This window comes from Adiantum capillus-veneris, chromosome 20 (genome assembly GCF_014529385.1).
Source record: "Adiantum capillus-veneris isolate H3 chromosome 20, ASM1452938v2, whole genome shotgun sequence".
NCBI lineage: Eukaryota > Viridiplantae > Streptophyta > Polypodiopsida > Polypodiales > Pteridaceae > Adiantum > Adiantum capillus-veneris.
Genome location: NC_140950.1, coordinates 66,594,465 through 66,666,553, shown reverse-complemented (window position 1 = coordinate 66,666,553; position 72,089 = coordinate 66,594,465). Strand labels below are relative to the sequence as shown.

The 72,089-nt window shown below is 43.3% G+C and overlaps 1 protein-coding gene across 1 annotated transcript; it reads left to right on the top strand.

Moving 5' to 3' along the window:
* Positions 1–22,379: 22,379 nt before the first annotated feature.
* FHIT (FRAGILE HISTIDINE TRIAD) lies at positions 22,380–67,116 on the top strand. The gene is made up of 5 exons (XM_086492493.1): positions 22,380–22,600; positions 23,491–23,595; positions 23,860–24,006; positions 65,690–65,788; positions 66,054–67,116. The coding sequence occupies exons 1-5, from the start codon at positions 22,415–22,417 to the stop codon at positions 66,165–66,167; spliced, it is 651 nt and encodes a 216-aa protein (XP_086348619.1). The 5' UTR covers positions 22,380–22,414; the 3' UTR covers positions 66,168–67,116.
* The last annotated feature ends 4,973 nt before the right edge of the window (positions 67,117–72,089 follow it).

Sequence of the window (72,089 nt, the reverse complement as noted above, 5' to 3'; positions counted from 1 at the left end):
CTGCATCATCTCTTGGGGTCCATGGCAAGGCGGTGGGCGAAGCGAAAGGCTGTGCTGTGAGAAATTTTTTGTAAAAGAAACTAGGATATCCTGGAACAACTGTCGACTGTTGCCCGAGTGGTTAGGTTAGAGCGCACGGAGTCATTGTTGCACCCGCATGAGTTCAAGTTCAAATCCTTTTTATGAGGCAAGGGCAATAGACCCATGATAACCTTCAATTGTAATGGAAGGAATCGTAAGGAATCTCTATAGAAATGAATATAATAAAGGGAGAGCCAGTAGGGCAAGCACCACCTGTCGATGACATCGTTTGTGCAGGTAGGGCTGCAACCCTCTTCTCTCTTTGATAGTCCATTGACGGCCTTGTGCACTCTACCTCTCACTGTCTGTGCCATGCACGAAGAGTCTCCCCCGCTCTCACTCCTACTCCTATGCGCTATGGTAGCTCTTCCAAGGATTCCCATGACTTTCAGTCGCTCCATTGCATCATCATCAATGAATTCATAGCTCGCAAGAAAAAATCTCACTGTAGACTACATGGATCTTTCACAACATAATCAAGCCGCCAACTCGCCAATGGTTGTCCATGCCCATAGACAGCATACCCAAGCTTTCAATCGCTCATGACAGTTTGAAGCAATTGGTGATGGAGCTTTTGGAGCTGCTTGAGAGGTCCCCTCTATTGAAACAATTGCACACACATAGACGAAGCAATGCCACATCCTCTCGCGAGGCAGGGCTCGCAAATATGTTGCAGGAGATGATGCCATCATGTGCGATCAAATGAGATGAGAAAATCTCTCTCTCTCTCTCTCTCTCTCTCTCTCTCTCTCTCTCTCTCTCTCTCTCTCTCTCTCTCTCTCTCTCTCTCTCTCTCTCTCTCTCTCTCTCTGGATACTTTCCTACGACATTAAAATTTTCTTCTTCTTCTGCTTCCTCCATGTACATCTCCCCCTCTTTTCTCCTCGCCCTACATCCCTCTCTGTGCCATCCCCTTGCTTAGCCAATTGTCCTAGCTTTGTGGCCCTAGACCTCCCTTGCCCCAGCTGCAGCTGTAAGGTAGCATTCCTGAATTTTAGTGGCATTTTGCACGTGACTAATACAAACAGTTGTGTTGGAGTTCAGCTTCTTCATACCCATCTTTGTTTGACCTTGGCTTGGCACAGCTGCAGGATCCTCCCCAACGACCATTGCCTTCTTACTCACAACCCACAAGCATAACGAAAGGGACTGATCACTGCCGAGCAAGACGGATGAGATACACATGACACACTTGTGTGTGTGAGAGAGAGAGAGAGAGCACATGCCAGTCCTCCAAAATCATCACAGAAGGCAATGGCCCCACGCTTCTTGGTCCTTGAGCAACTCAACGCCACCAAATACCTCTAGGATCCGTGACACGCAATATCATTGGACTTCCCTCATAAAATCACTGACACATACTCGCGGCATCTCTCTCTCTCTCTCTCTCTCTCTCTCTCTCCACTTGTCATCTCTCCGTTTTTTTTGGCCTGCCCAAAGGGCTAAGGCCATAGTGATGTGTTCCTTTTTTGCTAATGAAAAAGGAGAGGTTAAAATTTTAAAAATACACAATTTTTAGTATTACTTTATTGGTGGATGGAGACAGTGGACACTCATTATGCGCGAAGGAGATCCAAAAAATGATAAACTTAGGGCGTGCGAGTGTGTCACTTTTCAGTGAATTACTATCCCTCCTTCCTCTCTTTCCATCTTTTGTCTCTGTTTAGGGGGGGAGAGAGAGAGAGAGAGAGAGAGAGAGAGAGAGAGAGAGAGAGAGAGAGAGAGAGAGAGAGATGGAGTCGTGCACCACACACCCTTGCTCTATGAGAGAGGAAGAGAGAGAGAGAGAGAGGTGAGATCGATTAGCAGCCACAACATCCTTGACAATCTCTACCCTTGTAGGAACGCTTGCATCCTCGGTCACTTGTCGAGAATGAAGGTGGCTCCTTTTGTTGCCCGCTTGAGAGTGAAGGCATACATTGCCTCCATTAGGGAGGCAGAGAAGGAGCAGGAGATTATGGTGAGGCATGATCTTGTTTTTGGGGCCTTTGCCTCGACCGTTGTGGTGGCCTCCAACATTTAGAACAAGGCTACCCTTGTAGAGTTAGATCCTGGGAAGAAGAGGAACAAGTGCCCCACCATCTGCGTGCAACAGCCCACGGCCTCCTATTGCTACAATTATTAGAGAGCGAAGGTGCTGCAATGCACAAGCAACGAAGTCTCATGTTAACATTTTTTGGTGGCATCCTTATAATTGCAAATGTATCTCAATGTCAAAAACGGAAGGAGAGAGAGAGAGAGAGAGAGAGAGAGAGAGAGAGAGAGAGAGAGAGAGAGAGAGAGAGAGAGAGAGAGAATTGGCGTCCTGTCTCACGATATGGGCAAGAGAGAACTATAGTCAGAGAGAGCGTCCCACAAGGAGAAAGCAAGTGCTTGCTATAAGGTTGCAAGCCCCTATCCTGCGCATTCGGTCCTGACTACTTCATATTCATATCCTTCCTAAGTGTATTGTCGATCAGGGGTAGATAGAGAATATGGGCAAGAGGTTAGGTGAAAATAGTAACTCTATATTTTTGTTTTTATTTTTAGTAGAAGCAAAGGAGCCGTAGGTAGTCAGCATTGTTGGGAACTTGGGGCTAGAGTAAACTCCAGAGCCTCTCTTCCTTAATGCTTTGCGACGCCATTGAAGATACACAACCTGGATGTCCTCTTTTAGAGGCCCCTGGTGTCATAAAATATAATATCTAACTTTACCAAATGATTTTCTCATATTAAACTGATCATTTAATATGGGAAGATAAACGGGGAACAAGAGTTAGGATATAGATATGTGCTTTCTCAACAGGGGACCAAAAGGAGAAATGGTTGCATCTCAATAGGGGTCCAAAAGGAGACGGTCTACCAAAGAGCAATGTGCAACAAGTGCTTCTACACTTATCTCAGCAGGGGACCAAGAGGAGAGATGGTTACATCTCACCAGGGGTCCAAAAGGAGATAGTCTATCAAAGAGCAACATGCATCTAATGGAGCTTAAAGACCTTAGGGTTAGCTTCATTAAAGACCTCGAAAGGTTAGTGTTAAAAGTCCTTAGACCTTAGGCAAGCTAGGGCTGAGCTTGACGTGGGAACCTGACCCAAGTTTGAGGTGCTTGTCGTGTTGGTTGACTAAGGTGCTTGAGGTGCTTGTTGTGCTTGCTGACTAAGGTGCTTGAGGTGCTTGTCATGCTTGATGAGTAAAGTGCTTGTCGTGCTTGCTGACTAAGGTGCTTGTGATGCTTAATAAGTAAGGTGCTTGAGAAGTTTCCTATGCATGGGGGGGTCGGGTGCTTGAGGAGATTGAATAAAAAAGAGATCCTACAAAGGAGGGGAAAAGCCCCAAAGTTACGAAAATCTTTGACTTAACCTCCCACTCACCCAAAGGGCACCCCCTTTCTCAAGGGGCAACATGGACACATGTCATGCTCTCCCTATTCTTAGCCACATGGTGTGCTTGAATCCTATTGGCTGGGCTAAAGAGAGGTCCAATAAGATTTTAGTTCGATTCAACAAATATCTAGATATTTTCAAGTTCTCTCTCTCACAGGGGTAAGGAGGACACTTGTCCAATGCTTGAAATGCATTGTGCATGTAAATGGCTAGGCTTAGAGTGGTCCAATGGGCTTCAAGCTTGAGCTACAAGGAGGGGTCAACAAAGGCAAGCAAGGGGTGTGCTTGGGGGTATACACCCTCTCACACACTCATTTTTCACACATTCTCACTCGGTGAAAGTGCAAGAACTCCATCTCCTTCTCCAAGCTTGTTGAGAAGTTGAGAGCCTACACCAACACTCTTGGCTATGGAATGCAAATCCAACCAAGAGCCATGCTTCAATGCTTAAGCTTGCCATCTTCTCCATCTTCATTACTATGCTATTAAGTATGCTAGCAAGAAGAGTGATGATAAGTGAGGAACTATTTCTTTCTCCTATGAATGTTTCTTCTTCCTCTTCCCTACCCATCATTCCCTGCTAGCTCTCTCCACCTTTGAAGGTGTTTGATGCCTTGGGACTGAGGCCAGGGATGGTTAATGCTTTTACAAAGTTTATGTTATGCTCATAGCTTTCCATATTCATAGCATCACCAGGGTCACAAGGAACACAAAGATTGTATTGTATTAAGTCCCTCTTTATGAGAGAATCTATAATACAAAAGCCTATTGGAGGGGGGACCGGCTCCACATAAATTGGGTCCTCAACTGTTGTCAAGTTCTCTAATTCTCTCTCTTGCAAAAGTATTGCTCATGCCAAGTTAATTGAGTATAATGTTTATGTTGCTAGCACTAATTAAGTTCACCCTCTATATTCTCAAAGTAGTCTCACAAAAATGCTCTCTTTAATTCTCCTAATTCCGCTATTCTCAAAGTTCGTAGGCCATTCCCATTACACCTAGGCGGTGGACATCTACAAGGGCAATGGTTAAATAGAGGATCTTGTATACATAGAGGACCTCCCTTGACATTGCCTGATCTCTAGGCACCTAATTTTGGCCCAATGCTACAAACAATGAGCACGCCATCACCCTCCTAATCTCCCTCAAGCTCCTTTTACTTGTTGAGTACGCCTTCGGGGATCTCCATGATGGCACGCTAACTCATCCCCTCGGCGACCAACTCATAATTCACCCATGCCATCCTTGAGTATGGACTCTCATCGATGGCGCCCAGAAAACATGCGCACAAGACGTTGCTGCTCCTCATAGCAATATTAATGGGGCTGGAATGGACGTTGGAGAGCATGCAGCAAAGCTGCATCCTTGCCTTCCTAGATGGCACGCTTCAATTTCAATTAAGCGAGTATCTGCGACAGAAAATGAATGAGGTGGTGCTCAGAGAGAGACATATGCGCAACGGCAAGCTCCCAAGGGTGGAAATATTTCGCCTTTCTTCATATGACAGCCATGGTAGAGTACGATATGGGCATACTATTGTATAATATGGGCATATAGCTAGAGGAGGAGAAGCTTTTAAACCCGGAGCTGAGGGAGTTGCACAACGCCATGGCCGAGCACGACATCTGCATCAACAATATCCTCTCCTTTCCCAAAGAGCTAGATCATGGAGAGTGGCTGAATCTACTGGTCGTGCACCATATATATGCGCAACAAAGTGATCAATGTAGCTCATGATTAGGATTGATCCGCAGAAGAAGTGCCTTTTTTTAAAGGCGATTTCTAAAGCATGGTGCATGTAGTTTGAGGTGTGGGAATATGAGTGTGTGGTCTTTGCGCATGGCTTATACAAAGTGCTTTGTCCCAGCTCGCTTTTCGGTCTTATATTCTTTGCTCAGCTTGTCTTCAGTGCTTTATAGCACACGTGTTGTTGCAATTATTGGGCGTTGCTTTGTTAACTGCTAGCCAAAGGTGGACGACAGGCACAAGCAGACGGATGGAGGTGTGATTGGGAGCAAAGGTTGGAGAGAGAGAGAGAGAGAGAGAGAGAGAGCGACGGGTGCAAGCCGCAAGGGAGGGAGAGAGAGCTATGTCACCAAATTAAATCCATTTGGGAATATCTGCATGGATTTTGCATTATCAACAATTGTGGTTTGTGGTTACTACCTCAACTTATCCTTCCAACCTCAAAAGCATCAGCAGATTGGTATGATAAGGACACTAGAAAAACGAAAAAGAAACCATATTTCTCAAAGAGATGCTATGCCTTGAAGCCTTGCTTTTTCTCTTTCCTCATTTACAGTGCGGTGAAACCAATTGATTTATAATGGTTTATATTTACAGTATGAAAATTTTAACGCTTTTGTTAAACCATTTATTGGGCAGGCATTGTAGAGAGAGAGAGAGAGAGAGAGAGGGACTCCAAGTTCAGAAGGCAAGAAAATCAATAATTGATCAAGGAGAGAAGAAATTACGATCATCTTGCTAGCACCATACTTGATGGCATGGGTGTCCTTACAAAGTTAACAAAACAATATACTTGATTGCTTGTATTACATCCAGTGTGCAATGTACACATAATCATTTTATGGGAATTAAATTTTTCTTTGTGCATGGTAGGCCTCGTGATTTCATCACTTGTTAAGGATAGTAGGCTATAGAACAAGTGATAAAATCACCAGGCTTGCTAGACATAATAGAAATTTCTTTTTTGACATGCAATTTTCCAAGCCCCCTTTCATATGCTTTGTGTAATGTGATCAACTTATATAATTTGCCATATATAACGTTAACTCAAGGGTATAAACACAAAAAATGATCAACTTATATAATTTGCCATATATAACGTTAACTCAAGGGTAAACACAAAAAATAATAGACAATTTCGAGATTCTAGCATGTCAAATGATATGAGGTTTTTTTAAAGCACTTGTTTTGATAGGCAAAATAGCCCTTGACAAAAAAAAATAGGTGTCAATTTTAGGCCTTGATTTGAGTCTAGATCCCACTTTAAAAGCTCTATATCTCTAAGTTTTTTTATAAAAAAAACATAATCACGGAGAATTGAATTAAAGAAAGCATCGCTAAACTCTACGATGAAAATGTAGTCTCATATTTTGCCACATATGGAGAAATCAGTGTGCAACAAGCGTTTCATTGTGTTAAACCTATTGACGTAGAAACAAGCGGTCGTAATGGGATCGGCACGAATGAGCCGACACTGGTATGAGCTCAAACTCTCCCCGGGTTCTTGGCTCAGTGGAACCAGCTTCTTCAGTGTAGCAAGAAGCTCTTTCCATCTCCACTGTGCGGAGGAGAACATGACGAAAAATGTAGGTGGTCCAAGTTGTCGAATCATTGCGAAAACATTCTTTTTCATCTTTTCCTTGTAGTCAGGGGATGTGCGGAGTGCCTCGAAGTCTCTAAAGCCTAATCTTGGGCTGAGAAGTCTCTCTATGTTTGTGTCTTCTACTACTTGTCTTGCAGTCAACCTTGCACCGGCTAGCTTTTCCCTTGCGCATTCACACCCAAACAGAGGAAGCAACTTGGCGTGACATAATTTTGATAAACTTGAAAAATAAATTCTCGATGCTCAATGCGAACCTTCTATCAACATTCATGAGCTCCCACTTTGCAATTGCTTGGTAATCTTTCGTTGCAGCTTCTCTATATCTTCTAGGGGACCCAAAGAAAAGCGTTGGGAAACTCAATTCCTCGCAATACTCGTCTTTTGAAAATGCTCAACGGCAAATTTCCCTCGCAAGGTGCAACATGAAGAACCTTGCCACTATAATCAACAACCTCTGCCGCACTTGTGACCCCGTGAAGCATGACATCAGTCTGCTCTTCCTCAACCTCACCATTGCGTGTAGTGTCGCTAAGGGTTTCTGTAGGAGCTACACTTAGGCTAGAAAGATTCTCAAGCCACTTGTTGTTGATGGCGACACCTTCTCGCATGTAGAGAGGTGTGGGTAGCAACGTAGTGGTTGCACGCATCGTCAGTAGAGGTCGCACAATGCCGCTTAAGTAACATCTATCGTATTGAAGTTTTCGTTTGATTCCCACAAGAACAGAAGCCTCGTCCTCAATGAAGCGAGGCAGCACATCATGGCTCTTTTCCAAGTTGGCAAGCACATTGACGACACTACCTCTAAGCCCATACTTCCCATCATATGTAAGCTCACGTATCTTGGCAAAGGGGATACGAATGGAGACCAAGCATGCCTCTACGGCGTTCAGGTCTGACACGTATGGAAGTGGTGGATTGAACCCTACCTCTTGTAAGGCCCATAGATGTTTACTATCGCTCGACAAGTGTTTCTTGCATCGAGCGCAAGCAAATGCATCCCCATAACGTCTTCGCTTCCTTGAAGTGGATTCTGCATCTGAAGGTAGAAGCTGGCGTGTTAGTTGATGGTGAAAAAGCAAGCGTACACATTTTTCGCATGGTGTAATGGGCGTGTCTTTGATGGTTTTGATATATCTCAAGATCGGCTTGCTCAGACTGGCATTGGCGTGTCGTGTCTGCGCACCAGTGACTAGGCCATGGTCTTTCTTCAGGAGTGAAAGCTTACATTTCACGGCTTGGGCTATGTGCAATGTGTGTGGGTGCGTATCTTGGTAGATGTGGACTATCTCAACATTAGGCAAAGACTCATTCAGCAAACATAACTGATGCAAAGCGGCCACCTCATCTTCTTTCCAGACAGCGCGCACACGGCTTGGGTGCGCCGTGAAGGCGAGAAGGTATGCAATGCCGTTGCTTGTTTCGGAAAGCAAAATACCCTTTGTAAGAAATGATTTCGATGGCATCCCCAAGATCAGCGTTCTCATGCTTTCATTCCTTTTCAAGTATACTTTTAACTTGCAGCTCACAAAGTAAGCGAAGGCCGTCAATACGTCAAGACTAAGAGCAAGTGAATTGGTGCATGTTGAATACAAAGATGAGAATTCTATGGCTGTCGTTGCGTTATTGGCCTTGTTGGAAAGGAAGAAGAGGCATGCACACGGGACAACACATCTTTCAACCAAGAAGCTCTCAAACAAGTTGTTGAGCAAATTTGATCGAAGCTCATGAGGTGCACCTACTGATTTTTGGAGATGGTGTAGTGCGATGAAAATGTCTGCATTGTTCGAAAACTGTGACGCAAAACGGCGTCGACATCGCAGCAGCCCAAGCGAGTCATTGCGAAGCCAAGCAAAGGCTGTGAATCTCTAGTTGTCTTCTGTGTGTGTGTCCGCGTGAGAGAGAGAGAGAGAGAGAGAGAGAGAGAGAGAGAGAGAGAGAGAGAGAGAGAGAGAGAGAGAGAGAGAGAGAGAGAGAGAGAGAGAGAGAGAGAGAGAGAGAGAGAGAGAGAGAGAGAGAGAGAGAGTTTGTGCTTTGAAAGGTTAGAAAGATGGAGAGGAAGGAAGAGTAGGAAAGCAAGTTATGAAGAGAGACTACGCTGACAAGGGTCAAAAGAAGCAAAGGACTCTCTTATGAAATTGGGATATACAATAGACAAGCCAAAATTTAATTTCACGGACTTTATAGCGATCCAGACAAGCAAAGCGTAGTTGTTCATGGGAAAGGCCAAAAGCTATGGCAAATTCATACTCTCAAAGCATCTAGGTTTCGAATAGAGGAGTGAAAGATAGCATAGACCCATTTGTGCCAATTTTGAACACACCCTTGGCAGTAGACGCTGATAAAATATCCCTTGCCTCTGGAATGCTCTCCATGTAGATCTCCTTGAAGCTCCTTGGCAAGGTTAGAAGACGATCCACCATAGACCTTGACACTTGAACTGACATAGCACGCCTATCAACCCTACTTCGGATCTGTGCCTCTAGCTTGAGGGTCGTGTTGATGATGCTCTCTTTATTGCAAAGAGAACAATACATTTGACTTCCAACCTTCTTCACCTTTGGGGAGTCACAGGCTGAGCACTGGGAATGCAAGAGAGCTCTATTGAAGTTCACAAAGCGCAAAGTCCCCACCACCTACAAAGGATAAAAGCGTGAAGACCACTAAAGACGTCTTTATCTAGTTGAGTATAAAGCATGCAAAGTCACCTCTCTGTTGTAGCCAAGAATCTCACACTGTTTGTGAAACGTTGCTGTCAGTTCTTGTTTTAAGCGTTCTCCTCGCACGGGAACCAAAGTTGTGAAGTCAAACAGATAATGTGTGCACCTTGCCAACAAAGAGACCAATATTCCTAGCCACAAACATGACAATGTCCTCCCTAGCCATCTGGGCCATGATTTGATCATAGTCATCCTTTCGAGAGTTGACAAAGCTCACATGTATACGACAGAAGGTTTGTCAGCTTTGCAGCAAAAAAAACATGAAGCTAATGTTTTTTATACACACAATTGCTTTGTCTTCTAGGGTCTGGCCATCGGCAACAACCAAATCTCCGAATGTGGTGCCAATCCTCTCGTGGAAATCACGACTTTGCAAAACAATGAACGCTAGTGTGGTCAAAGGCACGCGTGGGCTAGTAGTCTCTGAAACTGCAGTATCAGCAAGAAATATGCTTATTGTCGTCTCAGGGTAGAAAGCTAAAGACACAGGGAATGATCACAAGCTCGAATGCTTGTCAATGCATCGACATGCAAGGAAAATAAAGCGATCCAGCATCATTATGGTTTTTAGTCCTCACAAGTGGACAATCAATTCTAACAAACAAGTCAGTCTTGAGTTCCTTGGTGTAGGTCTCAATGAAGGGATCTTCAATGACGTTTGTGATCGTGTCGATGCAAACGGCATCGACGATGTCGAATTTGAAGTAAGTGCGTTTTTCTTTTGCCCGAGGGAGATAGAACGGAATGTGCCGTAGCAGAGCAAGCTTTTCCCCTCTATGGAGAAAGGTTTGCTACCCTCATCTATATCACCATTCACGAACAGTGGCAAGACTTCCTTGGCTATCAGGGTTTTCCCTTTGTCCTGCAGCCTGCCACCATCAAAGACATTGCGAGCAGCTGAAGATTTGCCAACTTGAGGGAATGAGACTCCAGCTATGCCTAATTCATGAGCTGGGCAAGCAAGCTGTTGCTGCTGAGACGAAGATGGTGCTTGTTCGCACTCCTCTTTTAGTGACAAATCTACTTTAGCTACAAAAGAAACAAATCACCATCTTAATGCGATACGACAGTCAAGAGTGGACTGCAGTAGAGGACATCATAGGTACGCCAAGACTAGTTCGAAAAGAGTAAATGTATGCGTTAGCCATACCTGTGCTGCTAGCAGGATGGCTACCAGGGCTTTCTTGAAGTAGAGCACGACAACACTTCTTCCTAGCTACGCTTTGCTCGTAATCCGGATTTGGGGGTGACTCAGCAGAGCTCGCCAGTGCCGGCTGCGACGAAGCTTGTTTGTAGGACTTGGAGGAATTTCAACAAATCTACGTAGCTCTACAACAACACAGGAAAATGAAGCAACAACTTAAGCAAACATTGACTGGTTGAGCAAAGCAAAACGTGCATAAGAACGACCAACATGCAGCAAACTCGCCAAAGTCAAGGAAAACCAAGCCATAGAAACAAAGTTCTTCAAAGTACGAAGCATGACTTGCGGCGCCACAAAATGCAGGGCGACTGGCTAACTGCCTGGTGCGGAGCACAAGGTAGTCAGGACACAACTAGACACCTACAACGACCATGAGCAAGCCCTCGTAATAGAGCTCGTGCGCTTCAACTCCAAGCGGACGCTCGAATAAAACACGCAGGAAGCGCTCCACATTTGGCTAGTGAAGAATGTAAGCCCTCGCAACAAACAACGTGCACCTCAGTTCCAAGCGGACGCTAGAATGAAAAGCGCGGGAAGACTCTGGTTACTGAACATTATTTTCTTGGAAGGTCACGCACTATTGAAACATAAGGCAAATGATGGTCAATTAGCTAAAACAACTTGTGTCAATCATACAACTTGGCAAAACCAAAGCTATTCATTAAATCTTCACTCGTCCCTTCCACGCCTCTCCAGGATCTCTCTCTCTCTCTCTCTCTCTCTCTCTCTCTCTCTCTCTCTCTCTCTCTCTCAAAAGGTAAATGCAACAAGAACTGTACAGATCTCTATACAAGGCCCCACCTACAACGATAATATACCTGATGGTACATTTAAAGCAAGAATCGTGGATCGACTCCACATACTAAAACAACTACTAACCAACCACTATTTTGCACTCGTAATCTTGCACCACATGTCACGATCTAACCTCTACAATTTCAATTTCCTTAGTCTGGGTCCTTTATACTAGAGCACACACTATATCTGTCCCATTCCTATCAAAGTTGGCACTTTCATGAACATGAAAAAACATCCTTACTCCCCCCATCTATCGGTAGATAAGACGAGCACTATAATACAACTCATTGAGCAGCTATGATAAAATAAGGAAAGTTGTCCATGGGGAAGTTAATGCAAATGGCTATCGTGGATCATGGGGACTAGTGTAGGCTGTTATGGTAGACATGGTGAACAAGATATACACCTCAAGATCCACAAGAAGTATTGCTAAAAACTACCACATCCTTACTGCATCAATGGGGAAACAAACCTCTCTCTATCTCTCTCTCTCTCTCAAACACACACACACACACATACACACACAAGAACTCTACAGGCTGAGACTCTAAAATGGCTCTAAGAATGAGGGCTCACTCAGATAATGAAGGCCAACACAAATTAATTCAGTAGAAATAATCACTTCATGAGCAATAGCTCCAGAGCCGTCCATCGCAACAGGCCATTTAGCCTACCAAGATTGTTTCATAAAGTTCAATAAAATAACAATTAGGCCAAACTCAATCTAGCAATAACATAATAGACCAGCAGAAAGACCAAAACATAGCAAACCAATATAACACTTTGTTGACATGCACGGTAAGCGATGGCTACGCACATCAATCCAAGGGCACAACCTACACCCAGCAGTTTAAGTTAAAACATTCATGTCCAGAAACAGCTTTTCGAGCCAGTACGAGCTTTTGTCGAAGCACATTCTAGGAAAAAAAACTGTGTTGATGTACGGCAAAGCTGACCGCCAAGAAAAAAGCAACTAGTCTAGTCAGTGGTGCTGCTCATGAATCACAAGCGAACAGAACAACAGTCAGCCACAGCAACAAGTGGGACCACCTCACAAGAAACAACGAACATGCCACTGCGTCAGTCTCGAGTGCACCACTCGTATGCAAGGGAAAAAAACAGGAGTAGGAGCAAACATTCAACACCAACACAAGGCAATGCTCTCGAGTGGTTCACCAGTAGGGGAAAAAAACCTAGGACCAGAAACAGTAATGCGACACTAGCACATGGCAAGAAAATACCTCAGAAGCGGGACCAGCACGCAAGAAATAGCGAACGATGCCACTACGTCAGTCTCGAGTGCACCACTCATATGCAAGGACAAAAAAACAACAGCAGGAGCGAACATTCAACACCAGCACAAGCCAATGCTCTTGAGTGGTTCACCAGCAGGGGAAAAAAAACTAGGACCGGAAACAGAAATGCGACACCAGCACGTGGCAAGGAAATACCTCCGATGAGTCTTCGGGGCAATGAAGCAGTAAATCAATTATCGTCATACAAAAACATTAAAAGAAACTCCCAGGAAGCCAGTGCAACAAACCTCCGGAGAAGTCCATGCTCTCAGCATCCCTAGGTGAGGCATTGCTTGTACTTCCTTCACCAAAAGATGCCATGACAATAGAGGAGCTCCAGGCAATAATTGGTGCAGGTACTTGAAGGCACAATACACAAGTTCTCAAAAAAATTCACACAACACGCTCACAAAGCTTCAAATCCTCAAAATCCACAACATAAGCTTCAACAGAATTCAGGAGAAGAACCCATAGCCTTGCATATGGTAACTGGAGTCACTTTAAATTTAAATATTACAGCATATGGGGACCCACAAGGCTTCTCAAGAGGAATTGAACAGTAAATAGACAATATCCCAACAATATCCCAACAGACAACAACAGCTCAAAGCTTAGATGTTTAAAAAAAGATCGAGACTTGCTAGCACAAAAGAGGCACAAATTAGACAGTACAGTTTACAATCTCATTCTTGCCTTTTATAAAAGCTACAAGAAGCACGTGGAGTGCTTTGCAAAATTTGTTACATAGAAAGAACATTCTACCCGAATTAGTCACCGAGAAAAGACTTTGACTGAGTGGACCTGCAATGGACATCACCTAACTTGCATTCACATTTCCGGCTGCCTTCCAAACACGTCTCACACGGACACTTCGAACGAGGACAGCACTCACTGGAGACTACAAAAGTCGGCATTGAATGCACTCTCAGAAACCTTGAAACTGCAGACGGCGCCCACCTTCAGCTTTAAAAGCGCACGAAGACCAACTGCACACGCCATATCCTCTGCCAACAAAACCTGCATACGCCACGTTTTCTGGCAACGGCACGTCGAAAAGCATGAGAGCTGCAGGTTACGTCTGCCATCTCCTCTACGCGACCTGTGCGACGATGAGACTGCCAACGAAGAGGACTGCTTTCTTTTGCACGAGCTGCAGGTTACGTCCGCCATCTCCTCTGTGCGACCTGGGCGACGATGAGACTGCCAGCGAAAAAGACTGGTTTCTTTTGCACGTTGCCTTTAGTAAACCTAGACATGCGGCAGGCATCCGCTTAAAAAATCCAACGGCCTCACATTTGCAACAACCTTGCAATAACAACTCTATGGCATTCCGCAGGCCAAAAAGTGGCTTTTGGGATTTGTGGAGCCACCCATTATGCTAAGTCTTTATTATTTACCTAACCTCTAAGGCTTTCAATTGTTTCATGCTTTCAAAGGCAGCCCAAAATCCTTTCCTTGATAAATGAGCATTCACTTCATATTTCAAAACTCAAGACATGTCCATCATTAGATTTACACACTCTTCATTTAAATGAGTGCCCACGATCTTATTTCAACCAATCAATATTTTTTACCTATCAAAAAATGTTTGAAAATACAACTCAACCTTTTTTGGCCTGCCCAAAGGGCAAAGGCTGTAGAGATGCCTTCTCTTTTTGCTGACTAAAATAGAAAAGAGGTTGTGTTGTATTTTCAAGCATTTTTTGATAGGCCAAAAATGTTGATTGGCTTAAATAAAATAGTGGACACTCACTTAAATGATGAGTGTGCAAAATCTAATGATGGACATGTCTTGAGTTTTGAAATATGAAATGAATGCTCATTTACCAAGGAAAAGATTTTGGGCTGCCCTTGAAAGCATGAAACGTTGAAAGCCATGGAGGTTAAATGATAAAGACTTAGCTATTGGGTGGCTCCAAAAATTCTAAAGAGTCACCTTTTCATTTTGAGAAGTTCTTTCACCAGCCTTTTCATTTTAAGACTAGTATGTGACCCGCGCGTTGCTGCGGTCAAGGAAACATGGCATGTATTCTCATAGGGCTATCTTATGTTCCAATTAGAACACTATCAATACTCTCTTTCTACATGTATAGTCTATTGTATTTTTTTAAATGATGCATGACACAACCTCTTGATAGATTTTAACAAACATGAATAAATGTAAGATGCTGCAAAGCATTCTTTAAACCCAAGCTTCGGAGCTTCTCATAAACATTATCGGTTATGAGGTGCTAGCCTTTGTTCAACAAACTTAGGAGTGCTCTTCTTCTATTGAGAAAGAGAGAGAGAGAGAGAGAGAGAGAGAGAGAGAGAGAGAGAGAGTCCTCCTTTTGGTTTCTCTTGATCTAGCAATGCCACAAAACTTGATGATAGAGATTAGATAAGTTAGCATGGTGTGAAGAGATGAATGTTAAGAGAAGTCAAAGTGAATAAAACTTTTTTTGAAAACAGAGTGGGTTCTAGAATTGGTTTCAAATGATAGGAACACAATTGGATTCAATGTCTCTACTCCACTCTCTTACTTGCTTCTATCCTTGCGTCTTTCTTATGAGTAAGACATGGTAGTAGTGCACATCATAACAGCCTATATACTAATAAAGATGTCTTTTCCATGGTCTACCTAGGATTGACAAAAGTGCTACCAAGTCAAGAAGTACAAACTGGGTAAGCTAGCAAGTTGTTAAAGATGATGACCAACGACTACTATATTGTGTAAGAAAAGATTGAGGCTCATAGTTTCCAATGTACCAAGAAAGTTTCAAGTTTCAAAGAGATGTTTTGGCTTTCTATTAATATTAAGAATGTGATTGACCCTTACATCTATGTTTCTCTCTAAATGACTCGCTTGCATCTCTATCTATGTTTTATGCACAAACATAGTAATGGTTTAAATCGTCACCTAATCACAATAATGCATAAGTAACTTAATACAATAAAGCTCACACTATTTGTTCATTTACACTTTCATGTCATTTGCATCTTTAAATGTGATAGAACTGAAAGTAGAATAAGGTTCCTTAGTTGTTTATTTTTGTAAGAGTTTTGGCCAATATGTTAAACTGAAGGATGTGGTGCAAAATGAAGCCGACGACTTGAAATCATGCATGCCATTGATCTTTCTCTCCCTCTCTCCCCGAATTACAAAAGCATGTTCCTCTTTGTGAGAGCATATTGTATTCAACCATTTACATGCTTGAGACTATTTCCTTATACACAATGTATATCATACCAACCATTTGGCTTAGTTCCTTAGCTCCTGCTCCCTTACATGTGAGACCGAACATTGAGGCAATGTAGGAGAGCATCCTTTTTGTATGCACATTATATCCTTTGAAAATTTAAGAGTACGAATATCATACCCTACCTTAATGTTCATCTTTTTATCACATCAAATTTATTTTCTTACATTTTAGCCTGGATCACGACCTACGTTTCTTTTCTCTCCTAGGAACGTCATGGACTCAATTTGTTAGTTGCCACCATTATATCCATAGTAGGGAGCATCTTCTTTATGGAAACTTTAAAGATGTTACCAATAAAGAAGATGCCACCGTTGACATCAATAAAGAAGTTATAGAATATTCTAACATCATAGAAAAAACCTCAAATTATTTCAAATGTTTGAAGCATCCAATAAAATGGGAATGATATAGAAATGATACACATTAGTCTCTCTCTCTCTCTCTCTCTCTCTCTCTCTCTCTCTCTCTCTCTCTCACACACACACACACACACACACACACACACACACACACAATGTGTACTTCAGTTCAAAACTCTATGAATATATATTTCATTGAAATTATGGTTGTTTTTAAGCACACATACATAAATATATACATATGCATGTGTCTATGTATATAACTAAAAAAATAAAATTGGAATGATTCTCTCTCTCTCTCTCTCTCTCTCTCTCTCTCTCTCTCTCTGGGGTTGATTTTTAATAGACACCATTGCGTGTCAAAATTTAGAGTATTTATAGGTTTTTAAGCATGGCCCACATTTCAACTCTTAAAAATAAAAAGGACAAAATATACGAGAGCTGGTAAAAGGTCTCTCAACTGGGCAATCTCTCTCCTCATTTGGGGTGCCAATGTGAGGGTTGGTTTTTATTAGGCATTTCATCCATTTTCTACCGATGAAATCCGTTAGCTATCCTTATAAAATTACACTATAATGCAAACAAAACCATAAAATCCTGAAATTGTGAAGGGCTTGAAGAATGCCCTTGGTGAGATATAGTGCATATGAGCTTAATGATAAAATCTTTTTTTTTCTCTCTCTCTCTCTCTCTCATGCATGTGCATAGGTGCATACATGTGCAGACACCTCTCTCTCTCTCTCTCTCTCTCTCTCTCTCACACACACACACACACACACACACACACACAACCAATAACGTGGATCGACCTCTTTATTTGCATGCATGTCCTCAAAGCAAGACATCACCAAGACGACGTGAGGCGAGCTTTTTTTTTTCTCGATCTCTTAAAAAAAGACAAACTTTTAAAAATCTCAAAAAAATATCAATATTGGTCTTGAAAAAAATCTCTTGAAAAGATTAAGCCAAATATATATATTCAAAAATTAAATTCTTATTAAATAATAAAATCTTCACTAAAATTATCCATTTTTTGTTATATACACTTAAACTAAAACATTTATTCTATACAAAGTAGAAAGTAGGAAGTCTATTGACTTTACATTCTGAAAAGCTTGTCAATTCTTACAATGTTACCCCTTTACTTTTGCATTTTAAATATAACCCTTCACTTTTGTTTTGGAAGGTTTTCTCTTAAATGAATCAATGAGTGACACATGGAGATTCTCTCCTTCCTTGAAAAATTTAAGCTGCTTTATATATAGTAAGTATACATATAGATATAGAAGTTCTTTCACCCATTGAAACTTGAAGGTAAAAATTGAATTAAAAAAAGTGAAAAGGTTACATGGACTCACAAGTAGGGGGAGGGTCACCCCGAGGCGCTAGAGTTTTAGGGCTTAGAACTTTAGAGCATTTAAAGTGGGATTTATAGTTTAGAGATCTAGAGTTTTAAATTTGTAAATGGGGCTCTGGAGTTTCAAGATGTATAATTTTTTATTTTATTTTTGTAAAACTCACAATTGTGAGTGAATTATATTAAGCAACCCATAGAACTTTTTAAGTGGGGTCTAGAGCAAAGGACTCTAAAGCTTAAGGATGCTATTTTAATTCAATTCTCTGTGCTTATGTTTTTTTTATAAAAAAGCTTAAAGATATAGAGCTTTTGAAGTGGGATCTAAACTCAGATCAAGGCCTAAAAATGACACCTTTTTTTTTTTTTTTGTCAAGGGCTATTTTGCCTATCAAAAGAAGTGCTTTAAAAAAACCTGGTGTCATTCGATTGCTAGGATCTCAAAATTGCGTATCATTTTTTTTGTTTATATCCTTGAGTTAACGTTATAGATAACAAATTATAAAATTTGATCGCATTACACAAAGCATATGAAAAGGGACTTGAAAAGTTGCATGTCAAAAAAAAAATCTTCTATGTTTGACAGACCTATGATTTGCATCTCTGTATAACCTTTGCCCTTTGGGCAGGCCAAAAATTTCCAGGGCACCACTAAAACCAGCAGTGAGAGTACTTATGATAACACTAATAATAAGTAGGCTAAGTGGGATGTTGCGTCACTCGGGGCTGGTATATTGCAAAACTAGCTCGCGCGACCCGCCTACGGCGGGTCTCGCTCGCTCTTACCAACAATACAATGGTAAAGCCTTGGGCGATGCTTGGGCGATGCTTAGGCATGCCAACACTATCTACATAAGCCCTAGAGAGAGAGAGAGAGAGAGAGAGAGAGAGAGAGAGAGAGAGAGATTGTTGCTTTCTTGGTGCTACTCTACTGATTGCATCTAGAGAGACATCCTTGCTTGGCATCCGTTGAAAACAGTCCAAAGCTTCTTGGTCAAGTTGGGCATATCCCACAATCAACGCATTCCAAGCGACAAAATCCCGGATAGGAAGCTCCTTAAGCACTTGTTGTTCTTTATGTAGTGCACCACATTCGGCATACATATTGTCCAAGGTAGTGTCAAGCATGACGTTTCCTTTCAACAACCCCTGACTAACAATATCAGTGTGAATTCTTTTTTGCCCATATTAGCATCAGTTGCCCTCTCTCTGCATCTATTGAAAACAACCCAGAGCTTACTGACCGTCATCCTCGTGTTGGACATAATCGATACACTCCATGAGATAATATTGCAGATAGGAAGAAGAATACATAGCTGGCAGCCCCTCTAGGGTCAACTTGTGGCCGAGACACAGCCCATGCTGTGCATTTCTAGGCAGCCACCCTCAAAAGGTCAATATGAACCAGCACACAGGCTCTAGGCCTCCGGCTCTTACGACGACCTCCTCTACTCTTAGGAATCGTGACCTGCTCGGTTTAGGAGCCCTGCATGTCCCAAGCAATAGAGCCCACACTGGGCATCACTAGAAAACAGTGCTTAGAAGGACGATATGCATCATTGCATGGGCGTTGGACCTCGTGCTCCTGCGTGCAACCTAGAACTATTGGGCAAGACATTTTATCCACGCTAAGCGTATTGACCAAAACATCGCTAAGCAAGATGCAAGCACATGGTGATTACGCCAAGTGAAAAACACCCAATCCATATTTGCAAAAACACCCTGTGCATGCTGGGCATATCCTAAAAGCACGCACTCCAACAAAAAACGTTCTTGATGGTAGAGCAAAGCAGTACCAAGCACAAATGCTGCTTTCCAAGTTTTTGCATAATGCCACATGTCTTCAAGATGCATTTGCTACTAATGTTGGACGTAACCTGCAATTTGTACAACGAGTCAATGACATTGCGGGCAGGAAGCTCATCAAGGACATGTTGCACTCTTCCCCTCCATGTTTGCTTGTGGAGTGGATATTGCTACTTTCTTGGCACTACTATGTTGATTGCATCTAGAGAGACACCCTCGCTTGGCATCCGTCGATAACAACCCAAAACTTCTTGGCCAACTTGGGCATATCCCACAATCAGTGCATTCCAAGAGACATCTCGGACACGAAGCTCCTCAAGCACTGTTTCTGCTTTATGAAGTGCACCACATTTGGCATACATGTTGACCAAGGCAGTGCCAAGCATGACGTTTTCTTTCAACAACCCCCGACTAACAATATCATCGTAATTTCTTTTTCCCATATCAACAGCAGATGCCCTCTCTCTGCATTTGCTGAAAACAGCCCAAAGCTTGTTGACCCCCACCATGTTGGACATAATCAATGCACTCCATGAGACAACATTGCAGATAGGAAGCAAAATACATAGCTGGCAACCACTCTAGGGTCACTTGCGACTGAGACACAGCCCACATGCTGACAAACATCCCGTAGGAGGGCAATATGCACCACTGCATGGGCGCTAGGCTGAGTTCTTTTGAAACAACCCACTTTTAGAAATATTAGCATGCAAAGACAAAGCAATCCTAGGCATGGCAATGTTTTCAAGTGTCCCTAACTAACAACATCATCATTAATCTGTTAGCCCATGTCAACTCCTTGGATAATGCCGCATGCCTTCGAGCAAGCATAGGTCAATGCATCCCAAGAAAACACCTCAGTTCATATTTGCTCGAAAGAGTCGAGTGTGCTCCTTGGCGCACTCCTGGACCTACACTTGTTGGTCATACCCTACAATAGTGTACTTCCCCGTGTCCTCCATCCAAGGAAAATCCTGACATCATACAGGTTGAGCAAAGTAATGCCAAGCACATTGTCACCATTTTTTTCCAAGATCCACATGTCTTCAAGATGCAAGCATAGCCTCAGGTAATGGCATTTGTAGAGAGGCCCACACTTTTCAGAGTTCCACAAAAACCACTTAGCAAAGCTGCTTTCCTCAAGCCCATGTTGAGCATAACCTGCAAAAAAGTCCCATAGATGACCACCTGGTTGCATTTGCTGAGAGGCCCTTACTTTTGCATTCTACAAATGTAACTCATAGCTTCTTTACCTTGCCCGTAGGAGACATATAACCTTCAATAAGTGCAAAAAAGGATCAGATGGTTGCATATTTGCACAAAGGCCCTCACTTCACATTCCACATTAACAACTTAGAGCTTCTTCCTCTTCCCAAGCTCCAATAAGTGCAATCTTATATCTATCTCAAGCTCATTCAATGGGAGACCCTCACATTGCATTCCACAAAAGAAAATTCATAACCTGCAATACAAAACTGTCATAACCTGTCATAAACTATCTAGAGAGACACCCTCGCTTTGCATCAGCTGAAAACAGCCCAAAGCGTGATTGCATTTGGAGAGACAGCCTCGCTTCGCATCCACTAAAAAACGCCTAGTGCTCCTTGGCCGCCTTGCCCAAGTTGGGCTAATCCTACAATAAATGAATTACAAAAGATGACATCCTGGACAGGAAGCTATGTAAGCACTTTTTGTGCTTTATGAAGTGCCCACATTTGGCATACATGTCGACCAAGACAGTGCCAAGCACGACGTCGCATTCGCTGAAAACAGCCTAGGCCCAGAGCTCCTTGGCCCTGCCCAAGTTGGTGCCAAGCGTCCAACTGCCGATGATTCTATGGGTATGCTAGTATGGGTATGCTAGTGTGTGTGTGTGTGTGTGTGTGTGTGTGAAAGAGAGAGAGAGAGAGAGAGAGAGAGAGAGAGAGAGAGAGAGAGAGAGAGAGAGAGAGAGAGAGAGAGAGAGAGAGAGAGAGATCTGCGTGCAGTTGATCCTTCCCCTTGCTGCCCTGAACCTGTCACCTCACGCCCAATCTGCTCGGCGCTCTGCCCCACGTTGCCTCCCTTCCACGTCCCAGCCCAATCGCACCCGCAGTAGCTCTTTGCTGGTCTGTGCGCGCGCACGCATATGTGTGTGTAGACTCTAGAGTTTCGAATTTCTCTCTCTCATTGCAGTGGATTGCAATAGGCTAGACTCTAGAGGAGGGTGAAGTCCAAATCGTCATGCGGGCAAATGCAAGCCTCAGAGAAAACGGCTCCTCAGGTGAGTCGAGTCATTAATTTGATAGAGTGCTCCAGTGCGCTCTCTCTCTCTCTCTCTCTGTCACACACACACACACACACACACATACACAGTGTTGATGCAGAGCACACTCGTGCCTGAGGACGCCTCTCTCTCTTTCTCTCTCCCTCTTTTGGAACGTCGCAGTTTGCGCCACGTGTAAAGTGCACACCTCTCCGCCATAGTATGTTAGTAGAGCTTTTGAAGTGGGATCTAAACTCAGATCAAGGCCTAAAAATGACACTTTTTTTTTCTTTGTCAAGGGCTATTTTGCCTATCAAAAGAAGTGCTTTAAAAAAACCTGGTGTCATTCGATTGCTAGGATCTCAAAATTGCGTATCATTTTTTGTGTTTATATCCTTGAGTTAACGTTATAGATAACAAATTATATAATTTGATCGCACTACACAAAGCATATGAAAAGGAACTTGAAAAATTGCATGTCAAAAAAGAAAAAATCTTCTATGTCTGACAGACCTGTGATTTGCATCTCTGTATAACCTTTGCCCTTGGGGCAGGCCAAAAATTGCCAGGGCACCACTAAAACCAGAAGTGAGAGAACTTATGATAACACTAATAAGAAGTAGGCTAAGTGGGATGTTGCGTCACTCGGGGCTGGTGTATTGCAGAAAGGGTCTTGCATTTGAGCACTCGCGCTCCAAGCTCTTCTTTCCGAAGAACTCCTCCCGCTCTTCCTTGCCCTGCCGTTCCTCTTTCCGCCTCTTTGCGGCTATGTCTTCAGGTCCGCAGGTCAGATTACTACACCTGCAAAAGAATGCCAAAGTTGAGAGAGAGAGAGAGAGAGAGAGAGAGAGAGAGAGAGAGAGAGAGATTGTGCCTTTTTAAGCTAGCACTATTGGGGCTCGTAGATGTTTGAACCATGCTTGGCAAGACCAGAGGTAATGTGGCCTGCATATTGAAAAGGTGGAGACCTGCATTACACATGCTTTTCTTAGCTACCAAGCTTTCTGGTATGCGTGGCTTTTTCAAAAAGTAGAAACAAAGACTTTGATATCATTTATATGCTCTTATTAAAGTGGTCTTGTGGTAGGGATTTTACTTTGGCAATCACCTTATTCAATCGTTTTCTTTTCCTTAAAGCAAAATCTCAAGTGTTTGGCGGTGTTTTTGGTGGCTAATCATATATCTTGTAGTTTGCTGACATGGTTTCTTTCAAAGATCCTCAACATTTGTGCAGATGTACGTTTGATTTGCATGCATTTTTTTGCACGGAAATTTGTGGTTTTTTTGTTTGTCAATCTCAAAGTAACACGTGATATACATTTTGACTGTATATTTGCTAACCAAATTCACAATCTTCATCGGGTAGTTTCGAGGGTGAACTTACGATGTTTTTCTCTCATATGAATTGTTACAATGATTGGGGGCATTTGTAACTTTGTTTCATAGGTTGGTTGGTTCAGTTCTGGTCAATGTGCCTAGGTAGGTATGGGTGCAACAAGCACAATGTGGTTGCCGATGCACGGTCGCCACATATTTCAAAGCGGCAAATAAGTAACAGGCAGGGATCAAATCATTGTCACTCGTGGAATCGTGACTTTAGATGTTAAGTCTCGATTTTAAAGTATCTTTGTGTGTTGATAGAAGTGCTCAGGTTCAATTCTTGTTGTTAATTTCAGGAAGATCACTTGATGTTCGGGCCCTACAAAATTGGGGTCGGCGAAGTTTTTTTAACGACAGCACATTCTTTTGCGTTTGTCAATTTGAGGCCTGTTGTTCCTGGTAATGTAATTTTCAAGTCTCTTTTATAAAGAAACTAAGTTAAGCTATGTTGATGTCTACTCGAGTAAGATTTTTGATTAGCTTTGTGTTCGGTTGCAGGTCATATCCTTCGTCCCTGATTTCATAGACTACTTTTTCCTCAAACATAAAAGCTAGTTAAAAGCATTCTTTGCTTTTATTTGTGCCTACCTGAGTGCATTATAGAGGGACAGAGTAAGTTGGTATTTTGGGTTATGTTTTGCTGGTTCTTTCCCTTGACAGTGACACATGTGCTCGTATGCTCAAAACGAGTGGTTCCTCGTTTTTTGGACTTGACTGACGAGGAAGTAGCTGATGTATGGGCCACTGCAAAGCGAGTTGGTGCTAAAATTGAACCACATTATGGTGCAAGCTCTTTAACTTTTGGTATTCAGGTACTTTCAAGTAGTCCTACTATGCTGCTTTATGATTAAAGTCATCACTTTTATATATCAAGCACAAAGTAATACTTAAATAATAATCATATCATAGGGATAAACACCCTTACAATCACATGATACATTCATAATAAGATTCAATCAATCATCAAATGTGGTGTGGAAGCCATTGGCTTTGTGAAAGCCTACACAAAATCTACCAAAAGCTTTCACCACCTAGCGAAACTATGTAGTCCAGGGCTAGATACCAAACATGATCTCAACTGTGTTGTAAAATCCATTTTGAAGCAACTCATAGATAATATGGAATTGTAAAGCCCCTAAAATGAGCCTCCAAAATGTCACGTGCACTTGGCTATGTGTGTCACAAGGACATTCTTCATTGACTTCTAGAGCCAATTCTGTACATATCTCTATATAGGAGTGTTTAGAATCCTAGGAGGATTAGTACCAGCAACTTTGTTAACGTGCTTGCACAAAGTTGCGTGCTTGCAGGACCTGCATGTCCGGACGAGTCCATTAAATTAGGTTTTCTAGTTTTGGAACCCTCTTGTATCAATGGTTTGTACGCACATTTTGATAGATGTTATTACACTTTGGTGGGCATTTGACATGACATGCACGTAGGTCTAGGCTAAAGGAGCGTGTCACTCCGGTTCTTGCGTCAATGGTCCACAGATCAATGAGTTATGGCCATTTTATTGCTTGAAACTCTATTTGCCCATTCTCCTGACCCTTGGCACATTTTCCCGACTTGCCATCCAAAAGTCCGTATAAGAGGAGGACCCACCCTAGCGTTTCTCATAAGTTCCTAGTGCAAGTTGCAGATCAGCCAGCGTTTCCGCCTCCTGCATTGCTCCTAGTGTTCTTGCTCTACATTGCAGGAATCAGCCTAGCAGCCAACGTTTGGTGTTGTTGGCCAATTTTTTGCTGGAAAAGTTGCGTATCTACTACCACAATTTCCTGCTGTAGCCCGAACAGTTGGCAGCTCATCGAGCCTCTTCTCGGCCATTCCGATTTCCCACGACACATTGAGTGCTCTCATCACTGTCCATTTGCTACTCCATCATTAGCCACGTTTTTAGCCCTGCTAAGCATGTCAGATCTGTTGTGTTTTTGCATCCAGCCATCAGCCCTTCATTCCTCTCACATTTGGAGCGCAATTCAGCCCCAAATCTACCCCTTGAGAGCCATCTGCAGCCCCACATCGAGACAAATCCAAAGTTGCATCAAATCAGCCCCAGAGGTGCTTCATTGCGAAGAGTTACCGCGGCGACATTTCCCATTCAAGGCAATATAGTTTGCATTTGAGGTATCGCACGTGTGTACATTCCCTTTACACAATCAAAAGCAAATACCACATTGACAACAGCGTGGGGTGCCCCATCGAGTGTTGTGTCTTTTCTCTCTCCCTCCGCATCTCGACCTCATTCTCTCTCTAAAAGGAACCATCATTCGTGCTAAGTAGCTCACATTCAAACAAGGAAAGAAGTAAAGACTTGTGGAAGTGTAAAGTCTAGATCTTGTCAACCTTTTCAATTCCGTTGCACTTGACATTGGTATCGGAGCTCTGAAGATTATGCACTAATGTGCTAATTCCCAAAAAGTTTTTCTCTTGTGTTTGAAGTTGTGTTTTGCAGTGTAGCGGGACACCCCTCCCACTCTTGGAATAATAGGCTTGTTGTTGCGCATAGAACCGTGCGCCTTGAGCGTCGGATAATGTCAATTAAGTGTATATTGGGTGTTGCATGCAGGGTGCCTTGACGAGGATAAGGACGGAAATCCTTGCATGGTCAAGAATCATAGCGATATGGAGACTTTTCACAATCCAGAAGGCGAGCAAGTTTTTCCTTTGGATCCTCCAAGGAATCATATTCTTCGCCTATTCCTCCACCCTTTGTCACAAACTGGTGACATGGCATGCCCAGACATTCACAGCAGGCCAGCAAAGAGGATTCCCAAAAAAACCGCTAATATGTTGACGTGGCATACCGTACGAACTTTCGTGATTTGTGGCGCAAAAAGCGGCTAATCTGTTGATGTGGCAAAGTGTACGGAAACCTATTTTTGCGCTGCTGAAAAGCTACGCAGGCTGATTTTGGCAGTTTTTGAGTCAATTGCTTTATTTTAAAAGCTTTTGAGTGAGAAGCTTTTGGGGCTTTGCTTTTTGGGCATCCCTTGTAAACCTATAAAGTAATGGGCAGGGCCCTTACAACTCAGAGCATCTGGACGCAGAGTTTGAGAGTGAGAACCCTCCCACTCTCTTGTACTTTGAACATAGATAATTACAAAAAGAAATACCGAAAGGGGCGCCAGTCTTTGGGGCCAATATCTCTAGGCACGGAACTCCGCCGGGCCGTGTCGAATCAATTGTGAACTGTTTTGAAGTGAATCTCTATTGTGTCGCGGTAGAATCTTGACTTGGAGTGTCCAAGTTGGTTACAGTGGTATCAGAGCGCGGCCGATTTCTCTTCTATCGAGAATCCGATTCTTTTCTTGCGACACTTATGGATTCCTACAACGAAAAGTCAACTTCCTCTGCATCTGGGGATGCGGGAAGAGATCACAAAGAAGATTCTCACGAAGAGTACGACCAACCTTGGCCTACTCATGCGGAGATTGAAGAGATGGAATGTCGAAAATTGGTTGACAACACGACAAAGATGATGATCAACCTTGCGAAGGATTCAAAATTTGCTAAAGTTTTTGACTCAGACATCCTTCGACGAGGTGCACACCCAGTGGCAGAAAGCCACAGAGCCACCCCTCAAACTGGCATTGAAGAAACCTCCTACTTCGAGGATGTTTACATAGCAAGAATTGGAAGACGTGGTTGATACACGGATTACTCAGCTTTTTGACGCGAACAACAAAGCCAAAAAGCACGACAAAAAGCAGAAGAAAGGAACTGACTTCCCGGGTTATGTGGGTCGTCAATCTACTTTTGTCTCGGCAAGAAAGTAGAAGAAGCGTGTCCCGATTTGAAGGAGTATCCAGTTCTTTTAGCTCTTCTGACTCGAGCGAAGAAGACAGGAAAGGGAAAAAGTGAAGCAAAAAGCAAAGCAAAAAGCAAAGCTTCGAAAAGGGCAAGAAAAAGGCAAAGAAGCCTAAGTTTCACCGAGTTTCTGACAGTTTTACAGAGGACTCGTCTTCAGATAGTTCGGACTCTGACAATCACAGATTTTAGGCAAAGAAGAAGCATTTCTATAAAGCCAATCAATATGACTTCCTCGAAGATAAAATAATTTTTTTTCGAGAATTTAAAGAAGGTAGACAGTCAATTAAGTTTGACACTTTTTTTGGATTCCGAGATGCTTCGAGGGCTTTGGCCTTCATATAGCAGTTTGATATAGCTTTCTCTAGAGGGCATTACTCAGAGCACTCCAAGATTCGGAGGGCTACCTCTTTCCTCAAGGGAAATGCTCGAACATGGTGGTCCACTCTTCTATTGAACAAGAAAGCGCCAGTTAAATGGCTGAAATCTAAAAGGCTTTTTATTTCTTCTTGATTGACTCGGGAGTACGAACGAGATATACGAACTGCTTGGAATCATCTTCGGATGACCAAGAGAGATTCTTTGGATGCATATTGCGAGAGATTTTGGAGCTCTTTTCTACCCACTTCTTCATTTAAGATCTCGTTTAAAGAACAGATTGAGCAGTTTTGTTGCGGACTTCCTACAGAGATCTGAGATCATTGCTTAGAACAAAAGTCAGATTCTATTCAAGAACGGATGACCAAGAGAGATTCTTTGGACGCATATTGCGAGAGGTTTTGGAGCTTTTTTCTACCCACTTCTTCATTTAAGATCTCGTTTAAAGAACAGATTGAGCGGTTTTGTTGCGGACTTCCTACAGAGATCCGAGATCACTGCTTAGAACAAAAGTCAGATTCTATTCAAGAATTGATGGGTCATGCGAAATGGGGTTTTGCCATACATTCAGGCAGTCTAACTTACCCCACAGATGAGATCTTTCTACTTCTAATAATAAAAGTAGAAAGAAGAAGAGCCCCCAAGAAAAGAAAGATAAGGATTTACGACCCCGGCTCACTCTTCGGGAGAGGGCCAACTACATCAAAGAGGGGAAGTGTTTTGGATGCAGGGAACATGGGCACATCTCCGTGAAGTGCCCTAAAAGGCATAGAAAGAACAAGATGAAGAAAGGCTAGAGAATTCGAAAGTAGCTGAGGAATGTGGACGAAAAGGCAGATGAAAGCAGGACTGGTTCCAGATTGCATGGGTACTGACCCGAGCATGATTGATGAAAGTACAAAACTTTGTTGAGCTTGGGGCCATTACACCTGTCATTGGCAAACTTTGGTTGCATTGTCAAGGGTATTTGGGGCACGAGGACTTCTATATAATGCCCTTGGAAGGTTCTGATGTTCTCCTGGGAGTTCCTTGGTACCATAAGAACAACGTCGTGGTCGATTATCGGGCAAAGAAAGTGACATTGACTATTGAAAAGGGCCTAACTATTGTACTTGATGTGAAACTTAAGGGCGAGTCTTTCCCTATTGTATCTGCTTCGGCCGTTTCGAAATTAATTAAATCTAGTCTGTTTGTTTACTTGATCTTTTTGAAAGAGTTGAATGATGAACATAGGACAAATATGTTTGAACTTGATAAAGAATGCAAAGATTTTCTCCACACTCATGCCGATTGCTTTTTTGAGGACCTGCCAGGCGAGTTGCCACCAGCTCGTCCGGAGGATCATACCATTGATTTGATACCTGGAAGCACACCACCGAACCGGCCACCTTACTGTGTGAGCCGAGAGCAAGTTTTCTTGTCTGAGATACACTTCTTGGGACACATCGTCTTAGCAGAAGGGGTAAAGATGGACTCGGCCAAAATTGAGACTACTCGTGATTGGCCTAAATTAAAGAATGTTGGTGAAGTTCGAAGCTTTCTGTGCTTGTGTTCATATTATCGGCGGTTCATTTGAAAATTTGCAAAGATAGCTTCTCCTTTTCATATACTCACTCAAAAAGGGGTTCTATCACAAAATGATTACGTGGCATGTCCACCTGGAAACTGACAGACTTACAAGATTATAAGTCGTTCGAACTTATAGGGTACCCATCCGATGGGGCCCTCGGAGACAGAGATAATAAAGAAAAGGAAGATCGCGAACATGCTGATGTGGCAAGTGTTGTACAGACAACCCGCGAATTGCGTCGATTGTTGACATGGTAGCGTACGGATTTTCGTGAACTACGTTGGCTGCCAAAGCGCTAGCTTTTGGGCATGAGATGCTTTTGGACCTGAAGTTTTTCATTGTAATGCTTTTGGGACTCTGCTTTTGGGCATCCCTTGTACTGTTTATAAGAGCCCTTGGGGCCTCACTTTGCAGAGCATTTGGATGCAGAGTCTAAGAGCAGAGGTCCCTCGGGGGTTGTACTTTGCAACGATTAATGATAAAGAAATACCGAAAGGGGCGCCTGACTTTGGGGCCAATACCTCTGGGCACTGAACTACGTTGGGTCGTGTCGAGCCTCTACTCTCTCTCTATTAAAGTTCAGTGATTTTGAAGTTTCTATTCGTGTGTTGCTATTGATTTCTCGCTTGGACTGTCTAAGCGTGTTATAGGTATCAGATCTCAGAAAGATTCTTCCTCCATCGAGGATCTGATCGTTTCTACAACACGCAGGTTTTTGCGAAAGAATCTTCGTCCCCTGACCCCGGACTTATTAGCCACTCCACCCTTACTGCATCGCGCGTCGGGTGCGTTTCCGTCTTTATCGCTCTGTCTTACAAGGCATAATCCATAAAGAACCCAAGATTACACATGGGTTCTCGCGGAGAATTTGACAAAGATAACACCTCTTTGGGGGGGGGGGGGGGGGGGGGGAGGCAAAGAAAAGGTTAAATCCGGCGCGGGAATTGAAGAAAAGAATGAAGATTTGGGATAAATTTTTGGTAGAGAAGTTTGCCGGAGGAGAGTACAAGCGATTGACATGCGTGTGAAAAGAGTGATCAAGTACTCCAGAGACCTGAGATTTGCGAAACACCTGAAGAATTACGTGATTGATGAGATTTACTCGAGATGTTGTGAGGACGTTGATTCTCCTCTCAGGTCAGGAGGGAAGCGGAAAGGACAGACAAGTGCAGAAAAGTGGAACTTGTACTCGCACAAAGACCTAGTGTAACAAACTTGGACACTCAAAGTCAAGATTCAGCAGAGATTCACTTCAAAACAATTCACAACTCACAATTGATTCGACATGGCCCGACGGAGTTCCGTGCTTAGAAATATTGGCCCCAAAAACTGGCCCCCCTTTCGGTATTTCTTTTTGTATTAATCTGTGCTCAAAGTACAAGGAAGTGGGAGGGGTCTTTCTCTCAGACTCTGCGTCCAGATGCTCTGAGAAGTGGGAGCCCAAGCCACTTATTTATTTGTTACAAGGGATGCCAAAAGCAGAGCCCCAAGAGCTTTCAGTTTTAAAAACTCTTAAAATACAGTAAGCTCTCAAAAGCTTCTAAAAAAAAAACATTGCGTAGAATTCTCTTGCGTAGATTTTACCCAGCTTTTGCATAGAGAAAAGCTGTCCGTACAGTTGCCGCAATTTGCGTCGCAAAACGTGAAATTCCGTACAACATGCCACGTCAACACTGCAACGCAATTCTCGGAATTCTGCAGCCAGCCGAAATGTAAGAGTGTGTATCCGGGCTGCCACATCACTGGTTTGTGACATACCCCCCTCTTGAAAGCATTGTAATCGCCCTCGATTACGCCTGCAAAACTGTCAGAGGCCATAAATTGTCTTAGTAGACATTGATTGTTAGTATCAACGCACTAGGAAAACACATCTAGCACATGTACCAATCGACAGTCACATCATAGGACATCACAAGCATAGTAACTAAAATACGCGTATTTTATTTAGAATACACAACGTCCCGTATTGAAACGCACAATACGTCTCATAACGTTTTCTATTCTAACGTTTTTTTGCTCAAAACGTATGTCTTTTCCTAGTTGATCAATTGTGTTTTAGAGCTTCATGGTGCTTGTTTATGTATGCTATGGTTAAATATTGAAGAGTCATTGAGGAGGTCCATGAACCGCTTCATTTGTCCTTATTAAAGTATCATATCTAAAAAAAGTGGACGTATTTTATTTGATTCTCAAAAATACGTCTAGTACGTGTATTGTACACCGCGTATAAACTATGATCACAGGACATCACTTGACATCATAGGACATGACATGACAAATCACATTCAAAAATTCATTCGGATCTCAGACCATGATTAATCGGCAACGAGTTTAGCAATCGCATCTAGATCCGCTCGGGTTCTCATAGAATACCCGATTAACTAATCCTTATTGCAACCATGTCTATCGAGATCTTTCACCAAATGCTGCAGTCATTTCGTCTATCAATTCCTGCACTTAGACAAGTCAAGAACAAATCTATATCATATTATCAAGAATTCCAGTTCATAAAGTCATACAGCAGAGTACTGTCGGCTCACAATATTTCTGAAACTCAAAAGAGACATCAGTGACTTAAGTATCAAAAATCGGGGCAATCTATTGACAAAGGAGTGGAGCGACTCCCCTCTTGTGCATACCTGTTGCACCAAATTCTGCCCAGTTGAGTTTAGGGTTCAATTTGGAATAGACTATGCTAAACCGAATGCTTCAAGGTAAAGGTTCACAATCTGAGGAGTATTTGCCAGGTCCTCTTGCTCCATCCACTTCGCATTCAATGCGGGATAGTTGTTGAATTTAACTAAGAAGCGCCTTATCATTTTACCTTTTACCTTTCTATCTTTATGTGCCAAAATCTTTTCTGGAACGAGTATCTCCTCGTTTTCCTCCACTTCGGGTTGCTCATCTGGCTCCCCGTCATCGGGCACATCGCCTTTAAAAGGCTTCAGGAGACTCACATAAAAAGCATTGTGAATCCTCCAAGTATCGGGCAGCTTCAGTCGAAAGGAGACATCACGTATCTTTTTGGAAATCTGGAGAGGTCCATAGTATCTCATGCTCAGCTTTGGAAAAAGTCGCTCCTTTCCCGTTTTCTTTCTCAGGCGTGCCTTCTCAAAACGTAACAACACCCAATTGTTCTCCTTTAATTTCAAATCGCGACGATGTGATTTGCTGCCTTTTTGTGTCTCTCTTGAGATTTCTGCAAAGCCTCCCGGAACTTGGCAAAGGCCGTGTCCAAGTGTCGTGTGTAAGGTGCAGCGGAATGATTGTTTGCGCTTTGCTCAAGATGAGTGCTCCGAACTGTGCTCAAGGTTCCTTTTAGTTCTTATGGAAGGGAGAGCCTTCCGTTCTTAATGGAAAGTGCTATGATCACAACAAAGTGAATGGGCACTGTGCGTGCAAGTGTATGAGACTGAGAGATAGAGAGAGAAGAGAGATACGACACCGGACGTAAAACCCTCCTCCGAAGGCCCCACTCTCGTCGAGTGGTCTACTTTTGATTGCACAAAGTGGTACAATGCGGATGCAATGGATTGATGCAACTTGGGACTATGCCGCCGACGACGACGGTGATGACGACGACTTTAGGGCTGAAATCTGCGGTCTTCTATCTGCTGAATTTTGGGGCTGTTTCGGTGGCTGACAATGACTGTTTTGGCTGCGTTTTCGAGGGCTGAAAATGGGGGTCTTCTGCAACCAACTAGGGCTGAATCTGTTGCTGTCCAATAGGGCTGAAAATGCTGACCATCTGATGCGATTGAGGCTGAAAACCAAAAACGCTGGGGCTGCCTTGTAGCGTTTGCAAAACGCTGGCTTGTCTTGTTCACCGAATGCTGAAAATCCAAAACGTTGGCAGATCTGGGTGGTTCTAGCAGAAACGCTAGGCAACTGCAAGTGCTGGCGATGGTCAATTGCAAACGCCAGGGCTTGGGGGATTGTTGGCGGCCAAGCAATGTTGAAAACGCCAAGGCTAAGGGAGGTACTGTTGGAGAAAACGCTAGGGTGGAAGAGATGCTTGAGGGGTTCTTGCCGAGAAGGTGCTTGTTGAGCGGGAAGCTCCTGTTGCCTCTTTTGCCATTTAGTGCTAACTTGGGTTTGCTTATTTATTAACTTAGCAAAATTGCCCTACCTACTTTTGTTGGAAAGTCACTTAAAAATAATAAGTGAAAAATAAAAAAAATAGGGAAAATAGGCTAAATGCACTGGAAAATTCCCCTAACTGATTGGGCATGCATGGTCTAGGAATAGACTCACAAAAGTGCCAGATCATTTCTAATCTAGACTGACTAGACTGAGTGAACCCTGATCATGCTGTAGCTTGTCCACGGACACATAGGGTTGGATGTGTCACTTCGTCTAGAGACCTGCTTCTTTCGTCTTGAAGAATCTCCGTGGCTGAAAATTCTTGAAACCATTTCCAACACAAAACCATGAACATACCCATTCCATGTAAAGTGAAGGAAAAAAATCTTGTCTTCTCTAAAGACTGTGTATGCAATGTAGATGAACATAGAGACGGAGTGACATTCCGTTCATCAAACACATGCGAACAATGAGATCGAATCTTTTTTGTTTGATCAAAATCAATCAACTGTGGCAAATCACAATGGAAATGCCCATGCTTGGTGCTCATACTTTCATGTGCTCGTTCGGACACTGTGTCATGCCAAGGAAGAGACATGAAATGTGACTTCCTTACAAACATACTTTTCAGCTTTTCATCAAAAATCCGCATACATTCGTGCTCATCCATGAGATAAACGTGTTCAACATACAATACGTCATGCCTAAGAAAAGGGATCACATAAAGATGCTGACTAAAATACAGGAAACGATCACGAATGAAACATTCGAACAATGCGTGCGTATCAATCATGTGAACACATAATACTTCCTGTGAGGGTTCTTTGGACCTAGGCTCAAGAGCCAATATCGGTTCTTCTTGAATGATCGAATCGTCCTATGGAGGTTCTTTGGACCTTGACTCGAAAGCCAAGATCGGTTCTTTGTGATTGATTGAATCTACAACGAGGTTAGCTTCGCTAGAAAAGGCATCAACTAACACATCATCCATGTGAACAATCACATCATCTTCATGCAACTCATTATGCTTGTGAGAAATCACATCTTGATCATGCAAATCATCATGCTTATCATTATCATCCAAATCATCATGTTGATCATTGTCAATCAAATCATCGTGCTTTTCACTATCATGCAAATCCTGTGTGTCATACTTTGGAAAAGAAGAGACTGAGAGAGTCTCCTTCTCATGAATCCTTTCAATCTTGTCTTGCATATTAGCAATGAGAGATGGAGAATGAGCAATGTCCTCTCCATGAATGACAATAGGAGAATCATTGTCGGCATTGAGAGTTACAGTGTTAGCCGAAAAATTCATGAGAGCGTCATTATCACGAAACCATCGAATGCCCAAAAGCATATCACATCCTGAGAGAGGAGAAATAACAAATCTTCTAGTGAAGGCAGCTTATTGAATTGCAAACAACACATCAAGGCACTCCTCCGTGATGAGAGTGTCCATAACGGGACGAAAGCCAGAGACCTCGATAGGAGATCTCGGACTAACTTCGAGGCGGGCTCTCTCAACAAGAGAGGGACTCATCACATCATGCATATTACCTGGGTCAAACAATATGACAAAACGCTGCCCCGACGTACGACCACAACATTTAATGAGAGAAACGTGGGGCACACTCGTGTTATCATTCATTGCATTGACAGAGTAAGTGGGGTCTGTGGATTCTTTAGATTCATTCAATTCAAGCTTAGGACATGTTCTTTTTATGTGACCCTTAATGTGACAATGAAAACAACGACCTTCCTTAGAATAAGTGCTTTGCTCTTCTGACGTGATGTATCCTCCTACAATTCCTTGTGCTACCTTTTTATGTGGAGTAAGCTTAGGTTTAGCAATTGTGTTAGCCTTACCCTTAGATTCATTGGAAGAATTCTTTTCTGAGAGAATGTTGGAAGATTGGTTAGAAGAGTTACCATTCTTACCGTTCTTACCGTTCTGAGGGTTCTGAGAAGTCTGCGAGGTACTTGTGGAAGTCTTGTTCTCCTTAGGCTTTCCCTTGTTGTGCTTCATCTCCTGTGTGAGAGCAATTGCTACCGCCTTGTTGAGATCGATTGGATCGAGAACCTCGACATCGTACTTGATATACTCGTCCAATCCAAAGAGAAAAGCCTCTTTGCGCTCATCATCCGATTTTCGTAATTGAGTGCCTAGCTGCAAAACACGATTAGAAAAAGGCATAACCGGCATACCATGCTGCTTGAGAGCGCGCCAATCGTCCTTCAATCGTGCGAGGTACTGAGGTGGCATAAACCGCGCCTTGAGATTGTCTTGGAAATTAGCCCAATTGAAGGAAAGGGGCGTGAATTCGTCGGCTTCCTCTAGGTGCGCGGCTAGCTGTGCCTCTTGCCATGCGTGGTACCAATTGATGGCATCACCGACAAGGTACGTAGCTGCCGTCAAAACTTTGCTATTCCTTGTCTTCTTAGTTGTTGCAAAATAAGCATTAAATTGATGCAACCAAGAACGAATAACCGAAGCATCCATCTTACCATCATACTTACTGGAAGTCAACTTCTCTGTGGTGACTGGATGGTGGGAATCCGCATCGTGGCTTGCGCCACTTGAGGAACTCCCACGATCTTTGGGTGGTTCGGTCTTCGAGGCTAGTACTTGTCGAATCAATTCTTGAGTGCGTAGCTCTCGTTGAGCCTCACCTCAATCTCCAAGGCCGCTCTTTGAGCTGCCTCTTCCGTCTTTCCTTGTTGTTTTCTTTCTTTGCGTGCATCGCGCTCGCGTTCTAAAGCAAGGCGATTTGCTTCTTGTTTGTCCATTATGGCCATCATCTGCTTCACCATTTCCTCCATAGGGTTTGGTACACTTTGTGGCGTAGATGGCGAAGGAGGAGGGTCGGAAAAATCTCCTGGTAGGGAAAAATCTTCGTTGCCTCTCTCATGCTCATCACCTGAATGCGAAGTATCCATTCTGCTTCGGGTGACGACCATGCACTATGATCTTTGGTTCTTAAGTTCACGAGGAACTTGGGTTCTTGAGGGTCTTGGGTTCTTGGGATCTTGAGGTTTTTCTTTCGCTTGCAAATCGCGTTTGAGAAGGATCTTCTCTTCACTCGAGTTCTACTCTTTTCTGCGAGCGCACCCCTTGGCGGCCTTGCGCTCACACCAAGGTTGCTTTTTCCCACCTCACGTCGATTGACCGGCCGCTAAGTGCACGGTCCGCTCTCAATGAGTGAAAAGAGACACAAGGGGAGGCTGGACAAGCCCTTCTTTCTTGGGATTCCTGTCACTCTTCAACAAAACACGATTAGGAATCGACATGCCCAAGCGAACTTGGGTTCGTGCGACCTCAACAAGCAAAAAAATTCTTGTCGTTCTTGTGGTTCTTTCCTTGAGTGATACAGAACACTGCCAAAGCTTTGATACCAATGTAAGGTGCAGCGGAATGATTGTTTGCGCTTTGCTCAAGATGAGTGCTCGAACTGTGCTCAAGGTTCCTTTTAGTTCTTATGGAAGGGAGAGCCTTTTGTTCTGAATGGAAAGTGCTATGATCACAACAAAGTGAATGGACACTGTGCATGCAAGTGTATGAGACTGAGAGATAGAGAGAGAAGAGAGATATGACACCAGAGACATTGTAAAACCCTCCTCCGAAGGTCCCACTCTCGTCGGCGAGAGTGGTCTACTTTTGATTGCACAAAGTGGTACAATGCGGATGCAATGACTGATGCAACTTGGGACTATGCCGATGACGACGACGACGACTTTAGGGCTGAAATCTGCGGTCTTCTATCTGCTGAATTTCGGGGCTGTTTCGGTGGCTGAAAATGACTGTTTTGGCTGCGTTTTCAAGGGCTGAAAATGGGGGTCTTCTGCAACCAACTAGGGCTGAATCTGCTGCTGTCCAATAGGGCTGAAAACGCTGACCATCTGATGTGATTGAGACTGAAAACCAAAAACGCTGGGGCTGCCTTGTAGCGTTTGCAAAACGCTGGCTTGTCTTGTTCACCGAATGCTGAAAATCCAAAACATTGGAAGATCTGGGTTGTTCTAGCAGAAACGCTAGGCAACTGCAAGTGCTGGCGATGGTCAACTGCAAACGCCAGGGCTTGGGGGATTGTTGGCGGCCAAGCAATGTTGAAAACGCCAAGGCTAAGGGAGGTATTGTTGGAGAAAACGCTAGGGTGGAAGAGATCTAGCGGGAAGGTGCTTGAGGGGTTCTTGTTGAGAAGGTGCCTGTTGAGCGGGAAGCTCCTATTGCCTCTTCTGCCATTTAGTGCTAACGTGGGTTTGCTTATATATTAACTTAGCAAAATTGCCCTACCTACTTTTGTTGGAAAGTCACTTAAAAATAATAAGTGAAAAATAAAAAAAATAGGGAAAATAGGCTAAATGCACTGGAAGATTCCCTTAACTGATTCTGATGGATTCTGAAGGGAATATTGATGATCATGTTGTGTGCAACCAGAGAATATGCATCTACACTTAGTGACTGGGCATGCACGGTCTACGAATAGACTCACAAAAGTGCCAGATCACTTCTAATCTAGACTGACTGGACTGACTGAACCCTGATCATGTTGTAGCTTGTCCACGGACACATAGGGTTGGATGTGTCACGTGACAACGTGTGTACGCATCGGCTTTAAAAATCTTATCTTTCGTGCTTAGGAAGGGTGGAACCTTCGTAGCACCTTCAATAATCTCAAATGGCGCCTTCCCCGTTAAAGAGTGAATCGTGTTATTGTAGGCAAATTCCACCAAAGGCAAATACTTTTCCCATTGAGTCTTCTGATCCGAGATGTAAGACTTCAATAAATCGAGTACGACTGAATTTGCAATTTCCTATTGCCCATGTGTCTGCGGGTGGAAAGATGACGAGAACTGCAACCGCGTGCGAAGTTCTCCCAAATAGCCTTCCAAAACAAACTCATGAATCTGGGGTCTCTGTCGGAGACAATTGTCTCAGGCATACCATGTAATCTGAAGATCTGGGCCACAAGCAATCTCGCTAAGTGATCTGGCTTGACTATTTTCTTTACTGGAATGAAATGAGCTTGCTTGCTAAATCTGTTAATAACAGTCCAGATACAGTCGTGCCCACTCCGTGTTCTCGGGAGATAAAAAATGAAATCCATTGCAATACTTTTTTAGGGATGGGTGGGTATGGGTAAAGGCTGTAACAGTCCTTGTGCTTTATGCCTGTCAAACTTGACCTGTTAGGTGCAGAGGAATGAATGTTTGCGCTTTGCTCAAGATGAGTGCTCCGAACTGTGCTCAAGGTTCCTTTTGTTCTTATGGAAGGGAGAGCCTGCCGTTCTTAATGAGAGAATGCTATGATCACAAACAAAGTGAATGGACACTGTGCTTTAAAGTGCATGAGACTGAGAGATAGAGAGAGAAGAGAGATACGACACCAAAGACGTTGTAAAACCCTCCTCCGAAGGCCCCACTCTCGTCGGCGAGAGTGGTTTACTTATGATTGCACAATCTGGTACAAATGGTATGCATGAGACTGATGCAAGTCTAGGCTATGTGGACGACTACGACGGCGATGACGAGGCCGACACTAGGGCTGAAATATGCAATCCTTTATCTGTTGTCCAAAAACGCTATGGGCTGAAATCTGCGACTAGTCCAAAAAGAGGGAATTCACCAAGGTCTTGTTGAGAAGTTGCTTGTTGAGCTTGGCTCCTGTTGCCTCTTCTGCCAGAAAGTGCTAATTTTGGTTTGCTTATATATTATCTTAGCAAAATTGCCCTACCTACTTTCCAACAAAAGTTACTTAAAAATAATAAGTGAAAATTGTCAAAAATAGGGAAAATAGGTTTAATGCACTGGGAAATTCCCCTGAAGGATTCTGATGGAAATGCTTATGATCATGCTGTGTGCAACCAGAGGATATGCATCTAATCTAAGTGACTGGTCATGCACGGTCTGCGAACAGACTCACAAAAGTGCCAGATCACTTCCTATTCTAGACTGACTGAACTGAATTGAATCTTGGTCATGCTGTAGCTTGTCCACGGACACATAGGGTTGGATGTGTCACGTGACGTCACTTCCTATTCTAGACTGACTGAACTGAACTGAACCATGTTCATGTTGTAGCTTGTCCACGTACACATAGGGTTGGATGTGTCACGTGACATCCCCTCCTTTTCAAAGTGAGGTACTGGTACTGAATTGTATGGCGTCGAGGGAGATCGCCAATAGCATCCGGAATCCTGGAAGGGAATCTTCGTCGGCCCTCTCTGATGTGTGGGTCGTGCGATACTTGAACTTCAGAAAGGTCTGCAACTCTTGCTTCTTTGGGCAGCGTCGAAAGCGACAAAGTCTCCTGTGGCTCCTTCGATGCTTCAATTTCGTCGAGAGTCATGCTTCTTTCTTCTTCAAGAATTTCCATGGCTGAAAATTCCTGAAACCATTTCCAACACATAACCATGAACATACCTATTCCATGTAAAGTGAGTGGAAAAAATATTGTCTTCCTCAAAGACTATGCATGCAATGTAGATGAACAAATAGATGGAATGCCAAACCGTTCACCACACACACGCAAACAATGAGATCGAATCTTTCTCTTCTGATCTAAAGAAATCAATTGTGGCAATTCACAACGGAAATGCCCATGCTTGGTGCTCATACTTTCATGTGCTCTTGCTACGAATGTGTCATGCCAAGGAAGAGACATGGAATGTGACTTCCTTGAATGCATACTTTTCAGCTTTTCATGAAAAATCCGCATACATTCGTGCTCATTCATGAGTGAAACGTGCTCAACGTACAATATGTCATGCCTAGTAAAAGGGATCACATAAAGACGTTGACTAAAATACAAGAAACGATCACGAATGAAACACTCGAACAATGCGTGCGTATCAATCATGCGAACACATAATACTTCCTGTGTGGGATCTCTGGACCTAGGCTTGAGAGCCAAGATCGGTTCTTCCTGTTTGATCGAATCTTCTTGTGGGGGTTCTGTGGACCTCGACTCGAGAGCCAAGATCGATTCTTCGTGATTGATCGAATCTGCTACGATGTTAGCTTCGCTAGAAAAAGCATCCACTAACACATCATCCTTGTGAACAATCACATCATCTTCATGCAACTCATCATGCTTGTGAGAAATCACATCTTGATCATCCAAATCATCATGCTCATCATTAACATCCAAATCATCATGCTTATCATTGTCAATCAAATCATCATTATCATTCAATGCATCATGCTTCATGCAAATCCTGTGTATCATGCTGTGGAGAAGAAGAGACTGAGAGAGTCTCCTTTTCCCGAATCTCTTGCATCCTAGGCCGGCACTTGAGAAAAGAGTCGCAAGAACTCTTGCATGTGTCGGTCGCGCTGTTCTTGTCTTGCCTTTCTTTCTGCTTTGTGTTCTGCGTGTCTGCGTTTCATTTCTGCCATTCTTTTTGCATTTCTTGCTTCGCGTTCTAAATTCCTTTCCATAAACATCAGCTCCAAAGCCTCCATAGGAGTCGGGGCAATCCTTGACGTAGATGGGGAAGAGGGAGGGTCGGAAAAACCTCCTGGTGGGGAAAATTCTTCTTCGCCTCTTTCATGCTCATCATTGCTAAGCGACGTATCCATCCCGCTTCGAGTGATGACCATCCTGAAGTCGTTGGTTCTTGTGGGTTCTTGTGGTCTTGGGTGCTTAAGTCCACAAGAAACTTGGGTTCTTGGGGGTCTTGGTTCTTAAGTCCACGAGGAACTTGGGTTCTTGGGTTCTTGGGGGTATTGGTTCTTGAGGTTTTCTTCCGCTTGCAAACCGCGTTGGAGAAGGATCTTCTCTTCACCCGAGTTCTGCTCTTTTCCGCGGCGCACCCCTTGGCGGCCTTGCGCTCACACCAAGGTTGCTTTTTCCCACCTCACGTCGATTGGCCGGCTGCTAAGTGCACAGTCCGCTCTCAATGAGTGAAAAGAGACACAAGGGGAGGCTGGACAAGCCCTTCTTTCTTGGGATTCCTGTCACTCTTCAAAAACACGATTAGGAATCAACACGCCCAAGCGAACTTGGGTTCGTGCGACCGCAACAAGCAAAAAAATTCTTGTGATTCTTGTGATTCTTTTCTTGAGTGATACAGAACACTGCCAAAGCTCTGATACCATTGTTAGGTGCAGCGGAATGAATGTTTGCGCTTTGCTCAAGATGAGTGCTCCGAACTGTGCTCAAGGTTCCTTTTGTTCTTATGGAAGGGAGAGCCTTCCGTTCTTAATGAGAGAATGCTATGATCACAAACAAAGTGAATGGACACTGTGCTTTAAAGTGCATGAGACTGAGAGATAGAGAGAGAAGAGAGATACGACACCAGAGACGTTGTAAAACCCTCCTCCGAAGGCCCCACTCTCGTCGGCGAGAGTGGTCTACTTATGATTGCACAATCTGGTACAAATGGTATGCATGAGATTGATGCAAGTCTAGGCTATGTGGACGACTACGACGGGGATGACGAGGCCGACACTAGGGCTGAAATTTGCAATCCTTTATCTGCTGTCCAAAAACGCTATGGGCTGAAATCTGCGACTAGTCCAAAAACGCTGATTTTGGGGCTGTTTTCTGTGGGTCTTTGACGCTGAAAATCTGCAGGTTTAGGGCTGAAAACAGAGGTTCTTAAGGCTGAAATTTGAGGTTCTTGCCGGGCTGAATCTGCTACTTCTTTATGGCTGATCTTGATGGCCTTCTAATGCTGAAATCTCTGCAGGCTGAGGTCATAATGGCTGAAAACGCTAGGCAGATGGGTTCCCCAAAACGCTAGCTGTAAGGTTCTATAGTGATGGTTTCATGAGGCAAAAACGCTATCTGATGGTGCTCTGCAAAAACGCTAGGCTTGAGAGGATCTTGCGGGAGAATCTGATGCAAAAACGCCAAAGGGTTGGACTTGTTGGTGATGGTGTTGATGCAAAAACGCTATGTCTGATCTTGCTTCTGGCGAGGATCTGCTGATGAGAAAAACGTTATAGGCAAGGGTTCTTCTGGCTTGGAGGGAATCCACCAAGGTCTTGTTGAGAAGTTGCCTGCTGAGCTTGGCTCCTGTTGCCTCTTCTGCCAGAAAGTGCTAACTTTGGTTTGCCTATATATTATCTTAGCAAAATTGCCCTACCTACTTTCCAACAAAAGTCACTTAAAAATAATAAGTGAAAAATATCAAAAATAGGGAAAATAGGTTTAATGCACTGGGAAATTCCCCTGAAGGATTCTGATGGAAATGCTTATGATCATGCTGTGTGCAACCGGAGGATATGCATCTAATCTGAGTGACTGGTCATGCACGGTCTGCGAACAAACTCACAAAAGTGCCAGATCACTTCCTATTCTAGACTGATTGAATTGAACTGAACCTTGGTCATGCTGTAGCTTGTCCATGGACACATAGGGTTGGATGTGTCACGTGACATGACCTTTTGGCATACCAAGCAACTGCGTACAAAGTTGTCCACGTCCTTCTTGAATCTCGGCCAAAAGAAGTATCTCTCCACACCTTTCAAGGTGGTAGCAATGACACGATGACCCGTAAATGGTGGACAGTGGCATTCGGTTAAAACCTTTTCGCTCAACGGCTGTGTAACGCACAACATCGTTTTCTTCATCAAGTAGCCATCCCGAATGGAATATCCCACTACTACCTCCCCATTCTGTATCCGAGTGAAAATATCTGCAAAATCTGAATCTGTGGCATATTGATCGACCATATCCTCGAAGCTCCTATGATGTATCGCAGAAATAGCCAGAACCAACGGCTTCTGGGACAAAGCATCTGCCACCAAATTCTTCTGTCCTTGCACATGGACAATCTGGAAGTGAAACTGTGACAAGATGTTCGCCCACCGCATCTGCTTTTCCGATAGCTGCTTCTGTGACAAGAAGTAGCGTAAACTCTGGTGATCTGTGAAGATCGTAAAATCGGCTCCGAGTAGGTGATGTCGCCACTGAGTAAGAGCTAGCAGAGTCTAATCAGGTTATACATACCAAGAGCTTAGAAGGAGATGAAGAATGTGAGCAAAGCCTAGATGAAGGTTAAGCTTTTGTGGAGCAGGGAGAGGATGAAGGTGCAGATAATGAGTCGGTATGTAATGCTTATGAAAATGAAGATACAAGCTCAAGTTTCTAGGAGACAAGCAAGAAGGATAGAGAGGATGAGTCCACATCCTATGGCAAGGAGGCTGAGCATGAATAACCGCCAAAAGCTCTTTCTCATATATCTGTGCTGTCAATTCAGGCCTTGAGAACAATCGGCTCTCGTAGGCAATGACATGGCCTTCTTGCATTAAGACCGCACACAAACTTCGACCACAAGCATCACAATATACTTCAAAAGACTTTTGCAAATCTGGCAAAGTCAAAACTGGTACTGTAGTCAATTTCTCTTTCAATGTCTGAAAGGCAGTCACCTCTGTGGGTTCCCACGAGAAAGGGACTCCTTTCTTTGTCAAAATATGCAAAGGGAAAACAACCTCTGCAAACTTTCTAATGAACCGCCGGTAGTAAGAACATAAGCCGAAGAAGCTTATAACTTCATGGACATTCTTCAAATCGGGCCAATCACGGATAGTCTCTATCTTGGCTGGGTCCATCTGCACTCCTGCTGCTGAGACGATGTGTCCCAAAAAGTGTATCTCAGGTACGAAAAATTCATTTTTCTTTGCATTCATCACCAACTTGTGATCTCGTAATGCCTGGAAGACTTGTAGTAGATGTTCTCTATGTTCTGTCTCATGCTTGGAGAAGACAATAATGTCATCAAAGAAAGTGCCTACAAAAGATCTGTACTCTCTAAAAATCGTGTCCATCATTCGGTTAAAGGTCACTGGAGCATTGGTAAGGCCAAAAGGCATCACCAAAAACTCAAATAAATCGAAGGTCGTCCGAAAAGCTGTCTTGTAGACATCTCCGGTGTGATTCGGACCTGATGATATCCGCTCTTCAAATTGTTCTTGTTGAAACAAGAGGATCCCTGTAGTCGGTCTAGAATATCATCGATCCTAGGAATCGGAAATCTTTTCTTGATTGTGATTTTGTTGAGAGCTCTGTAGTCAATGCACATTCTCCAAGATCCGTCTTCCTTCAAAACCAACAACACCGGAGAGCGGAAAGGTGAAGTACTCGGCTGGATAAGACCCTTTTTCAAGAGGTCTTTCACTTGGTTCATAATCTCTTCATTCTAGAGTCGGCTCACACGGTAAGGTGGCCGGTTCGGTGGTGTGCTTCCAGGTATCAGATTAATGGTATGATCCTCAGGACGAGCTGGTGGCAACTCGCCTGGCAAGCCCTCGTAAAAGCAATCGGCATGAGTGTGAAGAAAATTTTGGCGTTCTTTTTCTAGATTAGACATATTTGTCCTATGATCATCATTCAACTCTTTCAAAAAGATCGAGTAAACAAACAGACTGGATTTCATTAATTTTGAAACGGCTGATGCCGATACAATAGGGATAGACTCGCCCTTAAGTTTCACATCAAGGTCGATTATTCGACATACTTCAAGGTTCTACTTGTTTAATTGATCTAAAGAGTTGCTATCATCAGATCTGAATTGCTCGTGGAGATGTCTACAAGACAGCTTTCAGGACTTTTGGTTTGTACGAATATTTGGTGATACCATTTGGCCTTACAAATGCTCCAACCACATTCAACTGCATGATGAATGTCACAAGACAGACACCACGTGCCAATAGAAAAGAACAGATTTAGCACTTCAATAACAACTGAACTGAAAGAGAGACGACACGCGACATGGAGTCTCGGAATTCCACTCCAGAGAGTATTCGCCCCAAACCTTGGCCCCGCTTTCGATGTTTCTTTATATTGCATCAACGTAGTACAAGCCGGTACTCCAGACTCTGCACCTTCTCCAGGAAGCATGCCAGAGAATGAGCCCTAACCTCATATTTAAAGGCCCTTGGCTTGAAAAGCACTTACAGTGAAAAGCCTTCAAAACTCAAAAGCTTCTGGTCCAAAAAGCAATGTCAAAAGTTGCCAACGTAAATCACCGAAATCTGTACAGCCTTCCACGTCATCAACCAACCCAAAATGCGGAATTCCGTACAGCTTGCCACGTCATCATGACATCGCAATTTTTGGAAAATCTGCCACGTCATCAGTTTGTGTGTGTTTGTGCGGGTCCTGCTTTATTTGAAACCTTTATGTCACTTGGGGCCCCATCGGACGGGGTCTCCATAAGTTGGTAGGACTTCTTCTGTTACTTGTTCTTCTTAGGGTTTAGGCCCCTCGGCCGGCATCTGTAAGCTGGCTCCATTCTTAAGGCTTTGACACGTCAGTAGTTTGTTACAATGGAAGACATCATTGTCTTCTCCAAGAATGAGGCAGCGGAAGGTGTAAAGATGGACTTGACCAAAGTTGAGACCATTTGTCATTGACCCAATTTAGAAAATTGTCACGTGACACATCCAACCCTATGTGTTCGTGGACAAGCTACATCACGACAAGGGTTCAGTCAGTCCAGTCAGTTTAGATTAGAAGTGATCTAGCAATTTTGTGAGTCTATTCGTAGACCGTGCATGCCCAGTCACTTAGTATAGATGGATATCCTCTGGTTGCACACAACATGATCATAAGCATTCCCATCAGAATCCATCAGAATCCTTCAAGGAATTTTCCAGTGCATTTAGCCTATTTTCCCTATTTTTGACATTTTTCACTTATTATTTTTAAGTGACTTTTGTTGGAAAGTAGGTAGGGCAAATTGAGTAAGTTTGTATATAAGCAAACCTAGACTAGCACTAATTGACAGAAGATGTAGCAGGAGCACCTTGCTCAACAGGCAACTTCTCAGCAAGACCAACCCCCGCGACAACTCTGGCATTTTCTCTCAACAGAAGGCCTAGCGTTTTTGCACGTGCAGATTCCTAGCAACAGTAGACAGTAGATCAGCCCTAGCGTTAGCAGATTTCCCCGCAAGGTCAGTTTTCAGCCCTAGCGTTTTTGGTTTGCAGATCGACCTCAGCGTTTTTGCAGATCATCGCGACAGAATCAGCCATAAGACCAGCACTTTCAGTTTTCAGCCTTTAGACACCGTATATCAAGCCCCGAACCTCGCAGATCTCACCTTCCCGCAGCAGTTCCTCGCCGCACGGTGGGATCCATCGAAGTTTGCAGTTTCAGCCCGGAAAACGCAGATTTCAGCATCTGCGTTTTCAGCGCGTCGTCGTCGTACTGTCGTCATCGACATCGTCACCGACATAAGTGTCATAATTCAGCAGATAAAGATTTGCAGATTTCAGCCCTTAGCGATTTCAGTTTTCAATCCGTCTTGTCTCGTCCTCATCGTCGTCGACATCGTCGGCAAGTCCAAGCATTGTAGAGATTTGTGCAATCATAAGTAGACTGCTCTCGCCATAGAGAGTGGGGCCTTCGGATGAGGGTTTTACAATGTCTCTGGTGTCGTCTCTCTCTTCTCTCTATCTCTCAGTCTCATACACTTGCACGCACAGTGTCCACTCACTTTGTTCGTGATCACAACACTCTCCATTAAGAACGGAAGGCTCTCCCTTCCATAAGAACTAAAAGGAACCTTGAGCAAATATGAATCACTTATCTTGAGAAAATACAACATTCATTCCGCTGCATCTAACATTGGTATCAGAGCTTTGACAGTGTTCTGTATCACTCAAGGAAAGAACCACAAGAATCTTTTTTGCTTGTTGCGGTCGCACGAACCCAAGTTCGTTTGGGCATGTGGATTCCTATTCGTGTTTTTGAAGAGTGACAGGAATCCCAGGAAAGAAGGGCTTGTCCAACCTCCCCTTGTGCCTCTTTTCACTCATTGAGAGCGGACCGTGCACTTAGTGGCCGGCCAATTGACGTGAGGTGGGAAAAAGCAACCTTGGTGTGAGCGCAAGGCTGCCAAGGGGTGCGTCCGCGGAAAAGAGCAGAACTCGGGTGAAGAGAAGATCCTTCTCAAACACAGATTGCAAGCGAAAGAAAACCTCAAGAACCTCAAGACCCTCAAGAACCCAAGAACCAAAGACCCCCAGGAACCCAGGTTCCTCGTGAACTTACGAACCCAAGACCACAAGAACCCACAAGAACCCAAGACTTCAGTAGATGGTCATCACTCGAAGCGGAATGGATACTTCGCTTGGAAGTGATGAGCATGAGAGAGGCGAAGAAGAATTTTCCCCACCAGGAGGTTTTTCCGACCCTCCCTCTTCACCATCTACGCCAAGGATTGCACTAACTCCTATGGAGGCTTTGAAGCAGTTGTTTCTGGAAAGAAAGTTAGAACGCGAAGAAAGAGAAGCAAAAAGAAAGGTCTACAAAGAAGAAATGGCAGCCATAGATCGTGACTACGAAGAAAGCGTGGCAGCCATAGAGCGTAAGTACGCCTTGGAAGCCAAAGAAAGTCAAGCCAAATTGGATCGCGAGATCAAAGAAAGTTAAGCAGAATTTGATCGCGAGAACAAAGCCATCAAAGAAAAGAGCGATCAACACAAGAAAGAGTTCTTGCGACTCTTTTCTCAAGTGCAGGCACAGATGCAAGAGATTCAGGAGACAGAGACTCTCTCAGTCTCTTCTTCTCCCAAGCATGACACACAGGATTTGCATGATGATAAGCATGCTGATTTGAATGATAATGATGAGCATGATGATTTGAATGCCAATGATTTGCATGATGATTTGGATGATAATGATGAGCATGATGATTTGCATGATCAAAATGTGATTTCTCACAAGCATGATGAGTTGCATGAAGATGATGTGATTGTTCACAAGGATGATGTGTTAGTTGATACTTTCTCTAGTGAAGCTAACCTCATTGCAGAGACGATCAATCACGAAGACCCGATCTTGGCTCTCGAGCCTAGGTTCCAAGAACCCCTTGAGGAAGAATCGATCTTGGCTCTCAAGCCTCGGTCCAAAGAACCCTCACAAGAAGTATTATGTGTTCGCATGATTGATCAACACGTATTGTACGAGTGTTTCATTCGTGATCATTTCCTGTGTTTTAGTGAGCGTCTTTATGTGATTCCTTTTCCTAGGCATGACATTGTACGTTGAGCACGTTTCACTCATGAATGAGCACAATGTATGCGGATTTTTCATGAAAAGCTAAAAAGTATGCATTCATAGAAGTCACATTCCATGTCTCTTCCTTGGCATGACACAATTGTAGAAAGAGCACATGAAAGTATGAGCACCAAGCATGGGCATTTCCGTTGTGAATTGCCACAGTTGATTGCCTTATATCATAAGAGAAGATTCGATCTCATTGTTTGCATGTGTGTGGTGAACGGTTTGGCACTCCGTCTCTTTGTTCATCTACATTGCATGCAGAGTCTTTGAGGAAGATAAGATTTTGTCCACTCACTTTACATGGAATAGGTATGTTCATGGTTTTGTGTTGGAAGTGGTTTCAGGAATTTTCAGCCTCGGAGATTCTTGAAGAAGATGGACCTACGTCCATAGACAAAGTTGAAGCATTGAAGGAGACTCAAAAGACTTTGTGTCGCTTTCGGCGCGGCCCAAAGAAGCAAGGGCTGCAGACCTTTTTGAAGTTCAAGTACCGCACGACCCACACATCTGAGTGGGCCGGCAAAGAGTCCCTTCCAGGATTCCGGATGTTATTGGCGATCTCCCTCGACGCCATACAGTTCGGTACCAGTACCTCACTTTGAAAAGGAGGGGATGTCACGTGACACATCCAACCCTATGTGTCCGTGGACAAGCTACAACACGACAAGGGTTTAGTCAGTCCAGTTAGTTTAGATTAGAAGTGATCTGGCACTTTTGTGAGTCTATTTGTAGACCGTGAAACTGGCCCGTTCAATCCAAAAAGGGCGGTAGACTTTACTTTAAACCTTGATTTAGCTTTCACCCATTATTAGTCGTCTATTATACCTGTACTTTCAAGACACAACAAAGGGGAGAGGGATACAGGCTGCTAGATTGCACCTGTATGAGTAGACAGACACCAGATTGGCCCCTAACTTAGGCGCCCCTTTCGGTATTTCTTTATTGTTCAAAAGAGGGAATAAACGCTGTGGTTCCCTACAAGCTGCCCCGCACAAACTCGGCTGAATTTCCACTGTTCCAGCCCGATTTCGGCAGCATAACTGTACTATAACCCTTCACGGTCAGTATTCCCACGCATTAAATGACTTTCCCGACGCATACGGGCACTTTGCAAAACCTGGCGGGAATCTGCAGCACGCTGAATTCTCTGTTTTCAGCCCTGAAAATGCGCCAGATCACCTGTACAACCTCCTGGGGGTATTAGGGTCCGTTTAGGGCCAAAACCTTAAACCTGCAAAAATACACAGCAGGCTGTAATTCACTGTTTCGGGCTCCGTTTCGCGTGCCGGTCGCATCCGTAGCAAGTCCTCGAGCTCCCGCACCTGTAGGGCTACTTGCCCTTTGAATCGGACGAGATTTCTGGCGTGAAACCTCTCCGAATTCACCTGTACCTGCGGGGGATTAGCCGCTAGCTAATCCAGTACCTGTGCAAGAGGCTCTTGCCTCGGCAATCGCGCATGAACCCACACAACTGTACATTGGTCAAATGAAGAGCCCACTAGAGGGGCATAACATACTGCCAAAGGGGAGAGAGAGGGCAGTGCGTAGCGTGCAGGGCATCACTCCTGGCACCGCACTGTACATAGGAGGGAAAGCAAGCACTCCATAGCTCTTAACCTGTGACAGAGACTTGCAAAAATGAGCCTCCCAGCTATAAATCACGTTTTTGCCTTCTCTATAAGTAGTAAACTGGCCTCAGAGTGCCAAGTGTCACTCATTTGTGCATTTTCCCGCTTTAGACCCTCGGGTCTAAAAATATCTCACCTGCAGCCTCTGTTGACTTGGCCACAGAGTAACAAAATGATCCCCATGTCAAACTGCACGTAATGACGCGAAGACATTTTCAGGTCCCAAAATAGCAGTTCCCTAAATTTTAGGAGATGCTGCCATTGTATCTTTCTAGGTCATCCGACCCTCTTTGTACACTGCGGCCACATCCAGAACTGAAATGTAGCCTCTGTAGCAAAGGATTCCACTTTGGCTAGTCAATGACCCCACTTGGCTAACCATAGTCCTTGTCTAACCTTAGTGCTCTCTTGCCCTCAGGCCTAGACTCCCTCTAGACAGTTCCACACTAGCTATGCAATGTAGGGCAGTTAGAGGGGTGTTTCCAAAAAGTGAAAGTAAATAGATAATAAGAAAGAAATCAACAAAAAGGATAGATAGTAGTCACACGCGGGTGACATACCCTCCCTCTTGAAATCTCAAACGTCCTCGTTTGCATCTATGTCGTACATGCTTACTGTCAACACTGATGTATTCAACACTTGTCGACACATATACGACACATACATGCTCATTGTCAACCCAAGTGTATTCAACACCTTGTTGACTCATGTATTGCCTGCGTGTGAACCTTGTCCCAATGACATAGTGGTAGCTGTGCACTGTGCCATTGCGTTGAGTCACTAACTTTCCAATGACAAAATGGTAGCTGCACATTTTGCCACTGTCTTATAGTACACGTTGGATCCCATAACACTTTCGAGCATACCCAAACCGACAGTTTAAGAATGCAGTTACACATGTACTCTTCAATAGAAGCAATCACTGTATCCTTGACAAACTGACAAGAAATACTCACTTCTATAGCACTAACCAAACTTTTGGACATTCCATAAGAGCAATTGCCAAACTGACAATCTGTACAGCTCTAACATTCATGTAACAGGTATTTGATTTGAGCTCACTTTAAATACCATGTACATCATTTGTTTCAGAAGCCATTGTCACACTGACGATCCATGTAGCTTTGAAACTCAAGGGGTCAAGGTAGGTTGCAAATCGAAGGCTTCCAGGTAAAGTGATAACACTGTTGGTGACTCTACAAGTTCACCTTCTTCCATCCACTTAGCATCCATTGGTGGATAGTTTCTGAACTTTACCAAGTAACGCCTAGCAACCTTGCCTTTCACTTTCCTTTCTTTGTGTGCCAAAATCTGTTCAGGGACCAAGATCTCGTCAAGTTCCTCGACTTCCGGCTGATCTTCAGCTGGCATATCTTCTGGCACATCACCCACATAGGGTCTGAGAAGACTCACATGAAACGCATTGTGAATCTTCCAACTGTCAAGCAATTTCAGCCTATATGCAACATCACTGATTATGTCGCATACTTGAAAAGGCCCATAGTAACGCATGCTGAGCTTTGGAAACAGTCTTTCCTTGCCCTTCATCTTCTTTAACCTTGCCTTTTCAAAGCGTAAAAGCACCCAATCACCAAGTGAATATACCACTTCACGACGGTGACGATCAGCTGCTTTCTTTTGCTTTGCCTGAGTCCTTTCTAAGGCCACTTTGACCTTGTACATTTCATCCATGTCCTGAACATACTTATCTGCTTCAAATATCTTGTCCTTTGTATGTAGTATGGGAGGAACTTTCTTGCCACCTTCAACTATCTCAAAAGGTGCCTTGCCAGTTGATGAATGCACTGTATTATTGTATGCATACTCCACCAATGGCAAATACTGCTCCCACTTTCCTTTATGCTCTGACACATAACACTTCAGCAGATCTAGGACAGTAGAATTTGCCTCTTCTGACTGCCCATCTGTTTGAGGATGAAATGACGAAGAGAATTTGAGCGTTGTGCCCATATTCTCAAACAAGCCTCTCCAGAACAAACTTGTCATGCGTGGATCACGGTCGCTAACAATCGACTGTGGCATGCCATGATACTTGAAAATATTGCTCATAAACAAGCGTGCCATCTGATCTGGCTTTATCTTCTTCCTGACAGGAATAAAATGAGCCTGTTTGCTGAATCTGCAAATAATGGTCCAAATACCATCGTTTCCTGTCTGCGTTCTCGGAAGATCAAAGATAAAATCCATAGCAATACTTTCCCATGGTTTATCTGGAATAGGTAGTGGTTGCAATAACCCTGGTGCCTTTTGCCTGTCAAACTTGACCTTTTGGCATATTAGGCATTCTCGCACAAAGCCATCCACATCCCTTCTCAATGTAGGCCAGTAGAAGAATGTCTCAACCGCTTTAACTGTAGCATCGATACCACGATGCCCTGCATACGGTGGGACATGACTCTCTTCCATAACTTTGCGTCGCAATGGCTTTGTGACACACAATCTGCCATGCATCATTATGAACCCGTCTTTAAGAAGATAGTGTTCATGACGTTGTCCATCCATTAGTTGCTCGAAGACCCTTGCAAAATCTTCATCATTTGCATACTGTTCTCTCATATCATCAAGTTCATGATGATAAAGAATCGACACAGCTGAAATTTGTGGCTTCCTTGACAAGGCATCAGCCACAACGTTCTTCTTGCCTTCCACATGCACAATCTGAAAATGGAACATGGACAAGATATTTGCCCATCGCATATGCTTCTCAGATAACTTTGTCTGTGTCAAGAAGTATCGCAAGGTTTGATGGTCCGTTTGGACAACGAAATCTGCACCAAGCAGGTAGTGTTTCCAACTTAAGAGCGCATGAATCACAGCCAGTAACTCTTTCTCATAGACCTGCATGGTCATCTCTGGCCCTTGCAAAATTCTGCTCTCATAGGCTACTACCCTGCCATCTTGCATTAGCACCGCACCAATGCTACTACCGCAAGCATCACACTGGACCACAAATGACTTCCTAAGATCTGGCAACACAATGACTGGATCTGAAGTCATCTTTTCCTTTAAGAGATTAAAAGCTGAAATCTCTTTTTGTGTCCATCTAAAGGTGACTGCCTTCTTTTGAAGAGCATGTAAAGGTGAAGCAATCTCAGCGAAATTTCGGATAAACCTTCTGTAATAGGAGCATAGTCCCAAAAAGCTTCGGACATCATGCACCGTCTTCAAATTTGGCCATGACTTGATCGCTTCAACTTTTGCAGGATCCATTCTGACACCATCCTTTGAGACAATGTGTCCCAGAAAGTGAATCTCTTCCAGAAAAAACTCACTTTTCTTTGCATTGATGAGCAACCTATGACTGCGTAGCTCTTTGAACACAATGGCCAAGTGATGCCTATGCTCCTCTTCATTCTTTGAATAGACTATCATGTCATCAAAGAATGTACCAACAAACTGTTGGTGTGGACGAAAAATTCTGTCCATCATCCTATTGAACGTAGCAGAAGCATTTGTGAGACCAAAGGGCATCACTAAAAATTCGTAAAGGCCAAACGTTGTTCTAAAAGCAGTCTTGTGCACATCCTCTGATCTAATGCGGATCTGATGGTACCCACTCTTTAGATCTATCCTGCTAAACATAACTGCTCCTTCTAATTTGTCCATAATATCATCAATTCTAGGTATAGGGAACCTATTCTTGATGGTATTCTTGTTTAGTGCACGGTAGTCGATGCACATACGCCATGAGCCATCCTTTTTCTGCACCAACAACACTGGAGAACAGAATGGAGATGAACTGGGCTGAATCAGCCCCTTTTCTAACAACTCCTGTACTTGGCCCATTATCTCTTTCTGCTGAGCCGCACTAACCCTGTACGGAGGCTTATTTGGTGGGCTACTGCCTGGCACCAAATCTATCGCATGGTCCTCGGGTCTCTCTGGCGGTAATTGAGACGGTAATGAATCGGAAAAGCAGTCACTATACTGTTGTAAAAACATTGACCTTTCTTTATCTAGCACAATTAAATTTGATTCATCACAATCTGACACTTCACGTGCAAAAACCAAGTACGCAGAAAGATGCTTTTTCATTACAGAAGTAATAGCAGAAGCTGATACAGTAGGAATAGACTCCCCTTTAAGCTTTACATCCAGAATGTGAGTCTTTCCCCTGCTCTGTACAGTGATCTTTTTGTTGTAGGCATCCATGATTCCCTGTACACGAAACAACCAAGGAATACCTAACAACACATCATATCCGTCCTGTGGCATGATGTAAAATTCTTCAGCATCTACATAGGACTGGATATGTAGATGCAACTTTCCAATGATGGGCGTCACAGCCTCTGTATGGCCAGGACATGCCAAACCTGCCTCTGCTGTATACCCCATCTCTTCAGGTCTGATTCCCAACTTTGAAGCCAATTCTGGGGAAATAAAGTTGGCTTTGGCACCTGGATCAAAGAAGATAAGCACTGTTTGATCCCTGACCTTTCCCCATGCTCTGCAAAGCTCACTTGCATCTGAATTTGGCTTGTCGCCCACCATATCTGGCACTAGACCAGCCATGGGCTTCTTTCCTTTCCTGTCCTCCTTGTCTTCAGAATCAGCTGGCCTTTTCTTTGTAGGACAGTTGTAAGCAATGTGGCCAGGCTGCTCACATATAAAGCATTTGTTCTCTATCCTCAGGACCTTCTTTTGCTCTTCTGACTTGCGAGGAAAACGTCTTTTCCATTTCTTTGCTGGTCCTTTTTCTGATTCAGCCGTAGCTTTGTCTTTCCTTGCGTTGGCCGACTCCTGAGTCCCTTTAGGAGCCTCATTGGGATCGTGCTTCTTGGCTGAATTTTTCTTGCCTGATCCTGCCTTGACGCCAGTGTTAAATTCACAATCTTCTCCCTTGAGCAAACCATTGCCAGTGTTTGCTACCTCGATGAGCTGCGTCAAAGTAGTGACTTTTGTCTTCGTGCAGTATTTTCTCAATCCTTTGGGTAGGCCACAACAGTATTTTTCAATCTGTTCTGTCAATGGCACAAACCTATAGGAAGTTACTGGAAGTAGAGCTTTCCAAAACTTCCGATTGTAATCATCCAGATTTCTGCAAGTGGCAGCATTTAGCTGGTGCCATTCTGTCATGACATCTGCTTCAAAGTCATCAGATAACCATGCTGCTGCAAAAATCTGCTTGAAGTAAATCCATGTGGACGGAGCTTGCCCTTGAAGCAATAAAGTTGTCCACCATTGTCCCGCATTCCCTGTCAAGAAAGTGGCTGCCTTGCGGACCTTTGAAGCCTCTGTAAAGTTTCCCCCTGCATAGGCCTTGTCAAACTGCTGGAGGAATGAGAGAGCCTTCTTCTTGTCATCAAACCCTGTAAAGGTCGTGAAAGTCACACCTTTGCCACCTTCTTTGTACGGAGTTGGCCTCTCCAGCGGCGTTAAGTTGTCATATGGAAGTGACTGAAACATGGGAACACTATTAGGGTTCATCTGTGTTCCTTGGCCGCTATTAACTTGACCTGGAAATGCCATATTTGGCTGCTGATTTGTAATTCCAGCCATACCAAAATTTGCCTGTGGCATCCCAAATTGGCCTTGAGTACTCTGAAACCCTGGTAGCATGCCCGTGACACCATACATGGGATTAGGCATCATCGTTTGAGCACCCCCAAACACTGTTCCTGGCGTGTAAAACTGATTTCCAGGTGCATGACCAGCCATGCTCTGGAATACCGATCCACCTCCAAAATAGCCAGGGTGTACTGAAGGTGGTGGGAAGACTTGTTGCATAGCCTGTAGGTTGCTTCCCTGCCCATTAGAACCAGCTATAGGCTGCTGAAAGGTGGCGGGTTGAACTGGTACAGCTTGAAAGAATGGCATCTCAGCCACCTGTTCTTGCACCTTAGGCATAGGTTGTGGAGATTGCATGTTCTCCGTCAAGTGTACAGGTGTTTCCATTGACTGTGCGGTATGAATCACCTGTGCTCGAGCCTTAACAGGCTTTTGAATATGATCCAGTGACCCAACTTGCTGAGACGGAATTGGAGGTTGCAGAAAAGCTAAAAACCTTGGATTTTGCATTACTTGTGTGAACATAGCCACAGCAGTAGCCAACTGGGTCCTGAATATATCGTCATCAGTCTGTGGTGGTCTCGAGGACTCACCCACTTCATGTGTCTATTGACCCTGCGAAGAGGAAACCTCTTCAGTCACATCATCTGGTCTGTCAGCCATAATTGCAATTCCCTGTGTCTGGTCTATGATCCCCTATGTCTTCAAGCCCAAAACTGACCAAGGCTCACTTCTATGGGAAAAAGTGATTTAATCCCGTCGATGGAACCATGAAACCGGCCTGTTCAATCCAAAAAGGGCGGTAGACTTTACTTTAAACCTTGATTTAGCTTTCACCCATTATTAGTCGTCTATTATACCTGTACTTTCAAGACACAACAAAGGGGAGAGGGATACAGGTTGCTAGATTGCACCGGTATGAGTAGACAGACACCAGATTGGCCCCTAACTTAGGCGCCCCTTTCGGTATTTCTTTATTGTTCAAAAGAGGGAATAAACGCTGTGGTTCCCTACAAGCTGCCCCGCACAAACTCGGCTGAATTTCCACTGTTCCAGCCCGATTTCGGCAGCATAACTGTACTAGAACCCTTCACGGTCAGTATTCCCACGCATTAAATGACTTTCCCGACGCATACGGGCACTTTGCAAAACCTGGCGGGAATCTGCAGCACGCTGAATTCTCTGTTTTCAGCCCTGAAAATGCGCCAGATCACCTGTACAACCTCCTGGGGGTATTAGGGTCCGTTTAGGGCCAAAACCTTAAACCTGCAAAAATACACAGCAGGCTGTAATTCACTGTTTCGGGCTCCGTTTCGCGTGCCGGTCGCATCCGTAGCAAGTCCTCGAGCTCCCGCACCTGTAGGGCTACTTGCCCTTTGAATCGGACGAGATTTCTGGCGTGAAACCTCTCCGAATTCACCTGTACCTGCGGGGGATTAGCCGCTAGCTAATCCAGTACCTGTGCAAGAGGCTCTTGCCTCGGCAATCGCGCATGAACCCACACAACTGTACATTGGTCAAATGAAGAGCCCACTAGAGGGGCATAACATACTGCCAAAGGGGAGAGAGAGGGTAGTGCGTAGCGTGCAGGGCATCACTCCTGGCACCGCACTGTACATAGGAGGGAAAGCAAGCACTCCATAGCTCTTAACCTGTGACAGAGACTTGCAAAAATGAGCCTCCCAGCTATAAATCACGTTTTTGCCTTCTCTATAAGTAGTAAACTGGCCTCAGAGTGCCAAGTGTCACTCATTTGTGCATTTTCCCGCTTTAGACCCTCGGGTCTAAAAATATCTCACCTGCAGCCTCTGTTGACTTGGCCACAGAGTAACAAAATGATCCCCATGTCAAACTGCACGTGATGACGCGAAGACATTTTCAGGTCCCAAAATAGCAGTTCCCTAAATTTTAGGAGATGCTGCCATTGTATCTTTCTAGGTCATCCGACCCTCTTTGTACACTGCGGCCACATCCAGAACTGAAATGTAGCCTCTGTAGCAAAGGATTCCACTTTGGCTAGTCAATGACCCCACTTGGCTAACCATAGTCCTTGTCCAACCTTAGTGCTCTCTTGCCCTCAGGCCTGGACTCTCTCTAGACAGTTCCACACTAGCTATGCAATGCAGGGCAGTTAGATTTCCCGAGGGGTGTTTCCAAAAAGTGAGTAAATAGATAATAAGAAAGAAATCAACAAAAAGGATAGATAGTAGTCACACGCTGGTGACACCGTGCATGCCCAGTCACTTAGTGTAGATGCATATCCTATGGTTGCAAACAGCATGATCATAAGCATTCCCATCAGAATCCATCAGAATCCTTTAAGGAATTTTCCAGTGCATTTAGCCTATTTTTCCTATTTTTGACATTTTTCACTTATTATTTTTAAGTGACTTTTGTTGGAAAGTAGGTAGGGCAAATTGAGTAAGTTTGTTATAAGCAAACCTAGACTAGCACTAATTGGCAGAAGAGGCAGCAGGAGCACCTTGCTCAACAGGCAACTTCTCTGCAAGACCAACCCCCGCGACAACTCTGGCATTTTCTCTCAACAAAAGGCCTAGCGTTTTTGCACCAGAACAGCCAGCGTTTTTGCACGTGCAGATTCCCGGCAACAGTAGACAGTAGATCAGCCCTAGCGCTAGCAGATTTCCCCGCAAGGTTAGTTGTCGGCCCTAGCGTTTTTGGTTTGCAGATCGACCTCAGTGTTTTTGCAGATCATCGCGACAGAATCAGCCATAAAACAAGCGTTTTCAGTTTTCAGCCTTTAGACACCGCAGATCAAGCCCCGAACCTCGCAGATCTCACCTTTCCGCAGCGGTTCTTCGCCGCACGGTGGGATCCATCGAAGTTTGCAGATTCAGCCCGGAAAAAGCAGATTTCAGCATTTGCGTTTTCAGCGCGTCGTTGTCGTGCCGTCGTCATCGACATCGTCACCGACATAAGTGTCATAATTCAGCAGATAAAGATTTGCAGATTTCAGCCCTTAGCGATTTCAGTTTTCAGCCCGTCTCGTCGTCGTCCTCATCGTCGGCAAGTCCAAGCATTGTAGAGATTTGTGCAATCATAAGTAGATCGCTCTTGCGATAGAGAGTGGGGCCTTCGGAGGAGGGTTTTACAACGTCTCTGGTGTCGTCTCTCTCTTCTCTCTATCTCTCAGTCTCATACACTTGCACGCACAGTGTCCACTCACTTTGTTCGTGATCACAACACTCCATTAAGAACGGAAGGCTCTCCCTTCCATAAGAACTAAAAGGAACCTTGAGCAAATATGGATCACTCATCTTGAGAAAATACAACATTCATTCCGCTGCATCTAACAAAAATGTTCATGAAGTTCGAGCCTTTTGGGTTTTTGCTCCTATTATTGATGGTTCATTCAAAAATTACAAGACAACTTTGAGGACGACTTTTGGTTTGTACGAATATTTGGTGATACCATTTGGCCTTACAAACGCTCTAGCCACATTCAATCGCATGACGGATTGGATTTTCAGAGAGTATTGATTGTTTGTGGGCACCTTCATTGATGACGTCATTGTCTTCTCCAAGAATGAGGTAGCGGAAGGTGTAAAGATGGACCCGACCAAAGCTGAGACCATTTGTCATTGATTAGATTTAAAAAATGCACATGAAGTTCGAGCTTTTTGTGTTTCTGCTTCTATTATCGGCGGTTCATTCGAAAATTTGCAGAGATAGCTTCTCCTTTGCATGTGTTGACTCAAAAAGGGGTTCCTTTTTACTTGGGGACCGTTAGTCTTTAGAGATTGCAGCTTTTCAGACTCTCAAGGAAAAGTTGACAACGGGACAATTTTGGCCTTGCCAGACTTGCAAAAGCCATTTGAAGTTTACTGTGATGCTTGTGGTCGCAGTCTGGGAGCATTCTTGATGCAAGAAGGCCATGAGCATTCGTGATGCAAGAAGGCCATGTCATTGCTTACGACAGCAAGGTATTTTCACATCCCGAAATGGTTGCACAGATTTACGAGATAGAGCTGTTGATAGTCAAGCCTGATCATTTGGCAAAACTGTTTGTCTCACAGATTTTTCGAATATATGGCATGCCTGAGCCCATTGTTTCGGACAGAGATCCCCGGTCTACTAGTTATTATTTTCGCCAGAGGAACTGTCTGTCCCAGAGTTGATGGACCATGTTGTGGTCGGCTACGACCTTATGGAAGGAATCTAATCCTAATTTTTGGTACATGTTTCAAGATGGAAAGTTAGTCGACTTCCAAGCTCGGCTGATGTTGAGATTGCTTTTTAAGTTTGAATCTGTTTGAGAACTTGTTTGGTGATCCTGTTTGGAATTTGTTTGAAATGGATGGTATTTGTTTTGAACCTGTCTTGGTGCCGATTTGAACTATTTGACTATAATTTGAATATCGGTTACAATACTTGGTGATTTACTCCCGGGTGGAGTAATGAGAAATGTTGTTTTGTTATTGTCTGAACCTTGGAACGACGCAGACGGGATGAAATTGGGGAGCATTTCATTGTATGCTAGAAAACCTCCGAAGGACGTAGACGGGATGTCTAGGGAGCGTTTGGTTGTACCAATCCTCTGAACTCATGGCGCGAACTTTTTTAGGTTATTTGCGGGGGGAGTGACGAGGTAGTCGTTGAGTAGCTTCATATCACATACCGTCTGTCTCGAGGGAGTGCCCAACGGCGTTGTTAGTTGTGTCTTGTAACATGCATATGTGAGCATTTGTGTTGCATTGTGATGTGCCAACCACTGAATATTCCTTATTGGATGCGATACTTCTGGGAAGTCAACGACCCAGGATATCAAGAGTTCCTATCTGGAACGAGACTTCTTATTGGATGAGATTCTTATGGGAAGCCAACGACCCAGGAAATCAAGAGCTCCGATTTGGAATGAGAAAACTTATTGTCCCTCGGATTGTCCCTCGGATTGAACGACCCTCGGAAATTTTGAGCTAACTTGAGTTGTTTCGCAGATATGTTGTAATCACGGACGATTACTTTCTTTCAAGAAGGTAAGATGTCACAAATTGCTACGTGTCAAGCCATTGAAGAACGGAGCCAACCTACAGATCCCGGTCGAGGGGCCTAAACCCTAAGAGAAGCAACAAAAGAAGCAAAAGAAGTTTTACCAACGTGCAAAGCCTTGCCGAGTGGCCTATGTTTAAAGAAGAGTTCCCACCAATTTATGGGACCCTGTTTGATGGGACCCATGGTACCTAAAGACATTAAAGTAAAGCGGACACACATACACACTCAATTTTTGGTGTGGAAAATTGATGACGTGGCATCCTGTACGGAATTCCACATTTTGCGTTGACATGTTGACGTGGCAAATCTGTACGGATTTCCGCAAAACACGCTGGCAGCTTTTGGATGCTAGTGCTTTTGGAGCCAGATGATTTTGAATTTGATTGCTTTTCATGTAACTTCTTTTCATGGCCAAGGGCCTTCAAATATAAGCCAAGGGCTCATTCTCTAGCATGCTTCAGTACGAAGGTGCAGAGGTGGAGTACCGGCATTGTACTGAGTTCAAGTAATATAAAGAAATTTTCGAAAGGGGCACGAAGGTTTGGGGCCAATACTCTCTGGGGTGGAACTCCGCCACTCCCCGTGTCGTCTATCTCTTTTCGTGCAATTGTTATTTGAAGTGCTAAAAGTCTGTTCAGTCTGTTCTTTTACGGTGGCACATGGTGCCCGCCTTGTGACAGAGGGAATGGCCGAGGGGAGGCTCGATGGGCTACCAAAGTACCGGATTGCAACAGAGAGAGCTAGGGAGTGCAAAACCTGGCCGATTCGACGACGAAAGGGCTGGAAAGTGAAAACGCTAGCTTATCTGCTACTAGAAGCGCTAGGGCTATAGATTGAAAACGCTGGCTGATCTTACAGAAAACGCTAAGTTGAATCTTCCTCCTCCAAAATGCAAGGCTCTGCACTCCTCTAGTGCTTTCTGACTTGACTTCAATCGATGGGCTGAGGGTTCCCTCTATAGGGCTGAAAATTGAGCTATAAACTTCTTTAGGCTTAGGTAGGGCAAACTATCCACCACACTCAACAAATAAATTATAAAAATGATTTATTAAAAGTTTGGCCAGGGGGTCAGTTTTCGGGTGAAACTATCGCACAAGTGTCAACGCGGGAATCCGATTGACGCAAGGTGGGAATCCGATCGACGCAAGGAATGGCTCGTTGGATTCCTCTAACCTAAAACTATATGCACGTCATGCCAGATGCCCACCGTAGTGTAATAACATCTGTCAAAACGCGTGTACAAACCATTTATGCAAGAGGGTTCCAAAATTGGAAAATTGGCTCTAGAAGTCGATCAAGATGTCCACGTGGCACATAGAGCCATGTGCACGTGACTCAATACATTGAACTTTGTGTTGATGTGTGCTCATGTGTGTGCATGTGGTGTGCATTGTGTTGGGGAGCATATGTTAGTACCTAGTTCTACACCCATTATTGGGCACTGACGATGTTAGTGGGGATGTCGTGGTATTTAGTCAATACTATGCATGATGAAGCTGATGGTTATATTGTCTTGTGGGTGACTACCATGGGTCTATACCTTGCACTTTCCTTGAAAGGTGAATCTGGGCTTATCTTGGATTCATCTAGGTATACATATCCATTAACGTAAAACTACATGTTCGTCATGCCAGATGAAACTACATGCTCGTCATGCCAGATGCCCACCGTAGTGTAACATCTGTTAAAACGCTTGTAATGCAAGAGGTTTCGAAATTGGAAAACCTAACCTATTGGACTCGTGCGAACATGCAAGTCCTCCGAAATCATGACAAAAATTCAACGTTAAACTTTGTGTTGATGTATGCTCATATGTGTGTGTGTGCGTGTGTGTGTGTTGTGCTGAGAGCATATGTTAGTATCTAGTTCTACACACACAATTGGGCATTGATGATGCTTATGGAGATGTGGTATTGAGTTGATATTATGCATGCTGTTATTTGTCTTGTGGGTGACTACCATGAGTCCATAGTTGCACTTCATAGGTGATCTTGGGCTCTTCGTGGATTCATCTATCTATATATATGACCATACAACACATGCCAATAATCACATAATCAAGCAAACTCAAATGGTCAACTGCAATTAAGCAAATCCAAACACAATCAAGTAAATTCAAATGGTCAAACAATCAAGCAAACTCAAATGGTCAAACAATGGTGTTGCATTTAATTTTGCTCCATTGTAAGAACCTCAACCATCTCAAGCTTGAATGCGGTGGTTTTTAGCCCTATTGTAAGGGCAAGGGAGTAACTGCGGATCTGAACATTGGGACAAATTACTCTGAAAGCAAGTCACGAGTAGCGACATCGTATCCCTCTTTGTAAGAAACAAGGCTATGCAGAGGATCAAAACATATAGAGAGGTGTCAAAATTTGATAGCTCAGAGTGTATTGGAGCTATGCTAGTCTTAAAGCATTGTACAAAGCAGGGAACTTTGTGGGTGAGTGAAACATCGAACTTGCTCTCTATGATACATGCATACAAGTATACAAGAACTTGAAAAAATTTAAATTATTATAACTGTTTAAAAGTTTATAATGTTTGCTAATGACCTGGAGTGTAGGTATAGGATGTTATATATATATATATATATATATATATATATATATATATATATATATATATATATATATATACATGAGAGAGAGAGAGAGAGAGAGAGAGAGAGAGAGAGAGAGAGAGAGAGAGAGTGTTGGAGGGGGGGAGAGGGTAAATGCCATTGATCAAAAGTGGTATCCAATGACTTTTCGTGTGTGCCATTGATCAAAAGTGGTATCCAATGACTTTTCGTGTGTCTATATAGTAGTAGTTTATCGATCGATCACGAACGATCGTGTTATCGATCAATAAAAATAATATCAATTCGTTTATTCGACTATTATTCAAAACTATGCAAAATTCAATATGTAGATCATTGTATTGATGTATGCTTGCGCATGTGTGCGTGTGTGTGGTGTGGGTGTGTGAGCGTATATTAGTACCTAGTTCTACACCCACTATTGGGCAGTGACGGCGTTAGTGCAGATGTCGTAGTACTTAGTCAATATTTGCATGAGGGAGCTGATGGTTATATTGACTTGTGGATGACTAGCATGAGTCTATAGCTTGCACTTTTCTTTGAAGCTGAATCTGGCATATCTTGGATTCATCTAGGTATATATAAATAAAACGTTTTAAAATAATCATTCGAGCAAATAAATGCAACCTAGTGTAGGAATGGGTAGCTCTTGTGGCTTCTATTTCTTGAAGGTTGAATGCTCTGGCTTGTGGGCATTTGGAGTGGCTCTCTTGCTCCTTACCGATCAGCCCTACCAATATGATTCCTTGTAGGCTAGCTTATGTATAGTCACGACTCGATATCTTTTTTGTAGTATGTATGATGTAGCTTGGTGTTGAGTCTATCTTTGATGTTGTAGGCTGTAGCTTCTTGGCTTTCAAGTAACTAGTTTGAACTTTGAATTGAGAATCATGGTCTTTTAATTACATGTCATTTGTGTTAATCTAAGCTCCATCGATTATGCTGGAGTCCTATAATAGTTTGTGCTTTATGTAATTTATTTAGATAAAAGAAACTCTATTTCTTAACTGTTTTGGCCTCAACCGAAACTCTGAAGCTTAGGTTTTTCCATTTCTGTTTTTGCCATTTCCATTTCTTCTGGTGACTATGACTGTCACGATTAAGTTATCGTCTTCTTTCTTCCTCTTCTACCCCTTGTCCAAGTGTGTTGCTTCCTTGGTGCTGGTGTCCTTTTGACGCTTGGAAGAGGGATGTTCCTTTGACATTTGGAAGCCTCTTCTTCCCACAAAGTGCACAAAGTTGGTGTTGGTGACGTGGCATAACCCCTAGGGGGTTAGGGCACTTAAAGGCCCCAACATTGGACAACCGGGCGAAGGGATAAGAAACCCTAAAACCTGATGGCGTGGCATTATTGGACAGACCGGTGCATATTGCGGAAGCTGTTGACGTGGCGTCACTGTATGGATAGCCGTAAAACGTGGAACTGCTTTTGGGGCGTCATGTTGTTACTCGAGAGCTTTTGGGAGTTAATGCTTTTCATGTTGGATGCTTTTGGGCCAAGGGCCTTTAAATAAGTGCCAGCCTCGCTTTGGTTTGTGGAAGCAGAGCCGAGTCCCTTGGCATGTATACCTTTGTGAAGCTTAAAGCTATACAAAAGAAATACCGAAAGGGGCGCCAGGGTTTTGGGGCCAGTGCTCTGGGGGAGCTAGGAAATAACTTTTTCAGATATAAAAGCCAAGTATCAATTTTGGATGTCTACGAGTAGATTCAGGTCCTATGGAGCCTGTATGCCCTACAGGTGGATTCGGGCCTATTGGAGCCGGTATGCCTGGCCATATGGAAGGATGTATGGCATGATGCTTGGCATGTAGGGATTCTCTTATGGAGTCTGTCAGGGTGGGATCAATGGTATATATGGAGGAGGTATGCCACAACGGAGTCCATCAGGGTGGGATCAATGGTATGTAAGGAGGCATTCCACAATAGTGTCCACCAGGGTGAAATCAATGGTATGTGTTTTCAAAAGCAGAGCTTTCGGACCCCTTGTAAAGCAACAGGCCCAGTGCCTTTTAATATGATACCAGGGGAGTTATTTTTCACTCTGCGTGTTGTGAGTGGTAAGTTCAGATTGTTGTGGTGTTGTCTATCTTACCGCCTTGTTGGGTGACTTGCTACAAGAGTGCTTTTGAGTGCCACTTGTAATAGCAGATGCTTTTATGTGTTTTTGGGTATAAACAAGAGGGGATCACGTCCTTGTTTCTTCCCAAGGATCCCAATTCTGCCAAGTATATGCCAGATGACTCAACGAGACCATGCATCTGATGTTCCAGCCCTGAAAAGAAGTGAAGGTGTAACCAGTGTAAAATCAGCCATGTCAGCCCTCTTCAAACGCTGCCACATCAGCAGTCTGTACGTAGCTGCCACGTCATTTGTCTGTACAGCCTCCGTAAATCGCGGCGTGAAATCTGGACCGTTCAGCTGAGATTCAGCCTTTCAGATCCCTCTCTCTCTCTCTCTCTCTCTCTCTTCCCGTTTTGTTCCAGTCAGATCTCCTCTGGGTGGTCCTTGCCATGTCATCATTTCGTGATACTTCTAATGCTGTTCATATGCATGAAGACCTTTCTGTGCAAGGAAGCTCATATTGAGAAAGCCTTGGTATAGCGTGTTGGTACATGTTATTCCTATCAACAAAGCCTTTTAGACCATTAAGGCAGTTAAAGGCCAAGTAGGCGCGAATATTGCTCATTGTAGCTAGCTACAGGTCGAAGACTCCCCAATATACCAACTCAGTGTTGGCAAGTTGGGACCCTTTGCCTTTTCTTCGTAAGGGTTAGCTTCAATTTAATGATGAAGCTTTTTGCTTGTTTTGGGTGTGTTATTACAGGTTTTCAATGGAAGGAGTGTGCTATAACCTGTTCTTATGGGTATATACTCTTTTCAGGATGGTGTCTATGCTGGCCAGACAGTTCCTCATGTACATGTTCACATTTTGCCTCGGAAAGCGGGCGATTTTGAAATCATGGATGAAGTCTATGATGAGGTATGCAGACGGAGTAAATTATTGAACCTTTTTCATTTTAGATGGCTCGGAGGGGAGAAGATTTTCCCTTATATATGCACATGCTGTGCGCATCCCCTGAACAGCCTTTTTACATATAGAAGACAGTCTTTTGACTTGAAAATGTCATGAGGATTCTCATCTCCTACACTGTCACCCTTCACTTTCGCATTTTAGGAGTTCTTTAGGGTTTTTATTTTTTTGAAACTGTAGAGACCTGATTGGTGCTGTTCAATTTCACTCTCAGCTAGATAGAAAGGAAAGAGAATTGAAGAAGCGGTTAGACTCGGAAGCTGAGAGAAAAGATCGCGATAGAGAGGAGATGATTGCAGAGGCATCTGAACTGCGAAAGCTGTTTTAAACAAGCTCATCGAGTCAGTGGTACTTTTCGGCTACGTCAAAAATATTCCTAACTAATCGGTGACCTGGGGTTGAACAACAAACGTATGGTCAGATTTTGCTGAAGGTCGTGTCGCTGGTAGTTATGACCTTATCATGAAACCCTTTCTGATTGTGGATTTCACTATTGCTATCTTGAGGAAATTTGCTGAAAGCAAGACCCGAGATTTCTGATACCGCAAACTCAAGAAAGGGTTTGTTTTTATCAAACCATTCATGGCACTCTTACTTCATTTTTGGATCCAATATTGAGTCCTCGGGGTGTTAGATTGAATATTTATAGACAAGTTTGCGGTTTTGTTACAACCGCAACACAACTTACAAGTACTGTATTAGTTCATCTTTTGTCAAGTCTCCATGAAAGAAACAACTAAGATAAGATTATAGTTGTTAGTGAGGGTCTTTCAACTCTCAAACCTCGGTGCAAGTCCAACATATGTTCATGTGCTGCCCCTTGTAATGCAGACTTTAAGGCAACTCAAGACCTCCCGGTCAACATGGACGGAGAAACACCCCCCCCTTCCCCCTCTCATTTCTTCCTATCCCTTCCTTTTTTTCCCTTAGTCTTTTTCTCACTTCATCTCTCCCACAAAGAGGAAACTGGAATAACCTTTCTATCATGTATGTGTGGCAGATTGGTAATCCCAGTTGAGTAACAGGTCTTGAGTTCAAAACTCCTTGGATAGATGTTTGAGTTGTCATGGGATTGTTCCTACGATATTAACACCTCTCTCTCTCTCTCCCCCCCCCATGTCCAGATCTATGAGGTCTCTCGGGATAGTTCTTGTGACATAAAAAACTCCTCTACTCTTCTCGTTCTTTGCTCCCTCCATGCTAAGCTCATGGTTTTGCCATGTATAAGACTCTCAATTGTATCTTGTTATAATAATGCACAAATATATGCTTAAGCACACTTGGCTGAATGTTTGGAAAAAAAAAACATTACTGGTGAGGGGCAAGATTTAAACCTTTAATCCAATAAAGTTTACTATTTATTTTGAGAGAGGACGGCTACCGTTCATTTCTAGCAAGATGGAACAGCTCTTTAGAAAGCAATTTACCCAGTTGGATCTCATTTCGAAATTTGAAGTTTGACTACTGTGAAGATTTTTGACATTGGCTTTGCCTCGACAACCAAAGCATTATTCTGCACCATTTTGTGCTCTCTTAGCAACTATAAAAAATTATAAACAATCAAAATCTGAATGTTGGACGATTTCACTTTTTTCTTGACAAAACAAATGCATACGAAGTGTTTTACAATATAACTAATCTATCCACTAGAATAGGATTCAAGATCACAATTCTACCATGTTGCCAACTATAGAAGACCAAAACCATTTGGAAAAAAATTGGTCAATCAACTGTCAATACTCGAGGCAAGAATTGGTTAAGAACACTATTTGTTTTGCTAATCCTAGTATGAAATGGGGGTCTTTGAAACAAAAAATTGCAATCCAAAATGTTGCCTTAAGAGGGAGGATTTTGGAGAACCCAAGACAAGTTCACCTTCAAGAAATAATTACCAATTGACAAATATTGACTCCTTTCCTAGTCCACGCTAACCTTGTATAGGTTTGAAATTTGTACAGACTCAAATTGCCAAAGTCTCGCAAAATAATGCAATTGCACTACTTTTGTTGTGGCACCGATTAGCTACTATTGCTCAAATCACTTTTCACATAAGTTTACTTGGCCACTCCAACACCTTATTCAATTTAAGAAAATTCTACGTTACATGCGTAGTCTTGCATCGATGTCATACGAAGGTTGCACACAACTTTGAATTGCATGTTATATTCAATCCACAAATAATTGCAAATGGTTAAAACTTAATGTAGCTGCTATACTATCGAGAAACCTGCTAGTGATAAAAAGTTACTTAACACCTATCAAATAGTGTATAGTTGTGAATTGGAGCATAAAAGGAAGGGACTATAACATTGATTTATGCTTGTGATACTAAGGCTAGTTGGTTAGAAGAGCATCAAAGAAAGGCTCATGCCCGTACCGAGTAAACCAACTTACTGCTTTACCTTTTGTATGATCTTCTTGTGTGCCTAAGAGTGTATGGTACCTCTTGATAACCATGCCGTAACATTCATCAATGTAGCTTGAAACAACCATAAGAAGGGTTGGGCTAGTATCATATCCAAGATGACCGTCTGTGAAATCTTATTAACAAAAGCATGATTAACAACTTGTGCATGAAATCTTGTCAAAGATGTGATTTTCCATATGGTTGGATCCATTCACAACACAAGAATTTATTTGTACACACATGCATAATCTACATTCAATCAATCATGAGATGGGCATAGATTTGCATGCTAACATTGATCTCCAATCTTACTTTTAAAGTTCTTCAAAATTTTATAAATGCAGAGAGAGAGAGAGAGAGAGAGAGAGAGAGAGAGAGAGAGAGAGAGAGAGAGAGAGCATATTTGCACTCTTGTAAGTTTTCTCAAGATCAGGAAGTTCAAAAAAAGCTGGATAGAGGAACTTTGTGAATGACAAGAATGAGAATGTTAACCTGTTGGAGGAGTTGGACGAATCCATTTTGAATAGGGAGCCTAAGATTTGTTTATCTCAGACTATTTCTATCAATATTGACCCCCTTTTTGATCACCTTTGAACTTTTGAACTGAAAAGGTTCTCTTGAAAAACCTTTGATCCTAGTAGGTAAGAACTTCTAGTTACCTTTGGTTTTATATGTTGGTTTATCTCTTTTTGTCCTTTTTGTGAGAAATGTGGAATATAATAAGGATCTAGTAGCAAGGAGAGTAGAGAGAGATACCATCCAAAGTAGATTAGTGGCAAATAAAAAACTTTAGATTAGCACACTATTACAAAGTGATGATGTCATCCACCCATGCGCTCTCAAGGTAGAGCTTAGATGGCGATTTAGATAGCTAGAGCAAGTAGGAATACAAGGGACGAACAATCCTTCAACAAGGATGTGCTGTGTGTGTCAAGTGTGCATACCATTCTACCGAATTACTCATGAGAAGGTCTCCTTATATAGATGTAATGGAGCCTCTAAACGCCCATGTGTAGCCGCCCTTAGATAGCCAAGTCCAAGTAGGACTCTCCCATGCGCCTATGTGAAGCCGCTTTTGGGTAGATAAGTCCTCCTTGAACTCGGAAACCGGCCAAGGAAATCAGGCCAATGGCCAAAGATCACCGGCCGTCGACCACCGGCCAAAGACCACGGACAATGGGCCACCGACCACTGGACGGCCATTTTCCACTGATCGTCGTGCGACCAATATATTCCAGCGAAAAGGAATATTTCGACGAAAGGAATAAAAAGTCTCGCGGGCTTCTGCCCCCGAGGCCCCCAAAGTTGGCGCTGAATTTTCTCCGTACCATCCACGATCACAAATAGAGATCTCATTAGCGTGAAAAGCTAGAATCCACCAAATATATGTGCACCATTGGCTTCTCCTCATATGGGGCCCTTACAAACTATGTAACATATATTGTGGTGGCAAAACTGAGAGAGGTGGGCATTGCAAGTATACCAAGACTTTTTTATCCTTTTTCTTGTTTGTTTGTTAGGACGAAAAGATGCACATAGAGCATCGATTCCTCCAGAGAAAGAGCATGGGTGAAGCTAATTTGTTTACGACTAGCTTCACATAGAGCAGAATGCTAAGTTTAAGACTAGCTTCACATGGAGCCCAATGTTTGTGTTGTGGATGGATCCATCTCATGATAGTTGTAGAACATGTCATGGCTTTTCTTCATACAAAGATGTAATAACATGAGCAAGAATAATCTTGTATATGTTTAGATTGCTGAGAAACATTCGCAATACTATGCAAGCACTCAAAACTTGAAGACAATAATATATTGTATCTAGGGCACATGTGTAATAAATTTTGTAGCACTCATTTTATGTAGCAAGGTTGAGGACCAACATACCCAACAAAGCTACCAAATAACTCTGCATCAAAAGAGTCTAAGATGTAAGCACATAGATTGTGCACGACAAAGATAGGATATTAAGACATTTGAAGTGGTTGAAATAATCTAAGCCATTGACATATTTGAGCAAAGAATTAGTTTTCATTAATTTCAGTTAACCCAAATCTCATCAAGGAGGACAAGTTTTTGGAGCGGCTTCACCTTGTTTTGCATGAGAAGTAAATTCGTAGTTTGGATGAAGCCAATGAAATTTCTAGGGTTAAGAATTGTAATATGATCTATCAATATAAAAAATTCTACAATGAGGATCTAAAAAATCAAATAAGAGGAGACAACAACACAAAAAACTACTATGATGACAATCAAAACTCTTGGAAACATCTGCTATTTTGGATGACATAACCTTGCGGATGACAACCATTAGAAGGCTTAAATATTCATTTACTTTGAGAAACAAGGATGTAATCACAAGAAGCCCCACCAGAGCAATAGCCTTAAAACTGAACCTTAATATGCTATAAGTGCAGAGAAGAAGGCCATGGTATGTACAATTTCCCTAACACAAGCCTTATCCTATGTCATATAACCCTCCTAAGATTTTTTGCTATCAAGTCTCTAGGCTGGGGGGAGGGCCACAACCACCCTAACTTTCTTTTTCTGTCGACAAAATTTTGAGGAGGTGACAATTGCAAAAGTATGAGGTGGCACTTGAGGCAACAAATGATGCACCATCCATACTAAAGAAAGGAGGAGGGACTCTAAATATAGTTGAATTATGCGACTGGCACAAGTCACGGATGCCATGCCATTGAAGAAAGCAAGAACACAAGAAATGAAGGATGTGGAGGTGGATGATGCTTATGATAACAAAGACAAGAAGGGGAAAAAAGGGGTTGCCAAAGAATTGGATATGTGCAATAGAACTTTAATCAATAAACAAGATTGCTAAACTTTTGTGATAGAACCTTATGAAGGTTCAATCAAATCTTCAAGCACTAATTGAGCAAAGAGATCTTTGGAGATCAAGAAAATATGATGAAGCAGAAGTAGCATGTAGCAGACAATATATAGCAACTTGATTCATACATAGTATAGCATTGATGCTACCTTCAAAGTGCCTAGGGAATTCATTTCGAATTTTGATGTGTTTTTACAAGACAAGTACAATAGTCTCAAATGCCTAGGTGTGCTCTAAAAGGTTACTTAAATGGGGAGAAGAGTGCATTAAGGCTAAACTTGGTGGCCAAAGCAGCAATGGGTGGCCAAGAGGTGGGAAAGGGTTCAAAGCAGGAGTGGCCTACTTGAGTGTGGGGCAACTAACCTTTACCTCCCCTCATCTAGGGTAAAGGGGCCATGTTAAGGCCACCTAAGCTCTGGAGCAAATTGCGAGCTCGCTGTTGCACAGATCTTTTGTTGGAGGGGCGCATTCAAAAGGCCGGTGCAAGGCGTAGCTATGACAAATTTTTTTTCGTGATAAAAAATGCACAGGCGATGCGAGACAGCCCGTATTATTTTCTGTGTAACAAAAATGGCCTTGAAAAGGTGGCCAATAGTGGGGGTATAATGAGACATAGCGGCCAGCAAGGATCGAACTCACATCCAACGGCCCTCATCACTTTTTGAACTGATGTGACCACTTCCGCACGGGGATTTTCGTGTCTCATGAAGGGTTCAAACTCTACTTAACATCGGGGGGCCACGGGTCCCCTGTAAAGGGACCCGGCTTTTTATTGGCCCCTTTACCCTACATATTTACACCCAAAAGGGGGGGGTTATTCACCACGAATAGCATGCTCAATCATAAGGGGTCGATTTGTCTCATGCAAGTCTGATCTATGGTCAATTTTGCATGTAGGTCGGCTCCTCTAGGAGCTCTCTTATCTACTCTCTCCACAACAAGTATAGTTGTATTGGTCAAGTAAATCAGTCAAAGTCTATATTGATTTCCCTAGAA

Excerpts from the sequence above, each read along its gene's own strand:
- FHIT (XM_086492493.1), top strand. The coding sequence starts at position 22,415 with ATGATAACACTAATAAGAAGTAGGCTAAGTGGGATGTTGCGTCACTCG. Across the intron at positions 24,007-65,689 it reads CTTTAACTTTTGGTATTCAG|GATGGTGTCTATGCTGGCCA; the intron begins GTACTTTCAAGT and ends TACTCTTTTCAG. Across the intron at positions 65,789-66,053 it reads TGGATGAAGTCTATGATGAG|CTAGATAGAAAGGAAAGAGA; the intron begins GTATGCAGACGG and ends TTTCACTCTCAG.